The 60,948-nt window shown below is 38.2% G+C and overlaps 2 protein-coding genes across 3 annotated transcripts; both read left to right on the plus strand.

The window, feature by feature from the left end:
- The first annotated feature begins 22,251 nt into the window (after positions 1 to 22,251).
- Positions 22,252 to 29,012, plus strand: colec10 (collectin sub-family member 10 (C-type lectin)). Its single transcript, XM_079626222.1, has 6 exons — positions 22,252 to 22,382; positions 23,946 to 24,017; positions 26,384 to 26,455; positions 27,303 to 27,356; positions 27,525 to 27,620; positions 28,207 to 29,012. Exons 1-6 carry the CDS (start codon positions 22,268 to 22,270, stop codon positions 28,602 to 28,604), a joined length of 807 nt encoding a protein of 268 aa, XP_079482348.1. The 5' UTR covers positions 22,252 to 22,267; the 3' UTR covers positions 28,605 to 29,012.
- A 1,086-nt stretch (positions 29,013 to 30,098) lies between these two features.
- mal2 (mal, T cell differentiation protein 2) lies at positions 30,099 to 59,600 on the plus strand. 2 transcript variants are annotated; one of them, XR_013799194.1, is made up of 5 exons: positions 30,099 to 30,298; positions 30,561 to 30,731; positions 38,194 to 38,367; positions 40,154 to 40,309; positions 59,199 to 59,600. XR_013799194.1 is itself a non-coding variant. In XM_079624645.1 (4 exons), exons 1-4 carry the CDS (start codon positions 30,179 to 30,181, stop codon positions 40,223 to 40,225), a joined length of 537 nt encoding a protein of 178 aa, XP_079480771.1. In that variant the 5' UTR covers positions 30,099 to 30,178; the 3' UTR covers positions 40,226 to 44,606. The 2 variants fall into 2 exon arrangements, 1 of the variants encoding a protein (XP_079480771.1); XM_079624645.1 differs by lacking the exon at positions 59,199 to 59,600 and having other exon boundaries at positions 40,154 to 44,606.
- The last annotated feature ends 1,348 nt before the right edge of the window (positions 59,601 to 60,948 follow it).

The following is a 60,948-nucleotide window of genomic DNA, read 5'->3' on the forward strand; positions in this document are numbered from 1 at the left end:
AACGGGAATGCTCACAACTCTCTCAGTCAAGGTCCCAAGGCAAGTGCCCCGGGAAAGTCAGAATATTCCGGCCGAACGTAACGGTGGGCCTAATGGAAGCATGTGAGGGGGGAGTCAAAACCCTTATTGTACCTCATATAATGAATGAATGCTTAGCACATTGTAGTACAGTTAATGCAGACCTAAGTCAGGCAAGGTTACTGCAAGTGATATTGTTAAACCGATAACAGTCTAGCCTGTAAGACAGGAACTTCTAGGTTATAAAACCTGATAAATGTAGACGGGGAGCCCCAGCCTGCTGCCATACATATATCCTGAAGTGAAATCCCACTGGACCAAGCCCAGGACAAGGCCATGCCTCTAGTAGAGTGAGCTCTGATGCCCAGGGGGCAACAGAGTCCCTTGGATCCATCTGTTGGATGCATGCCAATGAAAAAGCATCGACTATCCAACGTGAACACTCCACATAAATCCTCAGAGAGTTAACAGGGCAGAGAAAATGTGCGTCTCTCTCGTCATCAGATATAGGGAGAGCAGACAGGGAAATAACTTGCGCTCTAAACGGAGTGGCAAGCACCTTAGGAACATAACCATGTTTTGGTATGGTTTAAAGTCTGTCTAGAGAGAATGATGTCATCTTAGCAGCCTCTAATTTAATAACTAATGATCCTTGTGACGGAAGTGAATCAATCAAAACTAACTTTAGCTAGGAAAATATCTTAATTCAAGAACCACTATAAAGACAAAACAATCTCTGTTACCTTAAGTTATCCGTTTATTACTGTAAAGCCGCTTTGAAACAATCTACATTGTTAAATCTGTAAAACCGCTTTCTTCCATCTTAAAAATATATCGAAATTACGTCATATGCTCTCAATGAATAATGCAGAACAATTAGTTCATGCTTTTATGACCTCAAGGCTAGATTATTGTAATGCTCTACTGGGTGGTTGCCCTGCACGCTTAATAAACAAACTACTGCAAGTTCAAAACGCAGCAGCTCGAGTTCTTACCAGAACCAGGAAGTATGACCATATTAGCCCAGTTCTGTCAACACTGCACTGGCTGCCTATTAAACATCGTATAAATTTTAAAATATTGCTGATCACTTACAAAGCACTAAATGGTTTAGCTACGCAGTACTTGAGCGAGCTCTTAACGCATTATAGTCCTTCACGTCTACTGCAATCTCAAAATGCCGGCCAGTTAATAATACCTAGAATATCAAAATCGACTGCTGGTGGTAGATCCTTTTCCTATTTAGCACCAAAACTTTGGAACAGTCTTCCTAACATTGTCCGGGAAGCAGACACACTCTGTCAGTTCAAATCTAGACTAAAAACACATCTCTTCGGCCTAGCATACACATAACACATTATAGACTTCTATAATTCAATGTTAGGCTACATAGATTAGAACAGCCGGGACTGGGAACACTTCCCGTAAATCCTGATGTACTTGGTACATCATAAGAAGGATGGCGTCTAATATTAGTCTCTCTGTCTATCCCGAGGTTTAACGCTGTCCACTGGAACCAGGCCGTATCCAGATCTGATGAAGGACCAGCGCCAGGACACGACGACGACGCTGACCTGAAGTGTCAACCAGTCTCTCCTCCTCTCCACTTCGACTTCAACCAACCGGAACTGGACAAATACTCTGATTCATTCTGACTTCTGACCTGTAATGCTCCTGAATCATAATCATCCACTGTTCGCTCGTTGGCCAGAGGAGAACTGGCCCCCAACTGAGCCTGGGTTCTCCCAAGGTTTTTTTCTCCATTCTGTCACCTGATGGAGTTTTGGTTCCTTGCCGCTGTTGCCTTGCCTTCTGGCTTGCTTAGTTGGGGACATTTAATATTCAACAATATTATAGATCTGCCTTAAGCTGGACGATGATGAAATATTTTTTATTTTTTTATTTTCATGTAATCAATGAAAGCTTTAGCGTAAGTTCTGCCAGGAAGACTCAATCAGCGTGCCACGTAATACTTCACTTCTAACCAATCATGTGCTAACACTCACAGTATAAAAGATCGGTACTTACATTCGTCTGAGTTTGCAGATGCTGACGCTGCCAATTACCTTCATCCTCCCCAACCACCACCAAGATGGTACCTTCCCCTTCATCCTCCCCACCACCACCAGGATGGTCCCTTCCTTAACCCTCAGGGGTCTGAGGTGTTTTCTGGGTCCTGGAGGTGTTCTGACATGCTCTAACATTTGTGCTTATTTCTGTTACTTGTGACATTTTCATGACTAAAGTATTATTACACTGCATTCAGCACAAACTCTGCTACAATAATATGTCAGCAGCATGTATGTAAAAGTTTGTAGTTTTGAGATAATAACATTTATGCGTGGTTTGTGAAAATGACCAAAAAAAAAGTCACTGAAATAATGTCATGAAAGACAAACTAATTATTTCGTCGCAAGGCTTTTGAAAATTGTATCACGTAGCCTAGAATATTTGCTCCAAAACTATGTGAAAATCATCCTGAATACTCATTCAGATAAGACAATATATTGATTTAAAATTTGTATGACATGTTTTGTGTAAGAAAGCTTTATGCGAGGAGGCGTTAACCACCATGAATATTGAGTGTTTCACACCTGAGAGAGACAAAGAGCCTCCCATAATGGCCCTATTAGGAGCTCTCAGGCACTATCATTACATTACCTTGCACAAAGAATGAGGAGATTTAAAAAAAATGGCTTTTTGATTGTTTGAATTTATTTACAACACAACATCATCCAAAGATACACAACAAATGGCAAAAAGCACATTATTTAACACACTGAACTAAAGACAGAGACTTAACCAGTCACACACCTTTCCTTTCCTGAAACATAGTGCATACCTGTCATTTCCAAGGTGTTTGATTTTTCACTTTACCTCCTCATGCTCATGTTGAAGTCAGCAGGACGGGTAGCTACCTAAAAAAAAATATATATATATAAAAAAGCTGTGAGCATGCTGATATCAAGAAGAAACCAGGGCTGCATGATTGTGGGAATACATTTTAGATTTCTGGTGAAAATTCCTTTTTAAAATTTACAAAATACACACACACACACACACACACACATATATATATATATATATATATATATATATATATTTGTTGTGCCTTGTAGGCATATACCTGCGCTGCAAAAAAAGATTTTCTTACTTAGTATTTTTGTTTTGTTTCCAGTCCAAATATCTAAAAATTATTAAATCAAGAAGCATTTACTAGAGAAGTAAAATGACATAAGAAATTCTATTTTGTTTTAAGATAAAAATAAAGTAATTTAAGTAATTTTTGCTTAAAACGAGCAAAATTATCTGCCAATGGGGTAAGCAAAAAAATCTGAATTCGAATAGAAAACAAGAAAAAAAATCTTAATTCAAATGGAAACCAAGAATTTTTTGCTTACCCCATTGGCAGATAATTTTGCTCGTTTTAAGTAAAAATTACTTAAATTACTTTCTTTTTATCTTAAAACAAAATAGAATTTCTTATGTCATTTTACTTCTCTAGTAAACACTTCTTGGTTTAAGAATTTTTAGATATTTGGACTGGAAACAAAAAAATACTAACTAAGAAAGTATTTTTTGCAGCAGGGCTGAATCAAATAATAAGAACAGTATAGCAGGCATAGTTAAAAAGGAACACTTCAGTAACACTACACTAGAGAAAAACATATTGATTATCATATGTTACTTCAAATGTTTACATGATATGACATTATGAAATGAGATTGGAGTAAAATCATGGTTTGCTTTTCAAACGCACGTCTCGCGACTGCGTTTTCAAACTCTCACAGCGCGTGCAGGGGACATTCACTGAAGCATCGAGCAACAGTTCAATGGCAATATGAAGTTTATGCAACAATAACACTAACTAATATAATTCAGGATTATTTCTTACCTTAAAATCGTTCTTGTCTTCAAATCGCGATCTTCTTCTTCAGATGTAAACCCAATAATCTCACAGCATGTCTTCCAAACTCGACGACTGAAGAGGACTGATAAAGTTTGCCGCTTTGTTGTTGTTGAGGTAATGGGGGCGTTCGCGCGACACATGGACGATTTGCATCTCTATAGAGCTGGTAAGTCCCGCCCCCTCCGCTAACCCCGCTGGACCTCAAAGTTGAAAAAGCGTCAATGCAAGTGAATGGGAAAAAATAATTATTTTCTGGTCCCGTTTGAATTGTGCCATGAATGTGAACATATGTTGTCTGTGAATTTTTTATATAATCTTTCGTGTGAAGAATGCTACAATTTAGCGGGTAGAAGTTTGATACGGGTAGACTTTGTGTGAGAGCACTTTGTGGACTACAACTCTTCGCTGCTTTCGGCGCGTTTGAAACGTCAACACCACTAGCTCACGGCTCTAGCTCACGGACCCCGCTAGACATGGCTGTGTCTTTGGTGCACTTCACCGCCTTCTTTCAGGGAGAGGACAAAATCGTTGAGGTTGGCGAAAACCACGGGTAAGTCAACTTTATGGGGTGACGTCACATAGGCGACATGTAGTCTTTCTCGTTATGTCTTTTCCACAACTGCTAGCCGACGAATCATACCATATACTGTCAAACTTGTAACATGAAAGATTATATAAAAAATTCACAGACAACATATGTTCACATTCATGGCACAATTCGAACGGGACCAGAAAATAATAATTTTCTCCCATTCACTTGCATTGACGGTTTTTCAACTTTGAGGTCCAGCGGGCTTTTACGGAGGGGGCGGGACTTACCAGCTCTATATGTTTTGCGCGTGTGGGTGTGGTCACATTAAAACTAATGAGGAAGGGTTAGAGAAACTGAATATCTTGTTGGTTTTATACAAATTACTTAAACAGAGAATATTTGTTTTCGTTTTGAATCAGATAATTTAAAACTACACACTTAAATGATTATAAATATATAGAGCTCACAAATGTGTGACAAGTATTCGCTGAGTTTTTTAAATGTTTAGAGACGTGCTCAAGAAAAAAAAGTTCACGAGACGGAGAGGCAGAAAGCACACCCTGTTTAATTTCTTTATTTTACAAAAGCACAACGTTTTGTTTTGATTGTAAGTGGACACATACAAAAGTAGACATCTCACAGATTCTTTTTTCATTTTTATTAAGTCTGTATGACCACAAATGACGGAGTATTTTAAGTTTATTCAGCTGCTATGTGAAAAAAACGCGCAAATCACGCCGGCGTGATTGCCGACCCCAGGGGGTTAACCTCCAGGGGGGTCGGCTGCGCCCCTGCCTTCGTCTTCAGGCAGGATATGCAGATTCCGCTACCCTCGCATTGCTCTCTAAGGACGGGGCCTACGCCAAAAAACTATAAATTCATGCTTGCTGGGCTGTTAATAAATATATGCTGTTATATCAATTTATCTCCCGAGTCTTTCTGGTAGAACTGTAAAGCTAATAGAACTAGATGTTTCAATCCCTTTAGTAGGAAACTCTTGACAGTAGCAGTCGGTGTGGAGTGGTGAAAAGGAGGGTAAGGTATGTCATTGGGGTCATCAGGTGGGCACCCTGCTTCATCGACGTTTCGTTGATTGAAGCCCACAACGTCTCCAGAAGGCTCAACGGTGTACCCAGCATCCCAGGTACACCCCCCTCTATGCCATATCCTCCTTATTCCTGATGGGCTCTGCATGGCAGGGGCGTCCTTCTCCCTGAGTCGGGCCTAAGCCTGACCGCATACCCTCTGTCTCTACCTTGCTGCCCAGCTGGGGTCCTTACGTTTGATCCAGAGCCAATTACTGCTTTTTTCGGCAGCACTTGACAATGACTTGATGGCCTGTTGGAGAGAGCGACCCTTCACTCCCATTTTCCTCAACAAACTGGTGGTAGATGTGGCAACAAATCCCCTGCATTCGACCTCTACTGGGAAGATGCTAGTCTTCCAGCCGTTCTGGGATGCTTCAGCTGCCAGGTCGGAATATTTGTTCTTTTTCCTCTCATAAGCCTCTTCAACCCCATCTTCCCATGGTACTGTTAACTCCACAACATATGAAGCTGTTGAAGCTGTGAAGCTGCTTTGATACAATCTGTATTGTAAAAAGCGCTATATAAATAAAGCAGACTTGACTTGACTTAAAATCGCTATATAAATGAAGATGACTTGACTCATCTTCAAATCGCGTTCTTCTAATTCTTCTGAGGTAATCCAAGGTAAACAGCTCAGCACAAACACAGTTTTCCAAACTCTATGAAAAGTTACTGAAGTTTCTTATTTGTTTTGAGGTAATGAGGGCGTTACCAGCAGCTGCATTCCTTCACGTGGACTATTTGCATGTTAACAGCTCATGCGCGCGTGGATGTGGTCACAGAGTTAATTAGGATGTGTTTGAGAAACTGTACATGTCGTTGCTTTCATACAGATCACTTAAACAGAGAATATTTGTTTATGATATAATTTACATCATTAAAAAAATAGAGACTCCACAAGCGTTGTAAAGACATACGTTTCAAGTATGTGTGACAAACATTCGCTAAGTTACAAGTCATTTTCTGTCGCGTTTCAGAATGAACTTCACATTGAGAGAGACGGTAGAACACTCATTTTCAAGTTTATTTTCTTTATTTTACGAAAAACACAACATTTTGGCTAGCATAGCATCCTGGCTATGTGCCCAAGGTTCCTACCATTCCCTTCAGGGACTAGGTGGTGAACCTGCAAGCGCTGCCCCTGGAGGAAGCAGACCCAGCCCTGGCTTTGCTCTGTCCGTCCGCGCTCTGCGTCTGTACGTGGTACAGAAATCAAAGTCTCAGGACCTCAGACCAGCTCTTTGTCTGTTACGGAGGCCAGCAGAAGGGAAAGGCTGTCTCCAAGCAGAGGATGGCCCAACTGGATAGTGAATGCCATCGCCTTGGCTTACCAAACACCTCTCAGGTTGCATGCTCACTCCACAAGAGGCATTGCATCCTCCTGGGCGCTGGCACATGGCTCCTCGCAAACAGATATCTGTAGAGCTGTGCATCTGACTGTGCACCCGGAGCTGATTCTGGCACGGCGACCATCTTGTTCGAGGACTCTGGAAGGGCGCCCTTGACCGGAAAAAGCTCAGGCTCTGCAGGCATGACATGAAGAAGGTCGGGCTCGTCAGGCATGACGTGAAGAAGCTCGGGCTTGGCAGGTGTGACGTGAAGAAGCTCAGGCTCGGCAGGCATGATGTGTAGAAGTTCAGGCTCGGCAGGCATGACGTGAAGAAGGTCGGGCTCGTCAGGCATGACGTGAAGAAGCTCGGGCTTGGCAGGTATGACGTGAAGAAGCTCAGGCTCGGTAGGCATGACGTGAAGTTCAGGCTCGGCAGGCATGATGTGAAGAAGCTTAGGCTCGGCAGGCATGATGTGAAGAAGTTCAGGCTCGGCAGGCATGACGTGAAGAAGCTTAGGCTTGGCAGGCATGACGTGAAGAAGCTCAGGCTCTGGTGTGGGAACCAAAGGTAAGGGAGGTACATAAAACACAGGACTAGCAATCACCAGACCTGGGCATGCTGGTGACTGTGATGGGCCAAGCTCCGTGGCCACCGGATCTTTGTGTGTGGTGCCCCTCCCCAAAAACCGCTCAGGGGAAATGTCCACCTCAACTTCCCCAACAGTGAAGGAGGAACCACTTAACAGCAAAGCATAGTCTATGTATTGTTCTAGAATAAGTTCGTTCTGTCCTCTAGGCATAAATTATCTTATGGGCTCAGCTAAGCCATGACAATACAAGTCCTTAAAAACAGTATCTTTCCAGTTTAACAGGTTGGTGAGAGCACTGTTCAATGTACACCTCTATAGTACAGGTACCTTGACGTATAAACAAAATTTCCTCAGCTGGATCCATGTAAGGCGAAGTCTTCTGTCACATACTGCTCTGAGACAAGAAGGTTGAGGATCCAAATGCAATATTTATTTGAAGGGTAATCCAAAAACGTAATCCAAATCCAGGCAAGGTTCATACATAAACAAGCAATCAAAACAATAACAGAAAAGGGCTGAGGCAAGGAGAGAAATCCAAGGGAACAGGCAGAGAATCAAGGTAACCAGGACACAGGAGAAACAGGATACAAACAAGCTCAGAATTGCAGTATAAACACTAAACAAGACTTTGCAGGAAATTAATGTGAAAACCAGGCGTATATGGGGTGAGCTGAACAAGGTAATGTCATACAGGTGAATGTGATCATGGCTGATTAGTCTGGGCAAAGGATTATGGGAAATGTAGTTTGTAGATATCTGGTGATTGTCTGGGTTGGAGTGCCCTTTGATGGTTATCCTGGGCACTCTCACTTGTGATCATTATAATTACATTTCCCTAAAAACGTACTAAAATGTAAACATTTTTAAAACCCATTTATTTATTTATGTATTTAAGTTTTTTTCTATATTTGGGTATTTGAGGATTAAAACACCATTGCACACCACTGATTGAATTCTATTTGGATCATTAAACACTATTCACCATGGTTTAACCCTCAGACGGTCCTCAGTCGGTTCTGACCAAAATATTTTCTGTTTTGAATTTTTAAAAATCACAGCTTCATCTGAATGTTATGAAACTTGGTGACTTTTATGACATTAGGTATGTGAATACAAAAAAAAATTGAGGTCATGATCCGAGCATGCTAAGTGGTCGTGAAAAAAATAGTCACACTTGTGGTCTTCGGTCAAAAATGACCGACCCATAGGAAATGAATGGGAAATTTACAAAAATTCAAAAATTCTCCGCATTTTTGTGTGTACAATCTACAAATCGGACACAATCCTAAAAAAAAGTACACCGCCGGAAAGGGGGGAAACTCTACAACATCAAGAGTGCAAAACAGACACACCCACCCACACACACACACATACAAACACACTTTTATACACATACACGTCAAAAATATATATTTATATTTATATTAAACATCATTATATCACTAAGCCATGATGACATATTAGGTGGATTGTGTGATTTCCACTCTAGGATAATTCTTTTAGGCTTTCTAACACAATGTTTAGGTTTGACTAATCATAATGCAAAAACTAACACTTTAAATCACTATTTCTAAAAAAAAATATATCTAAAACTTGATAAGAAATAGTTTTTGAGATTGTTTAAATATATATTCAAATCCACAAAAAAAAAAAAAGTAAATGTGTCCATTAAACAGCTGGGGAAGTCACATGCCTCTCCATAGAGTGCTGTTTATGCCATCTAGTGGTTACAACATGGTTCTACGCTTTCTCTCCATACTCTCACCAGATGGCGCTAATCTGCTTCAACCATTTTTTTTTTGGAGGCCTAGACTCTATATTAAAGGGATAGTTCACTTTAAAATTAAAATTCTGTCATCATTTACTCACCCTCAAGTTGTTTCAAACCTGTATTAATTTATTTCTTCTGCTGAACACAAAGAAATATATTTTGAAGAATGTCAGTAACCAAACAGTAGTCTGTACCCATTGACTTCCATAGTAGGAAAAAAAAATACTATGGAAGTCAATGCATGGAGTGCAGTACATTTTGGAGGCATCTGGTCCCAGCAGTTCGGGGCACACTTGCCCTGAGGCAGAGTGGAGACTCAGATCGTAGGGATCCCAGATTGGAGCTCGCAGCCGATTTTGAGAGAGGTGTTTATCCCTCACGCCCTTCGGAAGCTCACAAGAGTGATCCGCTGGAAGGGGATGTGTTGTCACTTACATCCTCTAATCCAGCAGAGAGTGCTCTGCTGGCAGCCAGCCCAAGAGAGCAGGAGGGTGAAGAGGATGTACCACCTGAACCCTCACAGCCTCCCTGTGTCGCATATGTAGAGCTGTTGGGTGTTATGGAGCGTGCTTCGGCGAGGGTTTAGCTGCCTTGGGAGTGCGAGAGGGAAGGGACCGCTCGTGGTAGGCTTGACAAACAGTTCCTTTCTGACCATAATTGCCCGATCAACACACTGAGATCGAAAAGTCATGGAAGAACCCGTATTCAGCAAGCATCCATCGCCATCAGCGAGCAAACTATGTTGATGTTGAGGGGATGCGTGAACACGGGTATGGTTCAATGCCCCAAATCCTCCCTTTACGAGAGTTTGTAAGGTGGAACAGTAGACCTTGGTTCCCTGTTTAGAAAGTAATAAGAGATGTGTTGCTTAGGGTTTCTTATAGGAGTATTTTATTAGGGCCCTGAAGTTCCCTTATAGGTAGGCTATGCATACACTTTCCATAGGCCTCCTCTTGTGTTAGAGTCATGAGTGTTTATGTAGTGGGTAGTGTCTATCTGTGGTCACCCAGTAGTGAATCCAAGAATCAAACAGATAAACTCTGTGTAGTGTGAGACGGATTACTCCCAATCGGGAGTTATTCTACTAAGGCCACCACTATGTACAAGTTCCAAATAGACTATAACACCAAGGGTTGGCCCTCGTCAGGGCACCTTGATAGCCACCTTGTATTAGAATAGCAGGTCTCCTCTCACTTTAGAGAGTCGTTTTAAATGAGATTATTGCTCTGAACTTCAGACAGATGATATTCGTGTGTTGGCCCTCACGGTGGCCACCCCGATATCTGGCTTAGGCATAAGTATGAATAATTTTGGAGGCGGTCTGTTAGCATCCTTGCCCCGAGCCCCTTAGTATCTGAGTGTAGGTTCTTTAGAGATAGAGCCTATCAGTTTAATCTTCTGAAAGGACTAGTTTCCCTGGTACTAGCCTTTGCATTAGGCGTTAAATGCTAGTGGATGTTAAAGGACAAGAGTAGGTAACAGCATTGGTTGCAGGCTATCTCCTAAAGCCTTTCATTCAGGTATCTCCTGGGTGGTGGCAGGCCTTTCTCTCTCTTGTTCTCTCCTCTCTTCACTGGTTGACTGTCCATTTTAGGATTCATTTTAAGATTTTGATGTTTGTTTTTAAAGAGGACCTATTATGCAAAATACACTTTTGTATGGTGTTTGGACATAAATGTGTGTTGGGAGTGTGTGTACACAACCACCCTACAGTGATAAAAATCCACTCACTCCTTTTTTTTAAATCCCCATAAATCATAAGCAGTGTCTCCCAATGACCTGTTTTCAGAATGCGGCTTTAGTGACGTCACTACAGCATAGGCCCCGTCCACGAGTGTTGACAGACACTGACGTTTTAACTTAGACCCGCCCTGATCGAGGTCACAGCGAGTTGTACACATCCGCCATTGCTGCACTGATGAGAATGTCTCCCAAGCGTTGAAGGTGTTGCGGCTAGATGTATTCATTCACTTAACGTTAGCTCTCTCTATTTACTCCTGAAATCTGAGCCAGCCGCTGAAGACGAGGTGGGTTCATTTTGTTTTTGAAGAAAATGCTCCCTCAAATCTACCGAAAAAATGTTTATGTACTTACACACTTCTTATACTGTGTTTACTCAGCTCTTACAGTGATTTCCTGGAGTAAAACTGACGCTTCATCTTTTGTGACATACAATAAACTTTATTAAACTCATCAGTATATTTTGTGTCATCATTCAGACGTGGTCCTACAGCAGGCTTGTATTAATAGTGGCTACAATCAATGACACATAGGTTATAACCGTAATTAAACTAAACTATACCTTTTCCAACTCCATACAGCATATATTCTCTGACTCCGTTGAACACCGTTACTGTGAGTTTCTGTTTTGATATTATCATCTTTCCGTGAGTTGAGATTGTTCACTGAGTGCGAGCTGGTTAGGCTCAGCCCCCTGTGCCGTGAACCAGCAGCTAATTAGCATTTCAAGGAGACACACTAAAACGGTGCGTTTTTCTGAGCCCCAAAATGTGATGATTTAAACATGCTGTAAAAAATTATCTGTGGGGTATTTTGAGCTAAAACTTCACATACAGTACACAATCTGGGGACATCAGAGACTTATTACATCTTGTGAAAAGGGGCATAATAGGTCCCCTTCAAATCTCTAAATGGTCTTGCACCTAAGTATCTTTCTGCTTTGGAATAGTTTACCCCTGTACATCAGACAGGCTCAAACACTTGCTGTTTTTAAATCTAGTCTTAAAAACTATTACTATAGTCTGGCATTTGACGCTATGTGAGAGTTGTTTTATTGTTTTATTTCTGTGCTGCTGACTGTTTGTATCATTGATATAGGATATACGTGTACAGCACTTTGTTAAACACTTGCTGTTTTTAAAAAGTGCTTTATAAATAAACTTTGACTTAAACTTTGACTTTGAGAGTAAGAAGCAGTGTGCTGAGGCCTGTCCTGTAATACAATAGGCCTCGACCCTGGAGCATTTCTCAGGTTCATGCTGATAGTATTCCCCTTGTTAGGGTCATTATTAGAGTGCTTTGCTACTCATAGCTCTAGTTTAAAGAACCACTTTATTAGATTGTAGTCTGACTAGTCCTCTCAGTCTCTGCACCATTGCTGTTAGAGACCTCCACAGAATATAAAATTTCTCAAGAGCAATTTTTTAAGGGGACACAAATAATACAGCCAAAATGGTACTTGTACAGTACACAGAAGAAAGCCTTACTACTATTATGTTGTGTTTATTTCATATTTCTTATTACATTTTTCCTTTCTCTGACATTTTCTCTGGCCAACAACACAAAGCGATAGTTGTTTAAATATGAGTTAGGTTAATAGATTCACTACGCGGCCATATTATAATTATTAAATTAGCTTGTGTCCTCCACATATTATTTTAGGTTTCGTCTGGGACAGAAGACGTCTCTTACTTCAATATTCAACTGCAGCAAGCCCACTGATCTGCCAATGGGGGGTGACCCTCAGATGGGGTAGGTACTGGCCCATCCAACCTCCCGCAATTTTTGCCTATGGCATCAGCATTTAAAAATGTTAATGTTTATATTGTCTCCAATATTCTTGTCTATTATGGCTATTTCACTAAAAGAAAGAAAAACATAGGAATAAACCTTTAACCTAATGCCTTCTCAACACCCTAAGCACTTGAAGCTGATGAAGGGTGCAAACACTTCAGATGGCAGCTACTCCATCTTAACTGCTCTCGCCATGTAGTATAAATGATCTTTCATGCTGATCCTTATTACCACCTGAGAAGCCAGCAAAACATTTTGATCATACCACATAAATGAGAGCAGTCCCCTTTATCTAGCCAATCAATCTAAATGTTGTCATTGTTTAAATACCCTAAGTACATGCTGCAATGGTATCAATCTCTTTTAATGAACCTCAACATCCAGGGTCTGCACAATCTCGTCAGGAACCAGCCTTAATATTAAAGCTGTCACAGTTAGTCAGGCTTATCAGGCCTGCCTGTGCCAGTCAAGCAGAATGATTACCTTTGATTTAAATTGTTCCTCTTTAGGACAGGGAACAAATCAACATAGACATATTTATGCAGTGAGATTTTATACTAGTGAGAGTAAACGACACTTCAAAAAAAAGGAGAAAAAAAAGGGAAGAAGGTCTGCTTTGTTTTTGTCAACAAGTGGATACAACTGAGTTTGGCAGTTTGTTTGTTTTGACCCAATTATAAAGGTAACACTTTATAATAACTGCACACTATTAATCATTAGTTAAGCATTAGTAAACAGTTAATTCCTCATTTATAAAGCATTTATAGACAATAATAAGCAGTTTATAAATACAGTTAAAAATGCTTTATTCTTGATTTAAAAGCATATCTATAATGTGTTTAATAATTATATTTTCATATGTTATTAATGATCAATTTATCATTTCTAAATTAAGTACTGCATTATTTACAAACCAGTTATTTAAGAGTTGTCAGTGGTTCCAAATATTACTTAGAAAGTGTATGTAAATGATTAATAAACTATTTAAATGTACATTCATACATCTTATTATTCAGACATATAGTAATAGTTACTTAGTGTGTTAGTAAATGCTTTATTAACATGTATTTCTACTGTAATTCATGGTTAATTCAGGTAGTTATGAAGCATTTAGTAGTGGTCAGTTAACTATTTTTGTGAGCTCATCTAAAGTGAGGACTATTTATGCACTGTAAAGCATTTACAAAGGAGATTTAAAGGCTGTTAATATTTCTATGTTCTGTATCACTGTGTTGTGTTTGTGTCTTTTTTTTCAGTTTAGAAGACAAATGAGCCTTTAAATCTCCTTTGTAAATGCTTTACAAGGCATGAATAATCCTCACTTTAGATGAGCTCACAAAAAATAGTTAACTCACCACTACTAAATGCTTTATAACTACCTGCATTTACTACATTTACTTACACTTTCTAACTGATCTTATGAATCACTGACAACTCTTAAATAACTGGTTTGTAAATAATGCTATACTTCATTTAGAAATTACAAATAGATATGCTTATAAATCAAGAATAAAGCATTTGTAGCTGTATTTATAAACTGCTTTTTAATGGATATTAATGCTTTATAAATGATGAATTAACTGTTTAGTAATGCTTAACTAATGATTAATAGCGTGCAGTTATTATAAAGTGTTACCCACATTTCTTTGAATGTGCTGAGGGCCACTAAAGTGCTGAGGGCCACTAGGGCTGGATGTGACCTGGGATTTTCCAGACCTCTACAACAGTGCATGAATAGATTCTTTGTTCATTGCAACCCTGTTTCAATGTTTGTCTACCTTTTATCTCTATAATGCAAAATTCTCTCCACTCCAGCAGATGTTATCATACACGTCATGCCCCTGCCCTGCGTGCCTGATCCAAAATACAACCTGCATTCCCATAGGCTATGCTTTTACTTTTCTGTTGAGCATATGGTCACTGTTTCCTTAGGATATTCTGCATTGAAGTAACATGGAAAACAATTGTAAGCACATTATAAAGCATTTTAAAGTATCTGAGGCAACGTTACACAGCTGTTTCAGTGCACACAAGAACAAATGTGTCTTTCTATGTCTGTCATTCTAAAAAACAACTGATTATTACACATGACAGACCATATTGTTGTCTTCCGTTAGAGACATTTTTGAGCAATATGTCATTTCCCCACGAGTATGACTCAACTCAACCAAGCATGTTAGCAGAGGACTAATTTCAAAAAGAATATGACATATCAAAGATGAGACAAAAATGGCTCAGGGCTGGGGAAGAAACTACTCTTTCAAATTAGGCATGACCTTTTTACCCAGCATTCAAGGGAGAATTTTAGGCTTAAAAAACCCCCACTGCATCTGGAAGTTAGAAACACAGTGGTGGAAAAGGGAGGTCTTTTCCTGTTAAGGACAGAGGAAATAGTCGTAGAACTGTGTGACATGACACTGCCTGGCAGCCAGTATTTTCCAGCAGTATGATCTAGACGGTAGAGCTGCGCCACTTCTGTTTTTTTATTTTATTAAACAAGTTAAACAAAGACAGACTTCAGAAGTATATTTGTCTCTTCACTCATCAAGCTAAATCTGAAAAATGTGGACCTTTTATTATTTTTATGTCTGGATGTAAATTGCTCTCAGTTCTCAATTGTGTCACTTCCATTGCCCAAAACTTAAACAAACGAACAATATGACTGCGAGTATTGTATTGCTGTAAAGTTAAACTAAAAAAACATGGTGAGCGGAAAATGTGTCTGTAGGCATAATTTATTATTATTTTCAGGAAATTATTAATATTGTAGCAAGTCTAAAGACTGTTTCTGTTTAATATTTAGATGCATGTATTTTCTTTCATGTGTTATGTGTTCTGGTTGTGTGGGGCTTTAAGGCGTGGGCTTTTCTCCTGAAGAACGAAACTATGCAGTGATGGAGGGCGGGGTTGGTAAAAAGAGGAGTTCCGAGAAGTTTGAGGTTCGATGGTTTGTGTACGGCAAGAGCATCGGCCACACAGGTGCTCACGTTAATAAAAGAGCATTAAAACTGATAGTGAGTCTATCATTTCCTCTGATCGCTACACTGGTGTCAGAAGTGAACTGTTTGAATCCAGTTAGTATACGAGATTGCTCTTGTTATCGTCACTGAAACACAATGCGGAAGCAGACTAAAGAAAAGATTAAGTTCGAACCAGAAGCAAGCCGGATGTTTTGTGAGGCTCTTGGAGCTTTGGCATGGGCTTCCGATCAATTCGCAACAGAGGAAGACTTTCTGGTTTTTGGAATCGCACAAGGCTCGTGTGAGGGAGGCTACTAGGAGGATGGCTGCAGACGCCGGGCTTTTGTTGCCGGAGCCGAGTGACGCCGGGCTTTTTTTGCCGGAGCCGAGTGCCGCAGAGCACCGGCGAACTTTCACGAGTACAACAAACAGACATGGCGACAGACCTATCACTTCTGCCACTAAAGATTGCTTTAATAATAATCTTCCTGATCAGTTTCATCATCTCAACATCCCAGATAGCTTAGAAGAACTTGATATTGCGACAGAAACTTTTAACTCTCTCTTTTCCAGTACTCTTTTCCAGAGGTATTTCGCATTTCATGGAAAGAGAGCTCGGTTGCATATAGAGAGGCCTTAAAAGATGCAAGATCTGCGTATTTTTCAACCCTATTAGAAGAAAATAAACAAAACCCTAGGTATTTATTTGAAACAGTGGCTAAACTAAAGAAAAATAAAGCTTCAAGCCCAGAAGCATTCAAGCTGCATAGCAGTAATGACTTTATGAACTTCTTCACTTATAAGATTGATAATATCAGAGAGAAAATTATAATGTAGTGTCACCGGTCGGGATGGGCCAAGCTAGACTGCAGCCACCCCTGAACCAGGACCACCTTGAGGAGCGTGTCAGGGACGAGTCAGAGGCAGAGATAAAAGAAATAACAAGTTTATTTGAAGTTAAAAGTAATTTGAAAATCCTAACTAAAATCTTCTCTCCCTTCTTCTTCCCAGGAGTCCAGGCGACACCGTGACCAGTAATGGACGGGTGTGTATCACACAGGTGAGTAGGTGGGTCGGGGCTCACCTCCTTCTGGCGCTGGTGCCAGACTCACAGTGGTAAGTATTGGACAGGTGAGTATCACAGGTGAGTAGGTGGTCGGGGCTCACTTCCTTCTGGCGCTAGTGACAAGCTCACAGTGGTAAGTGATGGACAGGTAGATATCACAGGCGAGTAGGTGGGTCGGGGCTCCCCTCTTTCTGGCGCTGGTGCCAGACTCACAGTGGTAAGTAGTGGACAGGTAGGGATCACAGGCAAGTAGGTGGGTCGGGGCTCCCCTCTTTCTGGCGCTGGTGCTAGACTCACAGTGGTAAGTAGTGGACAGGTAGGTATCACAGGCGAGTAGGTGGGTCGGGGCTCACCTCTTTCTGGCGCTGGTGCCCAACTCACGGTAGTAAGTAAAGGACAGGTGGGTCTCACAGACTCCGGTCGCAGGCTGAGCGGAGCTTTCCCTGGAACAGACAGAATCAAAACTTCCCACAAAGGTGACCGGTTCTCACATGGATTGCAGAAGACAGATACTTCGTGCCATACAGGTAGCCTTCGGGGCTGCGGCAGACTCAAGGTCACAAGCTGAACGGGGCTTTCGCTGGGGCAGACAGAATCAAAGCTTCACGCAGAAGTAAACAGTTCTCATATGTGTTGCAGGGGGCAGACACTTCGCGCTATGCAGGTGGGCTTCAGAGCTACCGCAGACTCAAGGTTACAAACTGAACGGGGCTTTCGCTGGGGCAGACAGAATCAAAGCTTCAAGCAGAAGTAAACAGTTCTCATATGTGTTGCAGGGGACAGGCACTTCACGCTATGCAGGTGGGCTTCAAGCCGCAGCAGACCCAAAGTTATAAGCTAAGCGTGGCCTCCGCTGGGACAGACAGAATCAAACTTCAGGCAGCAGTAAACAGTTCTCACAGGTGGGGCAGGGACAGACACTTCACGCAATGCAGGTGGGCTTCGGGGCTGCAGCAAACTCGAGGTCACCAGGTTGAACAGAGTTACTTTTAAGCCAGACGAATCAACACTTCAAGCAGAGGTAAACAGTTTAACTCACGGAGGTCGTCCCTTCTGATATTCCTCAGATAGAGCCGATCAACATTGTTAAGCTCTAGTTACAGACAGTAGACCAGCATGACATATGGGGAGTGCACGGCGAATAAAAGATAAATCTTCCACACAACACACGGCAATCCAACTCCAAACATGCAACGTGAGGGGAAACGTCAATAGGCACGGCAAATCCACTTCCCAAGGTGCAAATAAGGCCAGCACTCACCCTGGGATCTCTATCTGAAGAGCGATGGTCGTCAAGGTTGAAAAGGGTGTTCCAGATATTTCCTCACAGACACGGGCAGAATTCACATCACCGCTTCCAATGCGGAAGGAGGAGGTCAGCGCTCGGTACTGAATCAGTGCACTCCACTCAGTGATACTCGTAGAACGTAATCCAAACACTCCAAACCACATCCAGTCCAGTGTCAAAAACATGCCGTTAAGAGACTCAGTTTGTCGATTACTATCTCACTCTCTTCCAGCCCAGACGGTGTGTTTTACTTTCCCTCCACTGTCATCGAATTCCCTTAAGCAACACTTCTTCCTGCATACAACGATCCTTCAACGGCAACACTCAATAGAACGACTTCTCAACAGGGGAGAACCACACCAACAATCTCTTTCTCCTCGCTTTTATATCCTTCTCAATACCCATGTGACCTCATCACGGATCTGGATTAATCCTCCCCACCTGATGTCGATTCCTCATCACGGTCGGCAAGGCAACCGGTACACGTTGGCACGAGGGGGCGGTGTCTCCTTGTTATTGTCCCGGAGAGAACACAAATCCCAGCAAAACTTAGTTCCGCTCCCTTGTTCGACAACATGTATGTTAGACCCTATACCGACTAAGCTACCGAAAGAGATGCTTCCAGAGGTCATAGATCCTCTTCTTAAAAATTCATCTTAGTCATTAGGATACGTACCAAAAAGTTTTAAGCTGGTTATGATTAAACCGCTTCTTAAAAAAACACAAATCGAGCACAGTGTCAGTTCAGACAGGCCACGTAGGCATAGGCTGCGGTCAGCTGTCAAATCACTCCAACCACTACCGTTCTCCTATTAGACCGGAAGGATATATAGACGCGGCACTTCTGCCAGGGAAAACTGATCGCAACCCTCCCACCCTCACCACTATAAGTATCAAGCATATTTCCATGCGTCTTCTGGCTGTTGTCTTCTTCTTCGTTCCAGATTATCAAGGTTCCAAGTCCTAGAGTAACGGACATCATCGTGAGAGACATGACTTTCCTCATAGCAAGCTACAGCATAGACGTCCCGGACTTCACTGCTACGTCTATTGTACACGTTAAACCATGGCTTAAAGACATTACTAAACTGTCTAAAATCTGTATATTACTCAAGCAGATGGTTCCATGGGGGGTTAATGCTAAAGCTACGTATGCCATTAATTATAGAGCAAGAACCCCCACAAGGAACCATACCGCCAAAGATAAATTGTGTTCAATAAACTCAAGTAAACTTGCCAAAGTGGTCTCGTCTGAACCTACAGAATTAGTCAATTACAGGCCGATCTCGAATCTACCTTTTCTGTCAAAGATACTAGAAAAGGCAGTATCTTCACAACTCTGTTTCTTTTTAGAAGGAAATATATCTGCAAGGATTTTCAATCAGGATTTTGACCGTACCATAGTGCTGAGACAGCTCTCATCAGAGTCACAAATGATTTGCTCTTATCATCCGATCTTGGTTGTATCTCTCTATTAGTGTTACTCGATCTTAGTGCTGCATTTGACACTATCGACCACAACATACTTTTAAATAGACTCGAAAATGATCTTGGCATTACTGGAAATGCATTAGCATGGTTTAAATCATACTTATCTGACCGTTATCTGTTTGTAGCAGTGAATTAAGAGATGTCTTATCGATCACAAATTCAGTATGGCGTACCACAAGGCTCAGTACTAGGACCGTTGCTTTTCACTCTGTACATGCTACTCTTGGGAGATATCATTTGGAAGCATGGCATTAGTTTTCACGGTTATGCTGATGATACGCAGCTCTAAATTTCTTCATACCCTGACAAAACTTACCAATTCACAAACTCTTCTCTTTGATACCAACCTTTCATTTGACAGTCACGTGTCTATCATCTGTAAAACCGCATTTTTTCATCTTTAGGCGAGACACGGCAGGCAAAAACATATATTTTTTTCACTGGTCAATTTTGAGATTTTGGGCTATTTGTCTTCAATAACATGTGTTCTTTCAGACTTGTGGTGAAAAAAAGTTCAAAATACACATTAAGGTCTTTATTTTACTACACTTTGTCTATTTGCGTCTGTAGATTTCTCCTAATTACACAAAAGTTGGCGTTCTAAATCAACAGGCTGCTCCGCGATCGCTGTCTGCTCCCTGTCATCACACATATCGTTGGACAGCTCTCTCTCCTGTACAATGTTGTGTTGTCGGATCCAAATATAGTAATTTCCTTTTTATCAGCAACCAATCGTGAAAGTACAATGGGCATTTAACTCTAAAAGCGAAATCTCATTGGCTGATGTCAATTTCTGACAACGTGATTCGTTCAGATGTGACGTGCTCTGACATTTAGATATGTTCTTCTGTTCAGTTGAAGGCCATAAATGCTGTGTTTATAAGTTTTGATGTGATTTAGGTGGTTTATATTGTTGTTGCTAATGATTTGATAAGATATTGTGTCTGTAAATAGTTGTTTCCACTAAAAAAGTATGAATTTTTACATTACAAATATTTAAATGCCTTTTTCATCATTATGTGACATTTTAACAAAAAAAAAAAAATGTTTTTTTGTTTTTTTGCTGAGAAGCCGAGATCATTCTCTTGACATCGGGCCTTGCATTACGTCACCATTTTCACAAATGTGTATTTTTGATGATAACAGTATCGTTTTCAAAAACTTGCATTCTGAATCCCGTTTTCAAAAGTTTCCATTTTCAGGTCCTCAAAATTAATTTTCATGTAAATGAACGGCCAACATGCATAAAACGTTTTCCGTTTACAGTTGGAAACAGTATAGTGTAAAAACGGCCCCTAAATAGGAAAGGGGAATAACAATATATGAGGAAAATCTGCCCTGTCAGTACAAAAACAGACCAGGTCAAAAGATTGGATATAATAACAACCATCCCAAAATGTGCTATTAGACTATAATTTGACATTAAGTGGTATGTGTTTTTTTTTTATATTTTTATAAAGATATGCAAAAACAGTATGTCTAATTTAAATATCCAGAAAGTGTTTGGGTGAAAGATGGAAGGCAATTCTTCAAAATAAACAAAAAGACAAACTCCAGTACTCACTACGAGGATTTTACACATTTTACACTGATGCTCTAATGACAGTTAGTTGACATGTAGCTGCAAAGTTACTTATAGTTAGTAGAATGTCTAAATTGGACTATCGAAATAGTGTTACCAAAATCCCTTTACAAACAAAAAAATATTTGAAAGATATCTAGTTGTATGTTACAGTGAAAAAAAAGTCACATTTAGGATGTTCAGGGTCTCCGGTCGGACAATCAAATGTGATAAAAAAAAAGAAAGAAAGTAAAATCCCTCACTTTATTGATGTTTTTACTCTACATTTGTGCAGTGTTGGGGGGACTTAAGATTTTTATTTAATTAATATAAAAAAATATATACGTATATATATATATATACGTATTTATGTATTTTTTCCATTACACTATTATTTAGCTAAATCACATTTTCTTGTCCGGAGACCCTGAACATCCAACACTTTCTAATAATTGTTTTTGTTTGTAGCTAGCAAGTGTCAACCATAACATCAAGTCTAAAAGGGATTTAATTTTTTTTTAAAATATATATATATATATATATATATATATATATATATATATATATATATATATATATATTTAAAATGTTTTATATTTGTATATATTTATATATATATATTTGTATATATATATATATTTGTATATATATATATACATTTAAAATGTTATATATATATATATATATATATAATTACATTGTAATGTATTTTTTATTGTCTGGGGTCTCTGGAATGTACATCCCAAATTAATAGCTTATAAGGGTTAAAGCATATATTTAAACAATGCGTACATGGGTTTTAAATCACAGTTTGTACACACTAGATTCATTAAGCTTAATAAACTATTTTGAAAATTAATTAAGCATTTCAACATATGATAAACAAGCAATCTTTTAAAAATTCATATAGTATGTACATTTGCCACAATACTATCACAATATTATCTTCATGGTGGCAACACTTTTTTACACAACAGAAATTCCTCACTTGCCGTCTAAGGAGATAGTCTGCGTTCTGGACAGTGTTGTTTGAAAGCTAAACACAGATATGATAAGGTCTGGTAAACATATGTTAAACTCCCCTTTCACTGTCCTCTTGAGAACAGAACGAAGTTTCCAATTCAAGTCATGGATGTACACACTTTTAGCAGGAAACTTTTTTTATTTCTATTTCTTTGTAATTTATACCTTTATTGTACCACAACCGAAATTTGCTCCAACAGCATTCTCCCTGGATCAAAAGGTATTTGTGTTTGTTTTTTTAAATGAAAAAAGGATTTTATAACCTTTTTAATCACTGTTTAATTTTTTTTTTACAGGCTTTTAAATGGTACAGATTTCAGAACAGCCAGTTTGTAATTTATTAGTATCATGATTATTATTTGCTCTGGTCAAACATTATCATTAAATATTAGTTTGGATAAATGACCTTCACTTTGCGAAAATAAATGCTATGATAATTCATGTGGTAACATCTAAATTAATTTAAGTGTCACCCCCCCCCCCCCTTTTTTTTTGTTTTGTTTTTGTTTTTGTTTTTTAATAGACATGAAAATGCACATTCCAAACTTAAATTGTTGTAATTCAAAAATGCTTTGGAATGCTTTCTAAAATAATTGAATGAATGCTATCTTTTGAAGTCTTGGCATGAAAACAAACTGAGGTTTCTACCATTCTTTCATGGTTTTTCATGTTCATTGCTATTTCAAAATAAAGGTCTGAACATGCCTTAGGAGTATGAAAATATTATTGTTGCAAATTGATCAATTACGGCTCCTCTGTAAATTATTTTGAAAATCAGTCACCAAATATGGAAACTAGAGATTGTAAGTTTTCAAATTATATATAGTTTGTCAAGATTAGTTTAGGTTTAGTATAGGATATTACTGTTTTACAATATGTAATGGCTTTGGGCCCACTGGTGGGCCGCTTACACTTAAGGGTAACATTGATGTTAAATAACATTTATTCTCCAAACTGCTTGTCCTAAGCAGGGTTCCAATGATGCTGGAGCCTATTTCAGTGTCTTGGGCCAAATGCAGGGAAACATCCTGGATGGATGGCCTGTCCATAGCAGGGCATTACTCTATCAACCTGAATAACTTAGGTTACACTAACACATCTAAATTTAAGGGCAAGATCAGTTAAAAGCTCTTTGAGGTAACAATTGCAGATGCCCACTGTTTACATTGTTGGCTGGTTTGTTGTTGTCATACTGGGTAGATGAAATCATCTATTTAATGTGCTACAGTAGCTTCTCATATGACAGGAAACCTGCTGGTAAACCCAAAGGTTTAAGCCTTTGTTAAAAAGTGGTTCTGTCATTGAAAGGATCACAGTGCAGCAAAGGAAATTGTCTGGAACATTAACGTGTCAGTGATTATTCCATTACGGTAAACAGCAAGCATTTAAGAGCTGATGCTATTTCTGGATGTAAGGTGTGTGTGCGTGTGTGTGTGTGTGTGTGTGTGTGTGTGCGTGCGTGTGTGTGTGTGTGTGTGTGTGTGTGCGCATGTGTGTGTGTGTGTGTGTGTGCGCATGTGTGTGTGTGTGTGTGTGTGTGTGTAATGATAAACAAATGATTATGACGTTGTTTCATAAACAAAAAAACAAAAACTGTTGAGAGGAAATGTCTCTCCCCGCAGCTCATACTTTTGGCAATGCCAATAAACTCACTCTTCTTGATATTGAATAACTGTCTGTATTTAAACAGCTGCGATGTAACTGAGAAGCGTGTTTGGGTAAGACATGTCTGTACATTTTCTGTTGAGAGGCCCCAATCTCTAACTTTGTCTTCATCTAACAGGTGATCCAGGTGACGTGGGAACAAACGGTGAAGAGGGCAGAGTGGGGAAAACCGGTCCACCTGGCCAGCGAGGTCTCTGAGACGTTGTTGGTTTGTTATTTAATGAATCAGTGATAGATTAAAGGGAAGTTGGTTAAAGCATGTCTGTTTACTGTTCACAGCCAAAAAATATCCAGTAAAATCAAATCAGCTGCTTTAATAAAACTTTCTAATGCAGTTGCTCTTTCTGTGCTGTTAATGGATTTTTTTATTTTTTTATTTTATTTATTTAATTAATATTTATTTTGTATAGCACTTTTCAAACAGATTGTTTCAGGTAAATGCATGTTGACCATAATGAACAGGGAATCTGGCATTAAATAAATAATTTTCTGTTGATCTCTTTTAGCCCCAAATGAGCAGCCAAAGGGAAAAAACACATATGTGGTGAGGTGTTGGTGGAAAATCTTGAAAAGAATCAGTCTCATCTGGGTCCCATACTTCTCTGACAACAAAATAATGTCATATAACAATACATATTTTAAGATTCAAGTCACGTGTTCAGTTAAACAGATGTAAAATTATGCTGCCACATTATTAAGGCAGTAAATACAGCTTTCGAAAATAATGATTGCAATATAAGGAAAATATTATGTCTTACAAATCCATCCGTTTTTGACTACTCTAGTATCCTTAGTATGGGAATCCCAAAATAGGAAAGCAAAGGATAAGGATTAGCGTAGCTGCTAATCATATTATTTCAGACACTTCACACTTTCATGAGACATGACTGTAATAGGTTATGAGATGTATTATGTTAATGCTTGGCTAAAGAGTTGTGTCTTTAATCTAGATTTAAACTGAGAGAATATTATCTGAACCCCACATATTGTATGTGGTTTAGAACCCAGAAGCCTTTTTAAAAAGGAGTCCAGAGTTTTGTGAACTTGTAAGAGTTTTGTGGAATATGTATGTTTATAAAATTGAGCTGCATTACACTGATCAAGCTGTTGGAATTTCCTAAATGCTAGACAGTAGCTTCCTATGTACAACTCTAAAGAAGTGGTAGCATATGTACTACTGTACTAAGTTTGACCTGAAGTTAGCTGTTTGATGTGTCCTTGCCCTCACTGGGCATCAGAGTGTAGCTGGAAGACTGTCTGTTTCTGCCAGACCACATCTTCCCTTGAGGGAAGTCACGTCAGGGGCAGGCAGACATGTTAATTGAGGCCAGGGGCAGCTGTGTCGCCATGTGTTCAAAGATGGAAGTGTAGAGCTCTGCAGCAGACAAGCCTCTTCCAGGCAAGCTGCTAATCGAACCAGTACAAAAACGCCTGCAATTGCAATCACAGAAAGACATGACCTCTTTTCCACACATAAACGTACTTTACTAAAAATAAAATGAAAAAAAAAGCCAAAATGCCAGGAAGGCTCTTAGCCTGTTTTTTCACTCTACAGAATGACCACAGAGGCATTACGTTTTTGAATGGCTGTTTACTGAAAAATTGTGTTGTATTTTTAGCTATGTATCTAAATGTAACATATCTGCAAAATGATTTACATGACAGCTAAATGTTCATCAGAAAAAAGGGAAACTGAGAACTGATGGGGTTGACTGCCAAAACCATGCTAGACTCTGCTTTAATTCATTTTAAACAAGTACAGGAAATTATCATTCCAGTTTTTAATCAACCGCACACCCTCAAAGCAAAAATGAAATCATTCACAAGAATAGAAAGAGAAAAAGTTTCAAGGTTATAAACTAAGTATTGCAGGATGTCATTTTGAGACATTCAGATGGTTCAGTTCCTCTTCTCCACATAATTTTGTTTAGACACAAGGTCAAGGATGGTTCCTGTACTCCACAAATCATTTCATGAATGCCTGTCTGAGGTTTTCCAGCATAGTTTGCCGTATAACTGAAATATTTTAATAAATGGAGCAATCACTGCTGATGGCAAACAGCAACTGAAACACTTCTAAAAAAGATATGAGTATGAGAACATATGTATGGGAATGCCACTCGGCCAAAATGATTAATCACAGAGATGATATTAAATGACAGTACAGAAATGAAAGCAATTGTATCCTATTAATGCTTTGGCAGTTGTATCCTATTATTGCTTTGCAAAACTCAGGAATTCCTATTAACCATTTCCAGATGGATATTTAATTAGGAAGTTTGGTCCAAGGCTGTCACAAGCAGTCCCAAAAACAGCTGTCTCAAACCTTTTAAGGAGCTGGAAAATGTAATTTAATCAGTTTTATATCAAAGATACTGACACAATATAATTTCGCCACACACAAAATGCAATGTTTGAGGCTAAAAGAGTATGCACATATCAAGACTTATTGTGCTTTGATAGTGTGCTTGATTCCATTGGAAAAGCATTGTGAGACAATTTTCATGAATTTTGGCAGAGTCAGATAACCAGTAACCTTGTTTTCTTCTTCCATAGGTCTGACCGGTGAATACGGAGAAAAAGGAGAGAAGGGCCAAATGGGAAAGATGGGCCCTAGGGGAACGATAGGTTAGACTCTAAACAGAGATTGAATGCTGTTTGTTTATGTATGCTATGTTTACATATTATGTATGCTATATTGATAACACTGTGTAAGGGAATCATCTATAGAAAGCCACTTTCCTTTCCACCCCTTTCCACCCATGTTGTGCAGTATTTTCTAATTTGTCTATGCCCTTTTCATTCACTGGTTCATGTTCAAACATTCCTTCCAGACAGGGAACAACACACTTAAATACAACTAAACAGAATCTTGTTTAATGGTAATGATTACTTGTGGTTGATCTGTAAAGTATGTTGAAAATGTGCAGAGCACTTGTTGACTGAAGGCTAAAATGCAGTTCTCATTGATCGAATTATGTAATGTGGATGCCCTTCTAGAAAGTGAAGGTATTTATTGCCCTACATCAATATTTTACACAATACTGTACCAGTGAAATTCCAGAAAATGTGGCACTCCAGGAAAAGAAACAACACATACATAATTTGAAATTATTCTCTACTTACTCTGAACATAATTGCATAATTGAAAAGAAAAAAAGGAAAGAAAAAAATAGATTTACTTCCCAGGTGTTTATTTTTATAACAGGACACAAAACACTAATGTTTCAAAAGGAAAATCATGGTTAGTTGGAGACAGACATAATTTGCTTTGCAGATAAGGGGGAAACCAGTGTGAGGTACTGTATGTGCACTGCTGCCATCTACTGGTTATTCACTCTTATTACTGGATTCTATAAATCATTGATATGTGCTTGCAATATTAATAATTAGAGGTTACTTTTAGTTATTAGACTGTATGTTTAAATTAAATGTCAGAGGTTAAATTGTAACTGTTAATCTGTTACTGTGACAGGTGACAAGGGACAACAAGGAATTGATGGTCTCCCAGGGTTAAAAGGAAAGCCTGGTAAATGTCAAAGAATCTATGTGTTTTCCGCTCTGTCTGAATGCATTTCATATAAGAAAAAAATATTGTACTGTATCTGTCTCTGAATAAACAGTAGGCATTAGATTTTATTCATATTTATTATTGTTTATGAAAACACCGCCTAAAGCTGCACAATTTGTGCGACAGGTACGACCTGTGACTGTGGGAGGTACAGAAAGGTTGTCAGACAGATGGACATCAATATAAGCAAACTGAGAAATGCTGTCAAGTTTCTGAAAAATGGTGAGACTTGTGTGTTTACAGTAATTAATCGAATTTACTTGTGTGATCTCGGTATTGTTTTAATGTTCTCTATTGTGATAATCCATTTCCATGATATTAGGCAACATAAGAAACAATACACAAACCTTGAAGTATAAAGCTTCAAATGGTGCAATAAAAAAAAACATTGATTTAATTATATACTAATTACTCTAACAGATGCATTATAATTTGTTGATTGGCCTAACTTCATGAATATTTCTTTAATTCACAACACCTGTTAAAAATGCTTCATAAATATATTTATTGACTTAAAACCACATTCATGATTTATATAATGATGCAGCAAAAATAGACTTTTTATAACTGTCAACATCATTTTTAGTAGTTGCATGAAGTCAACTTCTTTTTGTGAAATGGATGTAACAATTTTAGTGTGATTAAAAAATGTGGTATTTTTTGTTGTTGCTCCCTTGCAAAATGAATACTAGATGAGCTGAGACAACAGCTCCATTCCATATTGCATGTCACAATTATTTTCACTGAAAACACGGACAAATGTTTACAAGACACTAACCAGTACTATGTTTTGTAATTTTCTTAAAAGTGGTTCTAGGTATCAGGGAGACTGAAAACATGTTTTACCTGCTGGTGACAGAGGCACGGAGGTATGAAGACTCACTTCTAAACTGCAAGTTGCGTGGGGGTTCTCTTGCTATGCCAAGAACCACAGAGACAAACACCTTGCTGGCCAACTATATCAGAGAAGCTGATCTTACTCATGTGTTCATAGGACTACAGGTAGGGATGACAGAGGTGGGGTATGTGTATGTTGATGGTAACCCCCTCTTGAATACCACAGTCTGGGCTCTGCAAGGGCCACACAGCAGTCAAGGTGCCTGTATGCAGCTTGGTAGTACCGGAGGCTGGAGCCAGGTAGATTGTGGAGCCACACAGTACTACATATGTGAGTTTGTCAAAACCAAAAACACTTCAGCAACTTAAGTCTTGTGATGGTTTAATGGCCACAGAGGAAACGAGTTTTTATTTTTATATCATCATTTTAAATATGCTATGCTCATGTATGAGTAAATGTCATATATCTTGTCTCATGTTGGCTAATCTATGTAGATTTTTTTTGTTAAAATGTTTAGATTTTTCTGATTTTATGAAAATTATACACCACTCGTTAAATCACTTAAATTAAATTAAAAGTAAATAGGATAACAAGGGTCTGTTTGTATATGTGTATTTCTTTAAATAACGGTGAGGGAACTTTTCACTGTAAATCCTTCACTGTTAGATCTCACTGTTTTTTTACAGCAAAACATTGGCAATAGTGCCAGCAAATGATTGTAAAAACTAATTACAATAAGCTACTGCAATTGAATATGGTTATTTTCTGATTACTGTACAATGTAAAATATAAAATTATGAATCAACAACTGTTTTATTATTATTAATTTGCAGACTCAAGACTCACTTCTTATAATTCACTTATACTGTTGCTTCATCATTAACTAAATATAATAAAAAAAACAAGTGATTTATTATTGACATGAGGTAATCAGTATCTGTACAGCTAACACTTATTTTCCCAGCAGACAACTAGAAATGTTGCTATCTGTTCACCATGGCATTGTCACATGTGAAGCTAAGGTACTTTTTATAAGTACTGTAGCTCTGATAAATGCTAACTACCTAAACAAACTTCAAATTTCAGTATTCAATGGATATCCCTCATCATTGTACTAACAGAGTCACTAAAGCAGTGGTCTTATCCAAGAAACTAGGCTATAGTTTATGAAAATAGGCCTATGCATCACCTCTATTCATGGATGGTGAATGTTTTCTATCAACAATCACCTTTTCAGAAAGTCTTTTACCACTTTCAATATGATTCCACTTCAACTGTTAGTATATTGATTTCATTCAGTACCTGAATTCAAATCAAACAAATAATTTCAAACTCCATTAACGAATTGTATATCTCCACAAAGCACTGGAAGAAATTTACATTATTTATAGTTTATTGAGTAGGGACAGATACAGTGAACAGATACAGATTATCTTCTCGAAGCAATCCCACGTCAGTATCATATAGTGTTTATTGTCAAGGCTAATTCGCAACACCGCACATTCACGGTTATCTGAGCTTTTTTTTCTGGGCTTTTCTTTATAATCATTTTAGGGTGTAACATAATATTTACTCAGGTATGTTGAACCTAAGCATATGCATTAATCATTAACCAAAGTTGTGAAACCATTCAGTTATTTTTGTACATGGCCAAACAGAAGAAGAAAAAATCATATGGTGCAGGGAAAATAAAAGTTGAGAAGCATAGTAGCATACCTATTTTTTTTCCAGCAAATACCTATTTTTTTTAAACGAGGTATTCATTCACAGTGAATTAAACTGCATGCCCTCAGTCCCAGTGATTTGGCTGAACTGTGGGAGTGAGAAAGGGCCGAACAAAATGGGAGTGGCCACACACCTGTCAGACCTGTTCCTGATACATGACTCCAGCAGAATTCTCCTATGCATTAGTCTTTTGTTCAACCTGTGCTTGTCGAGCTGAATGAGGATGGCGGAAACACCGAACCCGGCCACTACCTCCTTCCCAGCACCGACTATTTCTCTACCCCTCGGAGTGGAAATACTGAGGACGTATTCCGGGGCCCTGATTTGTTTGGAAATTGTAAGTGTTGTTTTTGTTTGTAGCTATTTCAAGACTTACTGGGTTAAACTTCTGTAACTCACAAAGGTGTGTCCCTTGTAGTATTATGGCAGTACACCTTGATAACTAAGTCATAATAATATGGCTGTTATGATTATTTAATCTTTATAGTCTATATTAGAATACAGTAATACTATATTAATTATGGCTGTACACACCAATTATGCTACACAATCTTTGAGGTCTTTGAATTCAGAATTTTTTTTTTTTTTTCAAACACCAGGTGTTTGGAGGATTGGTGTGGATATTAGTAGCATCGACGAATGTGTCCGTGCCATTGTTGCAAGGATGGGTGATGTTTGTGTCAGTAACCATGTTCATCTGTTCATCTGTATACCTCGCCCTGTTTCTGCTGGGCCTGGCTGACAAGATTAACACTGACTGGAATTTCATGGTGAGTGTGTATTTCTTTGCAAATGCAAACACATACATGGAGTTGACACTTTAGTGTAGATTATTGTACACACATTTCCAGGACAATCCTCCAAGTAGAGTTTAACCCACCTGCCTCAAGGTCACAGGGTTGGTAGAACAGGAAATAGGGCTTACAAGCTTTAAGGTAAATTTTCAGGTTATTTTATATGCTAGGAATTCACTTTTAATAAAACTACATCTTTATTTGTGTAATAAAAAGGCCACTTTAAAAACATCAGAAATTGTAGTTATTGAATAGCTATTACACTACATTAAGATAATGATTTGATCTCTGATTTCTGGTGTCACCACAACTAACAAATTTGTCCCAATTAACTTTTTTTAAGTTGCTGTAACAAGAAATACCTGTGAATAAAACAAAATTAGACTCCCTTTGCCAGTGTCCACACATTGTTATGTTTTTTCTTTGTTGTGCTCAAAAATGAACACACGTTATGTTTAATTTAATTAAATGTGAGAAAGATAAATGGCAAGAAAATAAAAATCACAATTCAAACAAGTTCCGTTATACAATGTCAATGTACAAGTACAATGTAAGTTAGATTTCGAAAGGGAAAAAGTGTAAAAAAATGTAAAAAAAATCTTACATTTAAAAGAAATTTCGGTAACATTTTAGAATACTGTATCTTACTTACTGCATAACTAATAAGGAATTATTGAAGAACTAGTAGGTAATTATTCATTAACTACTTCTTCACTACTGTTAACTACTAAGGAATGTGTTAACTAATCAGTATGTAATAGAATTTTATGATTGTGTTAAGTAACAGTTAGTTAATCAATAACTAATTAATTCTGTCATACCTCCTGAAGAATTACTACCAATTAATTAAGGTTCAATAAAAAATAACTAAGAAGAAACTAATGATCAGTCATACAAAACTAACCTCAGATTAGTTTTTATATTTTATTTACAGTACTGTGTGTGTCTGTTTTCCTCAGCATTGAATGCCATTGAGTAAATTCATGTATTTGAGGCAACGACTGAGGGAAACTGAAAATATAGGGAACTTAATAGTAATTAATGAAGAATTATAAAAAAATTCTTCAGGAATTATTTATAACCTGAAACAGTATTCTAAAGTGAAAATATAGGGAACCCATTAGTAATTAATAAAGAATTATCAAATAAATATCCAGGGATTAGGCTACTTATAACCTAAAAAACGTATTCTAAAGTGAAAATATAGGGAACTTATTAGTAATTAATAAAGAATTATTAGATAATTCTTCAGGAAATACTTAGAACTTGAAACAGTATTCTAAAGTGCAAATATAGGGAACCCATTAGTAATTAATAAATAATTACCACATACTTCTGACTCAAATAAAACTTACTGTAAAAAAACCCCCACTATTAACGTAATCATCTAAAACTTTGTAAAATACACTATACAATGACTCGTTTAGGCTACATGATATCTTCCTTTATTTCAGATGATATTTCGTTTTTAACATGTACAATACTGCCTACACTCTTAGAAGAAAAGGTTCTATATAGAACCTTAAAAGGTTCTATAGGCGCTTCGTATTTGGAACCCCTAAAAGGTTCTATATACAGAACCCTTTTTAAGGGTTTTTAAGAACCAAAAGTGTTCTTTCTTGTCATTATAGAACCTTTTTAGCATAAAAGGTTCTTTGGAGTTGAGTAAAGAACTCTATGGTTCTATATAGAACCCCAATGAACCCTTTTTTTCTAAGAGTGTATATTTAAACTTGTTTAACAAATATTTTAAAATCAAAAGTTAAACCTTTAAAAGGCATTCAAATAATCAACTGGTCTCATTTCCACGGTAGTGGTGCTGGATCTCATGCGGGAGCTGGGCTCATGTTCACGGTAGTGGTGCTGGATCTCTTGCGGGAGCTGGGCTTGTGCTCACTGTAGTGGTGCTGGATCTCATGCGGGAGCTGGGCTCGTGTTCACGGTAGTGGTGCTGGATCTCTTGCGGGAGCTGGGCTCGTGTTCATGGTAGTGGTGCTGGATGTCTTGCTGGAGCAGGGTTCGTGTTCACGGTAGTGGTGCTGGATATTTTGCGGGAGCTGGGCTCGTGTTCACGGTAGTGGTGCTGGATCTCCTGTTGGAGCTGGGCTCGTGTTCATGGTAGTGGTGCTGGATCTCTTGCGGGAGCTGGGCTCGTGTTCACGGTAGTGGTGCTGGATCTCCTGTTGGAGCTGGGCTCGTGTTCACGGTAGTGGTGCTGGATCTCTTGCGGGAGCTGGGCTCATGTTCACGGTAGTGGTGCTGGATATCTTGCGGGAGCTGGGCTCGTGTTCACGGTAGTTCACTTGAGCAGTTCGGGACCAGAGGTGAAGGGAGTTCCAAGCCAGACGGGATAAACGAAAAAAGAAGCTCAGCAGGCATGACGCTCTTAGTCACAGGCGCGGCGGTTATGACGCATACTGCCTTGGGCTCGGCAGATCTGGCATGAAGTGCTGGCTCGGCTGGACTGGCGTGAAGTGCAGGCTCGGCTGGACAGCGGTGAATCGTCTTAGGCGGGTCAGGACTGGACGAGACCAGCGGTGAGGGCAGGTCAGGACCGGACAGGACCAGCAGCGAAGAGGACTTTGAGCTGGGCAGGACCAGCGGCGAAGAGGACTTTGAGCTGGGCAGGACCAGCGGTGAAGAGGACTTTGAGCTGGGCAGGATCAGCGGTGAAGAGGACTTTGAGATGGGCAGGACCAGCGGTGAAGAGGGCTTTGAGCTGGGCAGGACCAGCGGTGGAGAGAGCTTTGAGCAGTAGGGACCAGAGGTGAAGGGAGTTCCAAGCCAGACGGGATAAACGAAAAAAGAAGCTCAGCAGGCATGACGCTCTTAGTCACAGGCGCGGCGGTTATGACGCATACTGGCTTGGGCTCGGCAGATCTGGCGTGAAGTGCTGGCTCGACTGGACTGGCATGAAGTGCAGGCTCGGCTGGACAGGCGTGAATCGTCTTAGGCTGGGCAGGCATGACGCGAATCGTCTCAGGCTGGGCAGGCTGGACGTGAATCATCTCTGGCTGGGCAGGCACGACGCGAAGATCGGGCAGGTTGTGAAGATCTGGCAGGGTTGGTGATTGAGTGGATGTGGTGTCTTCACCTACCTCACAGACAGTGAGGGAAGAACCACTCAACCATAGTACATAGTCTATATAATGAGCCAGCGAACAAATAGTCGCAGCTGCAGGAACTTCCTGATAAAGCCAATCATCCAGCCCACACCAAAAAACTTTTTTTTTAAGGTTTTCTCATTCCAAGAGGTTTCTTGCACCAGATCAAGGAAGTCTTCAACATAGTCCTCGATCGGCCGACCATCCTGGAAGAAGTTGAGGAGAGTACGAACTGGGTTCACCGGGGTGAGGAGGATACCCATCCTAAGATCCCTGGGTCTCCGTGGGGCTCTTTTTGGCCGGTTATTCTGCAACGTCAAGAGGTCCGATGAAGAAGAAGATGGTCAGGCGATGTACAAAAAGATACTCTAGTTTATTTTCACAAGCAAAATCCAAACAACACTCGAAACAGTGTGCGTGTGCACAAACAATAACCGGCAACTGAACAGTGGCTGTAGAGGAACTAAAATACACACAGATAATGAAAGAACACCAGGTGACACAGATGAAGGTGATTGACAAGACACAGGTGATGAAGATGAACTAATGATAAACAGAACACAGGTGATGACCGTGAAGATAATGAGCAGGTGAAGGTGAGGGAGGATGATGGGAGATGTAGTGCAGACACAGACGGAGATGAAGGTAGAGAATGTGACACTATGTATTTGAATAACGTTTAAATGGTGTAATATTTGTGAATTTGATAATGTAGCCTACTTATCCATTTTCTTGCGATTGCCGTCAATAGCCCGCCCACAGTTGTTCTGATTGGCTGTTGGTTTTGATTGATTTGTATGCATCTCGCAGTTGCGTCACGTCTAGTGTGGACAGACAAATTATTTGTCGCTGGATCTTTTCGCGTCGAGTGTAGTTAGGACACGGTGTTAGGCTCAGATAAATCTAATAGCAAGATTTAGGTGTCAAAGAATAAGCATTGTGCCAGTTTTCAATAGTGGCCATGGCCTCAACTCCAGTGCTGAGTAATGTCTACTCTATAACCATGATTAATGTTCATGGTCTACCACACTTATGTAACAATTATTTCACTGAAGGCGATTTGAATGTGGAACCACTGTGCAGTTTATTAAATGAAACACACCAAACTAACAAAAATAAACCAAAATGTACTGTTATAAAAACATGAGTTTGAGACTATTAGCGGAATTGGTGTCATAATAAACATGAAACACACGTCATTATTGTCATTGGTGAATCCGACCAATCATGAAACAGCTGTGTCAATCGTCATCAGAGCTTGTGCAGCCACTCTGGAGAATCAGGGGTGGCATAGTCAGCCGTCTGCTCTTGAATCGCTCTTGCGGTACTTTGATGTTATGCATCACAGTGACGTGGCGTCTCAAGTCGGGCAAAATTTCTAACCGGCATGCAAACTTGTCTAAACTTGGCATAATTTCGAGTCAGATGCTGATCGGTCTGCACAGCAGAGTCCTGCACGGGTTCGGGTACCCGACGGGTGACCCGCAAATTTTGCTCAAACGGGTGAAAAATATCCAACTGTGTCGGATACGGGTGCGGGTCGGGTCGGACACGGGGGAAACGCGGGTCTAAACACGGGTTCAAAACAGTCACGTGCAAATGTAAAAATAAATGCATATTTTTAGGAACACATCTACAAAACTATCCTCCAGGACAAGTTCGAAATGCATCGTTTACACAGACTTGCAATGTTCCTGCATCCTAAACTGAAAAGTATGGAGCTATTTGCTGCTGACAGTAGTGAAGTGGCAAGCGTGCACAGTGAGATGCGGCGCCTTGTGAAAGGTCAGTATTAATGCAAACACAGCCACAGGGAAAAAAAGTTATATTTTTATTAAATAACATTTGAAAACCTGTACACCAAACTGAATTGTAACTGAACACCAAATAACAATATTAACTATTGAGAGGTCATGAAAAACGTCACAAAGAAACGGCAAAAGTAGCCTAATGATTAGGCTATTGAATAGGCTATGTCAAATATAGCCAGGAGACAGAGCAGTCTGTTTTCTTTCGTTTTGAATTGTTTTGTTTAAAAGTACACATTTCAAGCTTTCTATATATTTCTCAGGTCTGTGAGGCTTATACGCTGAGTTTCGTTAATTTCCAGTTCATGCGCCGTTGCCTCTGCTCCGTGTCCTGATGCCTGCTATTACTTCTTATTTATTAAATTCAGACAATTGGTTATAAAACATTGATTAAAATTAAGATAAAATTAATACAAAACGAAATTCACTTTAAAGAAAGGCTCTATACAATAAGAAACTTAATGAAGTGGTCAATAATGTCTGCCGACTCTGTCTCCCGACATATTGCACAACTTATGATCTTAGGCTACTATGCATTTCACTTCTCATATAATCAACATTGATGAAATAATATAGAAATATATATAAAATTGTGAACCTGATGTGCTAGACGAAATTGAATTGTTTTGTGGTAACGTTAGCCATGTTCTTTAGGCTGTTGGCTTTTTGACAGCTTCGGCTGTTGTCCTTGTGTTAAGGCAAGCCGCCAAAGGCAATACAAATTTGAAAAAAGTGTGTCTATAATGTGATTGGCTAAACTGATTTTATTTCGGGTGCGGGTCGGGTCTCGGTTCTATTTTAAGCGGTTCGGGTCGGGTTGCGGATTTTAATTAGTGCTGCTGTCGGAAAACGGGTCGGATGCGGTTTTAAGCAGGATTTACAAAATCGGACCCGTGCAGCTCTCTGCTGCACAGCACCACATGAAGTCGAACACAACTAATAACAAAAAACACTAAAGCAAAGGAAGCACAAGACATGATCATATGAAGAACAGGGAAATCACATGACATGACCAGAAACATGACAAAACTGGGACCATACTGTAGATATGTCAATTACAAAATAAAAGTCATGGAAACCTAAAAGTGATTTAAAACCCAAAACCAAATCTGACATATTCCCCGCTCAAAAATATGTCTCCAGATGCCCTGGCGAAACATCCACACAAAAAAACACAAAACAGTTAATAAGGGTGGTGGATTAGAGGAGGTCCTGGGGGAGAGGGGGAGGGGGGAGGGCCAGTCCCGTGAAGAGGAAGAGGGCGTGGACCAGAGCTTATATCATGGAGTATGGGCAGACCAGGGATGTTGAGCAAAGGCTGGCCTGGATCATGGAGCAATAGCATGCATGAAACATCCAGCAGATGACTACACTATGCAGGATCTGGTGGCCACGGTGGATTCAGCAGGGATAGGTACCACCAGAGTGTAGCTGGTGGTTGTGATTTTTTAACCAAAGCAGCACAGATTACCTTGTGGACTCAGGTGGCCATGGTGGAACCAAGGCCAGGGCAGTCCTCCTGAAAGTCTGTGAAAGGACTGTGTGGTCGTGACATGGGTCATAGACAGTCCTTATACGGCCCAGGTAGATGACTCAAAAAAGAGCTGTAGCCGTCGCCTCGGAAGGAGCTGTGGCGATCGCTGCCGCCTCGGGAGGAGTGAGCCTCACACACACACAGCATAGCGGTGGTCATTACAGGAAGTACCATGGACAGAGGTATGATCTCAGGAACTACCGGAGCTATACTTCGAACCACATGGACTTGATTGCTGTTCGCACTGACCTCAAGAGTGGATCCATTACACTAGTGGTCAGTCTTGTCCATCCCGAACCTGGTCCATTAGCTAAGGAGGTTCGTGGTGAACCAAGCTCCATGGCTGTTGGAGCTTGGGACGTATAGCACCCCCTGGGGAGCCCTACCAAGGGCGCCCTTGGCAGCAAGCAGGCTGAGGCATCTGTGCCGATGGGCTGGGTGGAGGCAGCAGCGGGCCGTCGGGGCAATGTTGGGCGAAGTCCGATGACGCCAGCTTGGGAGATGGGAGCGTCGAGCAAGACTACTGTGTATTGAAGAATACACTTAGCTCTGAAAGCGAAAACATATTTGCATGTTGCCGGCACTCTTCCTTTATACCCACGAGGTGGGGCGGAATTACGCTAAGCAAATTCAGCGGACCCATGGCATTTGCTTTCCATTGGCTCGTTTTATTACTGTTCGAAGAGGATAGGCTTCTAAGCGAACCCCATTTCATCGTCATTCGACGTAACTCGAAGTGACAACAAAAGGGAACTGAGGTTAATAAGAGTGCAACGATATATATATATATATATATATATATATATATATATATATATATATAATTATGTTGCTCATTTTAGTCAGTGAATACATTTAAAACTAATTTAAAAAAGCTAATATAAGTTATTACCCCAAGTAATTATTAACTTGACAGGATTCTCTGAAATACAGTCTTTTGATCTGGTGATCTGTACACAACATAAGATTTATAAATTGTCTTCCATTTACAGGATATGTTCTACCATTTCATCGCTTTGCTGTTTTATTTTGGTGCATTCTTGCTGGAGGCTACAGTTTCATCTGCGGGCACATATCAAGTAAACAACACCTGTATTGTTAGACCCAGAGGCAATATAATGACATTTCTGGACTATCGGGAATACAGCATTAATGTTGCTGCTGCGGTGAGTTGTTAACACTACCTTTATTTTCCCTTGCTTTTTCATTGTACCCCTTTAGCGTAATTTTTTTATGAGCAGGTTACATCATTGCTTTCAGTATACCTTAGCGTCAGATCAAGACGCATTACATTTTTTGTTTGTATTAGTAAAAATATAAATATATTTTTTTTAATATTTATACTTATACTGTATTTTTGTATATATATTTCAAAATTAACCCACCCCTACCTTAAACCTTAACCATTTCTCAACAATATAAAACACATAACAGGCAAATAAAAGTGCATTCATTTGTATTGTCAAGTATTTTGTTACAACGTGGATGCAGCAGAGATGAAACAGGATTTAAGTGCAGCAGCTTTATTCAAAAACAAACTCAAAACTTCACAAAACAGAATCTCGGGAACAGGAACATGAACAGAACAACCATGAACATGCAACGTGGAATGACAAAGAACTGATATAAACACAGGGCTTAAATAGACAGCAAATGAGGAGTAAATTTACAAGACACATATGAAATTAAACTAAAATCAAATCAGTTACCATGGAAACAAACAGGCAGGGGGTCGGAGAAAGACAGAACTGAACTAATTAACAGATTAACCCAACACAGACAAGAACAAAAATCAAAACAAACTGACAATGTGACATATTTATAGCAAAAACTGATCCAAAACAGGATAAAAGTATTAAAAACAACTGATGTTGCATTCCAAGTTTTCTGAAGTACGATATACACCCTATATACACCCGAACCTTAGCATGACGCAATCAATCACGAGACACACGAAAGCTGATAACATTTTACAATCAAAGCTGATGTAACATTTTTCTAGCAGCAATTTTTTAATGTGTGCACAGGATGAGGATCTTTATGGCGGATGTGTACAGTGATCGATTTGGTACTGTTCCTAACACAAACCAATTGTTTGGTACTTGTACTTTTTGAAATATATTGTGACAGCACTTGAATTTGAATCATTTCTACAGTTTGGTGGATTATATGTTCCTATGAAACAATACTGCATAATTTACACAAAATTTCTCCCTTTGACAAGACATTTTTTTATAAGACACATTTTATAAATGACCTGTTCATTCCAAAATCCACCAAGCCTGTTATATACCATGTTTTATTTTATATAATATATAAATGGGTAGGTTTGGGTAAGGGGTTTTGATTTAAAAAGTGCTTTAAAAAGTGATAAGCCATATTATGGCGAAAAATAAATGACAGTAATAACCGAGTGCACAACTGATGCTGATGCATTGGTTACTTCCAGGTCAGTTGTGGTCAGTTGTGATTGGACTCCTTTCCAATGACCTGTAATTCACTTGATTTGAGACATGAGACATCACTTTAATTTGCTTTATTTATTGTGGTTTATTAATGTGTAATGTGAGATAGATACTTTATTGACAGGAAGTCTTACTAGTGATTGCATTGTGTTGTTAAGAGATATTTACAGACTGTGATGACGCATTTCCATGGATATTAGCATTGCAAATTTACCCACATTTCTATACATTTTTACGTAATATAAGTGGTTCATTATGTTTTCTATTAAATACAAAAGGGGTTCTGGCTTCTCAAGTTAAGATACAGTACACAGCATGAATTATACCTTACAAATGCCTTTTCAGAATTTGCTACAGAATACAGAGGAACCAAATCAAACCCAGTAAATTATTAAACCCAGCTTAAACCCAGCAAATTAGATATTAAAATAGTATATAGTGATCTTAATCACCTATGTAAATAATTCTGTTATTTCTCTCTTCACAGATATTTGCCTTTATAGTGACTTTGTGTTATGGCTGCAGTATGTTCATGGGCTTCAGGAGATGGAGAAAATAGCACACAAAAAGTGGAGCATATGTGACCCATTCATATCACGAATGTCTTCAAATGTCACCTGCACTATTATGGACATTACACAAGGTGATAATGGTACCACTGGTTTACCACAATGTTTCCAAGTTCTTTATTCACATTAAAGTAAAGAGTCATTTTAACAGCTGTAAAATATTTAACATTTTTGGTGATTTGGCCAAAAATGATATACAATCATATTTAAATTGTACTTGTTTTAAGATGTTATCCTTAAACTTCAATGGTGCTCAGAGAGGTACAATATTTCACCAGTCAGTGCTAGATTTTGATTTGACCTTATTGGTAATATTTCTAGATATATTATCAGTCCCAAAAACAAATAGTAAATCCCTTTTCACCTGTATTACCCTAGTGAAAAATAAATATACTAAAATGTATTTTAAATACATTTATTTTATGTTAAGTATACTACAAATACATTTACATATTTATTGTACTTTTGGTATACTAAATGGGTATACTTAAAGTCTTCTAAATCAGAACAAATAATTTTGGTAACATTCGATAGTCCACTTTAGACATTCTACAAACTATAAGTAACTTTGCAACTACATGTCAACTAACTGTCATTAGAGTATCAGTACTGTCTGCTTAATATCTGCTAACACTTTATTTTGTTGGTCCCAAATATTCTATTGACTATAAGATACTTGGCAACTAGAAGTCAACTTATTCTCCTAACCGGAACCCTAACACCTAACCATAACCTAACAGTCTACTGAAAGTCTACTACAGCCTACTAATACTCTAATGACAGTTAGTTGACATGTAGTTGAAAAGTGACTTATAATTGAATGTCTAAAGTGGACTATCGAAATAAAGTGTAACCATAATGTTGTACGTAATGCACTTAGTTATCCAGAAAAAGTGCTGAGGACCAACTAAATATATACTTAAGTATATTTGATTGTGCTAAAGTGGAACTATTGCAAGTATACTTTAGGTACACTTTATATAGTCAAGTCAACTCACCTTCATTTGTACAACGCGTTTTACAATACCGATTGTTACCGACAGCTTTACAGTGATAATAGGAAATTAATGCAACAACAATTGTTGTGGCTGTACAGCAGTTCCTAGAAGAAAATCATTGTCCAACTTAAGTAAGTTTTGATTGATTCATTTCCGTTGTAAAAATCCTTAGCTTTATACTGTTTTTAATTGAAAACAGAAAACTTTGAATGCGTTCTGACCTTTCATTTACACTACAACAGTGTTTTGGTGGCCTGAGAACGCAAATTTTGAAGTAGTTTTTTTTTAAACAAAACCATTATCATCTCTGTGTAAACTTCTAAAATGTGAATCTGTGAAAACGGTGACGGCATGCCAATGTGTATTACGTGTGTTTAGCCTCTATAGGCATGTGGGTAACATTTTAGAATACTGTTCCTAATGAGTAAAGTAATATTAACATTCTAGTAACTACTATTAATTAACAAGACACTCTAATTAACAAATTAGTAAGTAGCGCTCAGTTGAATGTGGTAGTTCACTATTAGCTAATCAGTAGCTACTATTTTTTTCATACCTCTCAGAGAACTATACAGGTTCATATAATTAAAGCTCCAGTCCGTACATTTTTGGGGTTAAAAATTATCCAAAACTTTTTGAGCAAGTACATAACCAGCCAGTGTTCAAAACTATCTGCTTGCCTCAGCTCGATTCAAAACGATCAGCTTGTAATAATGTTTTTAATTCCAGTGGATTTCCGCAGAAAATTTGAGCATGTCTTTGCGTCATTACGTCACATCTGTACACATAAAGAAGGTGTCTCGGCTAGGAGGCTATATTACATGTGAGGATATTGGAGGTGGAGATTTATAGCCTTTTCTCACAGCACTTGATATAATTAAACGTATTAATTTGATGGCCGATCCAGAAAGGTTTAAACTACAATCACCAGTGACAACTGGAGACTCCCCTGTTGTAAAATGCAAAAGACTTCGGAGTGGCTACAGAAAAAAAGAGACTGCAACCGGGCCTATGCGAAAACAAGGATCAATATCTGAAGGGCATTAAATGTAGTCACGCAATGCTGATGTTGTTAACATTAACAATTTGAGAACAAATGATAATTTACACTGTTTGACGTGATATGATAAGCGAGTTAGATTTAATCAGCGCGATTAACTGCAATGCTTTTTTTCCTCTTAGTTGGTAAGAACAAAAGTGGATGTTACTTACTTGTTCAGATGGCATTTTCCAGTGAAAATTCTTAAGTTGGTCATACTGTAGCCTACTTCCAAAAAGTAGAATCTGTGATTCCGAATGCCAGTATCCCCACCGGCGCGGTGATTGACAGCCACACATTCTCCTCAAAACACTGGATTCATCTGCACTGTGCCGTGTCGAGGCTCGACTCACGTGAGGTTGATAATTCCGTGAATAACAGCAATTGCAGATTTCGAACAGAGATGGCGACAAAGAGGAAAAACTGCGGACTGCAGCTTTAACAATTTATAATAAAAGGTAACTGTAACCCACTAGTTATGACTCAAGTGTTACTACATCCTTCTAAAGAAACTACTAATTATTTGGATCAGTATTCTAAAGTGAAAAACATGATAACTAGCCTACCTATTATTTCCTGAAGTCATTCCAAGCTTTTCAGATTGTTATAAGACTTAAATATAGTAATAGTAATTGAGTCATTACTAGTGGGTTACCATTACCTTATATTATACATTATGCATTATTACCGGTAATATTAATTATGAACCTGTATATTAGTTCTTAGTAGTCTTCAGTGAGGTATGAAAAATAATAGTTACTGTTAGCTAATAGTGAACTACCACATTCGACTGAGCGTTGTACTTACTAACTCGTTAATTAGAGTTTCTTGTTAGTTAATAGTATTACTACTAGAATGTTAATAGTGTGTTACTCATTTGTTCCTGTATAGTTATTCATTAATGAAGGAACAGTATATTCTAAAGTGTTACCGGCATGTGTAGATTGGCAAAGATTGGCATCAAAGATCACACCCAGGTTCCTAACTGACAACGAAGACATGACAGAGCAGCCATCAAGTGTTAGACAGTATTCTAGGTTAGCTATTACGTGCAGAGGTTTTTTGTCCAATAATTAGAAACTGTTTTATTCATAATTAAGTAATAGTAAATTACTAGTCATCCAATTTTTTACACAGTATCAGCTATGCGTTCCGTTCAACTATGTGATCGGATGATAAGAGCAAATCATTTGTAACTCTAATGAGAGCTGTCTCAGTACTATCATACGGTCGATACCATTTCTTTCTAAAAATCTTTTCTAGTATCTTTGACAGAAAAGGTAGATTCGAGATCGGCCTGTAATTGACTAATTCTCCAGAATCAAGTTGCATTTTCTTTAATAAGAGGTTTAATAGGCAGCTTCAAAGTTTTCTGTACATATACAAAGATGAATTCATGATATTAAGAAGAGGATCTATGACCTGTAGAAGCATCTCTTTCAGTAGCTTAGTCGGTATAGGGTCTAACATGCATGTTGATGATTTAGATGATTTAAAGAGTTTAGACAATTCTTCCTCTCCACAATTTATGAATTGTTCCTTGGGACACTACAATGCACTGTCTGAAGCAATACTGTAGTAGACGGTTGCATGGTTATAATTTTCTCCCTAATATTATATATTTATAATATAATATATTTAATATAATTTTTTTTACCTAACTCATGTTACATTTTATAATAGCTTTATAAACCATACATTTTTTTGTAATACCCTGTGGAATTTTCTGTTTTGGTGAAATGTGGCCACTAGAGAGCATACTTTTCATGAATTATAAAAACTAAAATGCAACTGCCTGGTTCCTTCATTGAAAGTTTTTTTAGAGCAAGCTCAGTGTAGATACTATCAGTACCCACAATATACTGTTAAAGTCATTGCAAAATGCCAGTTACAGAGGCGTCAATTACATGTATTAGAGTTAATAATAGACCCTGTTGATAAAGATTTGTTTGTTGTACAATTACTCATTTCAAGGGGAAATGTTAAACAATTTGTTTCACTTTTTAATTAATGTTGGGTAACATAAGAATTGTTTTTTGGCAGGACAGTAAGATTGAACAAACACCGGAAACTCCAGAAGAAAAAAAAAGTGTACAGTAGTTTATACATTTGTATGCTTTAAAAAAAGATAAATATAACCAGGTAATACTCATCACAGTGTTTAAACAGAGGTTGTTATGAAATGTTATGCAAGTTTCTAAACAATTTAATCAAATTGTTGGTGGTAGTTGGGTCTGTATCTGTTGAATCTTAAGAAAATATGGTCATGTTTCACTCTTTAAAAAATATATATTGCTTTTAATTTACACTGATTTAAATAACAATAAAAACATTTTATACAACATTTCGTACTGCTATTTTATTTTATAGTCGTTAACATTTAATTCGATTGACAATTGCATTTAAGTGAATAAACTCCAAAGTGAACCATTGTATTGTATTGTAATAACAGCAGTTTGGGGAGAAGTTAAATTGTGAAACTCTGATCATGTTAATATAATCTCTACCTTTCCCAAAGTATTCCAGGTATTGTTACTTCAGCCTGTCAATGCCCTTTTCAACATCAAAAGACAATGTAGCACATGGTGAACCAATTCCAGCAGCGTGAATAAACAGCATACATTATTAGCTGCCAGTAACGTAACCAGTATGATCACTGTGCACCAGTTTAGTCATTAAAACGGCAAAATGGGAGGCTAAAACTTTCAATTAACTCCTCTATTTAAAAGAGACAGCGGCCACAATGAGTTAAAGGGATAGTTCACTTTTAAATTAAATTTTGGTATGTTTTAGCTTACCTGAAGGGCATCCAAGATGTAGGTGTCTTTGTCTCCGCAGTAGTTTCAATTTTGATATTTTTAGGTCAAACCGTTCTTGTCTGTCAGTCATATAATGCAGGTATATAGGTACTGTCTCCAAAAGCATGCAGAGATGTCTCTAATACCATGCAGAGAAAAGTCCAAATTAAAAAATTCCCCATCGTAAGTGCACATTGATGGCCTAAGAAACGAAACAAGCGATTTGTGTGATAAAACGAATAGTATTTATATAGTTTTTATCTCTTTTACACAACGATGTCCAAGTGATCTGTTTACATCGGATTTCTTCCCCGAAAACTATCTAACCGCCTTCGAGTGTACGTTGCATTTTTAAACTCAGCAGAAACGCGTGTGATTGGCTGCACGGCTCAACGTATGCCTTTGACTGATCTGTACAATGAAGCGAGTAGTGTGTCAAGCAGCCTGTTCTCACCCAAATGCGTCTCTATAGCACGCAGTGTGTTTATCGTGCAATTTATACGCGAAAATTAGTTTTTACGTGGATATGATACGCAGTTTTGCGCGTGCATATGATACGCACTTAATTTCGTGATATACACACGCACCCCACACCACTAATCCTACCCAAGCGTATAATACACACGCACCCTACCCCACCCTAAACCCAACCATGTGCTATCCATGCGTATACTATGCACGTAAAAACTCATTTTCGCGTATATATTACACGATAAACACACTGCGTGCTATATAGACGCATTTGGTGAGATCGGGTTGTGTCAAGATAGAAGGCTTACAAATTGGGAATAATTGAAAACTCAACACTCCCGGATGAGTTCGCGCGAGCTTAGGCCATCAATGTGCACTTACGATGGGGAATTTTTTTATTTGGACTTCTCTCTGCATGCTATTAGAGACATCTATATGAGACACTTTATACACTGTTCACTCATTGGCCAGAGGAGAACTGGCCCCCGACTGAGCCTGGGTTCTCCCAAGGTTTTTTTTCTCCCTTCTGTCACCTGATGGAGTTTTGGTTCCTTGCCGCTGTTGCCTTACCTTCTGGCTTGCTTAGTTGGGGACATTTAATATTCAATTATTTTCAATAATTTTTTTTGTATTTTCATGTTATAACTGTGAAGCTGCTTTGATACAATCTGTATTGTAAAAAGCGCTATATAAATAAAGATGACTTGACTTGACATCTCTGCATGCTTTTGGAGACAGTACCTATATACCTGCATTATATGACTGACAGACAAGAACGGTTTGACCTAAAAATATCAAAATTGAAACTACTGAGGAGACAAAGACACCTACATCTTGGATGCACTTCAGGTAAGCTAAAACATACCAACATTTAATTTCAAAGTGAACTATCCCTTTAAGTCTTATCATGTCACAGGCCTCCCTATTGTCAAGGAAGGAAGATTTATAAAGAAATTTATGAACAAAAACAAACAAACAAACAAACAAACAAACAAACAAACAAACAAACAAACAAACAAAAAACAGGCAACCAAGAGCTCTCCTGTCCCAGCACAAAAAAAAACCCATCTAGAGTGACATTTATTGGGAAGTTCACAATACACAAAAAGAAGCTTTAAAGGGCACCTATTATGGAATTTTGACATTTACCTTTCATGTAGTGTGTAACATAGATCTAAGTGAACAGAAACATCCTGCAAAGTTTGAAATATGAAAGTGCACCGTATATAAAGTTATTGTCTTTCAAAAGTCATTTTTATGAATCGTTAGAAGACCGAAGCTTTTTCTCTGACTAGATGACGTCAACTTGTCAAGTTATTTGAATACGATACGCCCACTTATTGCGCTCCAATGCCAGACTCGAAAACTTGAAAACATCATGGCGACGAGACGCTGTGTTCTGAAGTGCGGCTCAAAAGCCAACTTTTTTCATCTGCCCAAGGAGGAGCATTTGAAGACTAAGTGGCTACAATTCATATATACAACGATACCACAGAAGTATAGTCCGAGCCTTATGCTTTGTTCGCGCCATTTTGAAGACGATTGCTGCAATTGACGTTTTGATGCAATCAAACTTGGATTCGCGAGCCGGCTGATATTGAAGGAAGGTTCAGTTCCAAGTGTATTTGCATCAGCTTCCTCCTCCGAATCACAACCTGTAAGTGTTATTAATAATTGTCCCAGCAGGCACAAGACGTCTATATGACGTCAGTCTGACGTTGGACCCCAACGTCGGACAGACGTTGCATTTTGGTTGAATATGAAAATCGGGTTGACGTCAGAACCTAACGTCAAATTAACGTCAACTTCCAACGTCTCTCCAACGTTGGAGGTAGACGTCAGACTGACGTTGGGTTATGACGTCAACCCGATTTTCATATTCAACCAAAATGCAACGTCTCTCCAACGTTGGAGGTAGACGTCAGACTGACGTTGGGTTATGACGTCAACCCGATTTTCATATTCAACCAAAATGCAACGTCTCTCCAACGTTGGAGGTAGACGTCAGACTGACGTTGGGTTATGACGTCAACACGATTTTCATATTCAACCAAAATGCAACGTCTCTCCAACGTTGGAGGTAGACGTCAGACTGACGTTGGGTTATGACGTCAACCCGATTTTCATATTCAACCAAAATGCAATGTCTTTCCAACGTTTGAGATAGACGTCAGACTGACGTTGGGTTATGACGTCAACACGATTTTCATATTCAACCAAAATGCAACGTCTCTCCAACGTTGGAGGTAGACGTCAGACTGACGTTGGGTTATGACGTCAACCCGATTTTCATATTCAACCAAAATACAACGTCTCTCCAACGTTGTAGGTAGACGTCAGACTGACGTTGGGTTATGACGTCAACCCGATTTTCATTTTCAACCAAAATACAACGTCTCTCCAACGTTGTAGGTAGACGTCAGACTGACGTTGGGTTATGACGTCAACCCGATTTTCATTTCCAACCAAAATACAACGTCTCTCCAACGTTTGAGATAGACGTCAGACTGACGTTGGGTTATGACGTCAACTCGATTTTCATTTTCAACCAAAATACAACGTCTGTCCAACGTCTGAGATAGACGTCAGACTGACGTTGGGTTATGACGTCAACCCGATTTTCATTTTCAACAAAAATACAACGTCTTTCCAACGTTGGAGATAGATGTCAGACTGACGTCGGGTTATGACGTCAACCCGATTTTCATTTTCAACCAAAATACAACGTCTGTCCAACATTGGAGATAGATGTCAGTCTGACGTTGGGTTATGACGTCAACCCGGTTTTCATTTTCAACCAAAATACAACCTCTGTCCAACGTTTGAGATAGACTTTAAACTCAAGTTGGTCCAATCTCCAACAGTGTCAACACAACATTAGCTGTCAAATTCCAACTTAAATATATATACTAAGAGATATATGGTTATTTTGTTGGCATGACATCGAACTTTTAACAGAGCCAGGTTTTCATTGTAAAATAAAAATCAACATACAAAGAAACTTCATAGCAACAAGGTCGAACAGAGGTCAAGATCCAATGCGAGACAACCCAAAAGTATCTTAAGACAAGAGCAAACAGAAAAGTAACTTGGAGTACACATGTTGTTTATTAGAAAAATGACAAAACAATTAAATGGATTCTAAAAAAAAAACTTTTATTAGTATATATATATTTTTTTTTACATTATTTTAACAGAAATAGATTATAAAATTAGTTTTTTTTTTTTACATTATTTTAAAAGAAATGGAACTATAAATCTTCAACTATAAAGCAAATTTACCATTATCCTTTATTCTTTATATCTAACAATCTTTCTTTCTGCCACCTCCGCCCACCCTGTCTGGGGCATATTTTAAACAAAAGGTGACACAGCCGCTGAAATATTTGCCTCCGTCTCCTTGGAAGTCCTCTGGACACTCTCTGTAAGAAATATTTTAAAAAAGGAAATTTATGGGGAATATAGGTTATGATGCACTGCAGTAAGCATTAAAACTACAGACATTAAAGTGCAAATCTATTCAAAGTAGGCTAACCGAAAAGCACATAAGAAAACCCACTGTTAGTGATAAGGTTATAGCAGAATAAGATCAACTACAGGACGGGCCTTCAATCTAAAATTTGTAATCAAATTTATTACGTGATAAATTGATTAATGAATCTAATTAACCCCAATCACATTTATCATCATTTGAATGGAAACGCTTCATAATAAAAATATTTATTCAATGCCATTAAAAAATTGTGACACTTGACTAAAGCATTGAATATCTCAAGGTGGCATTAATCAAATGGGTTTCTTTCCAAATAGCCTACATGTTGTTGTTTTTTCATTTAATATAATTAAGCTTATCAATTATGTTGCCATAACAGTTTTTATTATTATTGTGGAGCTCGACATTAGGCATTGTAATATGGTCAAGTTACTTGTCCGGAGAGAAAAGAAAAAGTGTTCTAGACTCGCCTCTTTAAAATCAGCACCAAAAACATACCTGGCAACAGCAATGGCTTTATCAGACCATGGAAAGGAAACAAAACGCATAAAAAAAACCCCAAATAAAAACAAGGTGATTTCAAAGTTGGGTATACATTCATGGGTTTTACGAAATAGCCTATACTTTGTAAGACTCGTCCATTAAGCAAATTCCATTTACATATCCAATATAAGTTATTGTAAAATATTTATATTTCTCAACTCTTTACTAAAAATGTCAATGACGTGACGCCTAAATTCTCTGTCCGGTTGCATTTTTTTTGTAAATTAATGGGTTTAATTGGGTTTAATTTAAAAATGGGTTTAAACGCATAACAAGATACCAAATATGTACTTTAACTTTTAAAAAAGCATTAATTATTTGTCATTTTCTGTTTTTTAAAGTGCCAAAATATCTTATTTTGACTATCCGGCCATACTTTCTTTTTTGGAAACATTTTTGAAATTACTCTAAATTTATGCATATTTATTTTCTGCAATATTTGGCATGATTTCCAAAGTGTTTTGTAAATTAATCCTGTACAATATTGCAAATCATTTGTATATTTGCATCATAATATACAAAACAAACGTTGTCCGATGATGTGCATTTTATGAATGGGCGACCATCAAGAAACAACCAATTAGGCCTATCTGTGCATTAGTTACTTATGAACTATGCATATTAGTGCACCCGGATTGTAAAGTGTTACCCAAGTTCTCAGTAATTAAATTGTTTGCATTTCTTTTGAGTTTTTGTAAGTAATGATCTCATATTTTTGTTCTATAATTTCAGTTGCCTTCTTAAATGTAGTTAACAGACTTGTTTTCCTGTAAATCACATTAAACTGATAAAAATACCATTGACTTAAGCATACTGTATCAATGATTCATATTTCAGCCACAGAAATGAGAGATTTTATCTTTTTATTTGATAGTTATAGAGAGCCTAAGTCCCTCCCCTTCCGGTCGACCACCATGGGACCTTATTTCGGAAAAATATTGTATGGTAGTCAATGGCGAGAGACAACAAATATTTTGATCTCGTTTGAATTGTGCCCTGATTTACACATATGATGTTTGTCAATTTAAAAGATACATTTTAAAGTCAAGAAAGTCGCAGTTTGATGTAAAACTGTTGAGGTATAAGACTGTGAAAATACGTAATTACAAAGACTACAAACCCAGAAGGCGCACATGCGACGTCATACCTTTTCTCTCAATGAATGAAGCTAACTTTACTGAAGCTAACGTCTGTCATTTTTTCTATAGTCTTACATTATAATCCTAACGTTACGCCGTCATGCCTGACTCGTGTTTTGAGCCAGAATACACACATACGAGCAACGGATCTTGTGACGTAGGCTACATAGTGCGAGACGAGAGATGTAGTTCATCGAGCGATTTTCACATACAACTAAACGTTACTCTTCTGTTTTATGACAAACTGCGACTTTCTTGACTTTCATATTTACCTTTTAAATTGACAAACATCATATGTGTAGTTCAGGGGACAGTTCAGACGGAATAAAAAGATAAGTTATCTCTCGCCATTGACTTCCATACATATTTTTTCCGAAATAAGGTCCCATGAGCCGGAAGCGGAGGGGCGGGACTTAGGCTCTCTATTGCTATTATTGGTCATGCCTAGGGGTGTGACGGTTAGTATATAACCGTGAGACCGACTGTTATAGTTAAACACCGTCATTAGAACTATATAAACGCCAAAACCGTGTTATTATTTTATATTAATATATTATTATCTGCTGTTTTATTATATATTATATTTTTTACAAATTTTTTTTAGCAACAATTATTTTTATTTTTTAGATAGGATCATAAGATGCGCAATATGTCGGGAGACATGGTTTTTACATGGAAGTTTTGTTTTGTAAATCATCAGAAATGCGTTTTACAACTTCAGTTTTGCTCTGTAGAAAGCCTTTCTTTAAATTTCGTTTTGTAAAAATTTGTATCTTAATTTTAATAAATGTTTCATCAACCAATTGCATGTATTTAATAAATAAAAAGCAAATATAGCAGAAAATATAATAACCGGTCCGTGACATGGAGGCGCCGTCGAAAATGGGCCTAGCCCAAGTAGGCCTACGTCATTGACCCACGAGCACATTTTACACAATAAAGTGATCGAGAATCCACGACAAAGGACAAATATGGCCACAATGTAAACATTTTTTATTGTATGTGTCATGTGGAGGGCTCCGTAAAATTAATGTAAATTAAAGCATTCATTTCACGTGCTATAACGTTTCCCCGATACTTGCGAACAGACAAGCCGGCTCACGTGCAGTTCAGTCAGAAAAATGTGCGCTGAGGCGACTTTCATTTCACTACTTGTACTATTGTACTATAGTTATGTATAGTTATAATATTTAAGTCACTTTTAACTGTACATTATTAAAGATACTCTGGCAATGCAGTTAGTAGCTAGCCTAGGCTAGGTGGAAATTCGCGCCAGTTCACAAAAATCCATTGCTGTCCCACAGAAAATTAAAACTAATAAACACCCATATTTATTTATATTTTCCTTACCTCTGTTCACTCATCGTCCACAGCAGGTATGTCAGCAGGATGTTGAAAGGTGTGCAGTGCCCGCGCTATGCAGTGAGTACAACAGCTAGAGTGGTATTTTCCACAAAGATGGAGCAGAGGAAATTAATGCTTGCCTAACTGTGATTGGTTAGTGAGGTGTTTTCCACAAGAGGATAGGGCAGAGGAAATTGATGCCTAACTGTGATTGGTTAGGAATTAATTTCAAATTTCTTTCAACAAAACAAAAACCAAACTACACTTCAATAGGCTAATTTGATTTTATTATCGTTATTCATATTCTAATCATTATTTGTATATTAATACTTAGGCTACTGCGTTTGTCTGACAGCTGCACTGTTATGAAGCTTTAAAATAAATTATGGGTGAAATGAGTGGGTACAGTTGAGACACTTTTTGATTTTGATTTTTCACACAAAATAGATACTGAAAACAAGTGAATTTCCACATGACATGCTACATGACATTTCATTAGCTTGTAGACTAAGATATTATCAATCAATAATACCCATAAGTAGTTTATATTTTCCACAATTAGCTCATAAAAATAAGGTGCTTTTTGTCTCAACGTTGTCTCAACTGTACCTATATGTGGAACATATTAAATTCATTTTAGAAAATATAGGCTATTCATTAATAATACACAGTTTAAATATTACAAATATCAAATTTTATTTTAATTTGTGTCCTGTGCTGGCTAATTACGACGTTTAACCTGTTATCATAACACTGACCATCTAAACAGCGTGTGATGTCTATGGATCTTTATCGCTGGGACACCTCGCACATTTCTCTAATTTTTTCAATGACCTTGCATGACACAATATCATGAAATATGCCAGTTTTTAGGGCACAGAATAACTTTTGTATACCAGTTACGTTTAACAGTCACATAAGGATAAGCTATTCATTGTGGAGAGTGCATGGTGAAGTGAACGTCTTAATTTAGAAAAAAAACTTTTGCTGATATCTTCAGATCGGAGATGTGTCTGTTGTTCAAATTTTCCACGATCAAAGAGGACACTAATACGCATGTGCACAACAAAAATCACAACGTGTGCTTGCTGCGCACGCAAGTTATTTAAGGTGTCTCAACTGTACACATGTCTCAACTGTACCCAGTCTACCCTATGTCTGTGTCTCGTCATGGAATCCAAATTATAAGGCCATGTGTTATAGCCTTCAGGGCCATGAGGTCCAACTCACCAGTAGTCCTGATAAAACAACTAAAACCTTCGTCAGGTGGTTGGGCGTATGCTATACAGATGTTGAGTACTGTTACCACTAGGCCTACCTGTAGCCTATTCATTGCTCTCTGATAAACTGCGTATTTTGATTTTTTTTTTAAATGGATTACCCAAAGGCACAACTTGAAGAGGTAGTTCACATTTCACCCACACAGTGGTATTTGCTGTTCCATAATGTAGATAATCCAAATTTGAACCGTCTTTCCCTCTTGTAAGAATGAGCAACTTACCTGGAGTGTGCTGCTCTAAAATGAATAAAGTGTATACACCTGCAAACAACATTTTGAGCAGCAAACCAGCTGATTTAAAATATATATATATATGTGCAAAACAACACAAGGTGGTTTAGGATTCATTATATAATTGTAGAAATAAGTATAAAATATGTTAAAAACGAATCCCAAACAGTGTTGTTGTGTGCACCTTTACAGCACTCTTTCAGAATTTGATTGCTTGGTGTAGGCCTATTTTAGACATTGAATTTATCTTACCCAACACTACAACTGAAATCATACCAAATATGTCTAATGTTGCCTGTATCCTTTTTTAGATGTATAAATTAGCATGCTGACGTTTGTGTTTTGTTAGTAATGATATACAGTCAACAAAACAACAACATCTGATAAAGGAATGTCTTGTTGTCTAGATGTTAACATTGTGACAGTGCTGGGTTTAGACCACCATACCTCACGATAATTTAGAAGATTGTGACCCAACAACACATTTTAGTATTTGACATCAATATGATGTTAGAATTTATTGTTGTGTGGACGTTACCATTACAACGTTAAGGAGACATTGGGTTTTGAAATGTCATTTTTTGACGTCACTATGATGTTGGCTTGACATTGTAGTAAATACCACAACCTAAAACCAACAAAATATCAACGTCTAATGATGTTAGAGTTTGACGTTGTGTGGACGTTAACATTATGACGTCAGATGATGTTGGGTTTTGGTCACCATACCTCATGACTTAATGTCAGTGTTTGACGTAAATATGATGTTGTATGGAGACGTTGGCTTGACGTTGTATTTTGGTTAGTAAATACTACAACCTAAAACCAACAAAATATCAACGTCTAATGAAGTTATAATTTGACGAGGTGTGGACGTTATCATTATGACGTCAGATGATGTTGGGTTTTGGTCACCATACCTCATGACTGAATATAATAATAATAATAATAATTTGTTACATTTATATAGCGCTTTATCTGAGACCTCAAAGCGCTTCACCTAGAAGGGGGGAATCTCCTCAACCACCACCAATGTGCAGCATCCACTTGGATGATGCGACAGCAGCCATATTGCGCCAGAACGCCCACCACACACCAGCTAATTGGTGGAGAGGAGACAGTGATGAAGCCAATCAGTATATGGGGATGATAAGGAAAGGAGGCCATGATGGACAGAGACCAAGGGGCAAATTTGGCCAGGATGCCGGGGTTACACCCCTACTCTTTTTTGAAGGACATCCTGGGATTTTTAATGACCACAGAGAGTCAGGACCTCGGTTTAACGTCTCATCCGAAGGACGGGTATATAAGTGTTTGACATCAAAATGACGTTGTCTGGAGACGTTGGCTTGACGTTGTATTTTGGTTAGTGAAAACCACAACCTAAAAACAACAAAATATCAACGTCTAATGATGTTAGTGTTTAACGTTGTGTGGGCGTTACCATTATGACGTCAGATGACATTGGGTTTTGGTCACCATACCTCATGACTTAATGTCAGTGTTTGACGTAAATATGACGTTGTCTGGAGACGTTGGCTTGACGTTGTATTTTGGTTAGTGAAAACCACAACCTAAAACCAACAAATAATCAACGTTTATTGATGTTATAATTTGATGTTGCGTGGACATTACCATTATAACGTCAGATGACGTTGTATTTTGGATGGTAAATACCACAACCTAAAACCAACAAAATATCAACGTCTACTGATGTTATGATTTTACGTTGCGTGGACATTACCATTATTATGTCAGATGACGTTGTATTATGGTTGGTAAATACCACGACCTAAAACCATCAAAATATCAACGTCTACTGATGTTATAATTTGACGTTGCGTGGACGTTACCATTATTACGTCAGATGACGTTTTATTATGGTTGGTAAATACCACGACCTAAAACCAACAAAATATCAACGTCTACTGATGTTATAATTTGACGTTGCGTGGACGTTACCATTATTACGTCAGATGACGTTGTATTATGGTTGGTAAATACCACAACCTAAAACCAACAAAATATCAACGTCTACTGATGTTATGATTTTACGTTGCGTGGACGTTACCATTATTACGTCAGATGACGTTGTATTATGGTTGGTAAATACCACGACCTAAAACCATCAAAATATCAACGTCTACTGATGTTATAATTTGACGTTGCGTGGACGTTACCATTATTACGTCAGATGACGTTGTATTATGGTTGGTAAGTACCACGACCTAAAACCAACAAAATATCAACGTCTACTGATGTTATAATTTGACGTTGCGTGGACGTTACCATAATGACGTCATATGACGTTGTATTATGGTTGGTAAATACCACGACCTAAAACCATCAAAATATCAACGTCTACTGATGTTATAATTTGACATTGCGTGGACGTTACCATTATTACGTCAGATGACGTTGTATTATGGTTGGTAAATACCACGACCTAAAACCAACAAAATATCAACGTCTACTGATGTTATAATTTGACGTTGCGTGGACGTTACCATTATTACGTCATATGACGTTGTATTATGGTTGGTAAATACCACGACCTAAAACCAACAAAATATCAACGTCTACTGATGTTGTACTTTGACGTTGCGTGGACGTTACCATTTTAACGTCAGATGACGTTGTATTATGGTTGGTAAATACCACAACCTAAAATCAACAAAATATCAACGTCTACTGATGTTGTACTTTGACGTTGCGTGGACGTTACCATTATTACGTCAGATGACGTTGTATTATGGTTGGTAAATACCACAACCTAAAATCAACAAAATATCAACGTCTACTGATGTTGTACTTTGACATTGCGTGGACGTTACCATTATTACGTCAGATGACGTTGTATTATGGTTGGTAAATACCACGACCTAAAATCAACAAAATATCAACGTCTACTGATGTTGTACTTTGACATTGCGTGGACGTTACCATTATTACGTCAGATGACGTTGTATTATGGTTGGTAAAATACACGACCTAAAACTAACAAAATATCAACGTCTACTGATGTTATAATTTGACGTTGCGTGGACGTTACCATTATTACGTCAGATGACGTTGTATTTTGGTTGGTAAATACCACGACCTAAAACCAACAAAATATTAACGTCTACTGATGTTATAATTTGACGTTGCTTGGACGTTACCATTATTACGTCAGATGACGTTGTATTTTGGTTGGTAAATACCACGACCTAAAACCAACAAAATATCAACGTCTACTGATGTTATAATTTGACGTTGCGTGGACGTTACCATTATTACGTCAGATGACGTTGTATTTTGGTTGGTAAATACTACGACCTAAAACCAACAAAATATCAACGTCTACTGATGTTATAATTTGACGTTGCCTGGTTGTCACCATAATGACGTCAATAGACATTGGATTTTGGTAACTTTACAACACAACCTAAAAACAACCAAATATCAACGTCAGCTGACGTCGGTATTAGACGTCAATTGTACGTTGGCATTAGACGTTGTATTGATGTTGGATTTTGGTCACCCGACGTCGCAACCAAAACTTAACCAAATATCAACGTCATATGACGTAGTGTGCCTGCTGGGGTTGCTTTTATGTTTTATGTAGCATGCTTAATAATTATTTTGTTTGTTGTGTAAGCACCGTTTAGCTTCTAGGTCTTCAATGACAATTGTATTGAGATATGTGAAGTGTTTGTCATTGTTTTCGGAGTTGTCTTAAAGAATAGAGTGATACCTCGTAGTAACGTAACTGCATTTTTTATTTTGGAAAAACGTTGTTTATGCATCAGGCTAACGCAAACAAAGACTGATTGTGCTTTTACAATATGAACTCTGGGCTATGCTCGCTAACATAACATTAAATTCTTTATTTTATTTTTACTTTTTTACTACAAACTACAAAGCAGTGGACTATAATCATTATTATAACACAATTTAATTGATAAAAGCATCATTGTACTCCGTGTTAAACAATAAGCATTATCTCTGTAAACACTGCTGGGTCATCAGCGAAGGAGGGGTTTGGAAAAATGAGTCATTGAACGAATCATTTGGGAGTCGGTGAGCAAATCAGGTAAAAATAAATGCATATTATACGACAAAAAAAGTGTTTTTTGTCATTGCATGCATGTAAAACTCTTGTTGGGGACTCCCAAAACAACATTAGGAACATTTTAAATGTCATAATAGGTGCTCTTTAAAAAGACATCAGGAGAGGACCACCTCTCTAGGACCACAAACTGACAGGTCAGACCTAGAGTAAGAAGCAATAAGTAAGAATAGATGGTTCACTGCAGCAGTGCCTGACCACTTAAACCTCTGTTTTTGAGAGGTTTTGACATGCCCTGACATTTGTGCTTATTTCAGTTACTTACTGTATGACATTTTTATGGATAAAGTCTGATTTCACTATATTCAGCACAAACGGTGCTACAATTATATGGGAGTACATAACATATTGTTCTTTTTGAGAAAATCAAGCTTACGCCCGGTTGCACATCACAAATTATGTGAAATTTATGTCTAATAGGCTAATTATGTCTAATATGTCTATTTATGTAAAAATGTCAAGGTGGCATGTTGCGAGCCATTTTTATTTGTGTGTTTGTAGTTTATTAGCGATAGTAATAATTCTCCATATTAGAATATACTGTTATCAATACTGTTACAAATCCAGTTGTGTCCATCTACCCGAATGAGTCAGTAGCTATGTGTGAACGGTTCTGTAAGTTTTTCACAGACAAGATAGCTGGAATTAGAAATAACACACAATTGACCACTGGTAACCCTGCAGGTCAGTTAAATTACACCGGCAGACTCAGTAAATTTACACCAATCACTATGACTTTTTAAAATGACACGGTGAAGCAGCTAAAACCTACAGGATCACCACTAGACACTATCCCAGCACGACTATTGAAAAAAGTGTTCAATGTAGTGAGTACGACACTCCTACACTTTGTAAATAAATGCCTTGAGCTGGGAGTTGTCCCTGAGCGTTTAAAACATGCGTCAGTGCAACCCATACTAAAGAGGCCAAATTTAGACTCAAATCCTACCTCTTACGCAAGACAATGTCATCAAACTTGCAATGGCCTGGTAGCATGCTTGTGTGTGTGTGTGTGTGTGTGTGTGTGTGTGTGGGGGGGGGGGGGTTATATATGTATAAAGTATGTATATATGTATAAAGTATCTCTCTCCCACCTCACTTCCTGTCTAGCTACTGTCCTATCCTAATAAAAGGTGAAAACCCCAACATAATATATATATATATATATATATATATATATACATATATATATATATATATATATGTATATATATATATATATATATATATATATATATATATATATATATATATATATATATATATACTGTATATATAAATACACTTATGGTATATTGCTTATATGTTTCAAAGACACTCAAAATTAATTTGTAATGTACTGACATTAATAAAGTACACTTTAATATCACTAATCAAGCATGTAATTAGTCCCTACACAGGCATATACTTAAAGTATACTAAGTACTTGAAGTTGTTCCAATTTAGTACACTAAATACACTTAAAGTTGTGCTTTACTACAATTTAATTACAACTAAAATATACTTGTGGCGAGCAGGACGAGGTCGAGGGACATGAGAGAACGGCACGAGACCGGTGGCGTGATTAATGATGAACGGCACCTGTGAGGCGCACCGGTCTTGTATCTCTCACGGAGGAGCAGAGGCATAAAGGAGGAGCGACGACAGTGAAGATCGAGAGAGGAACAGGCCTGATTTTATGTTGTGTTATACTTTTATTTTTGTATTTGTTTATTTACTTATTAAAACCTGTTGAATGTTCGCCGGTTCCCACCTCCTTCTTGCCATAACAACGAACTTTGTTACACTGGTGCCGAAACCCGGGAAGGAGGAGGAACGTGCTGTCAAAGAGTCCTCGCAGCTGTGTGGAATCCGCGGTGCCATTGAGCATGGTAGTTTCCATCACCATGGACGCTCGAGGTGGTGCGCTGGAGTGAGTTGCCCGGGGGGGGCGGTCGAGCTTGCTGCCGGCCGCCTGAGTCGGCCGGCAGCGAGCACAGCGAGCACTCTCTTTCAAGCACTTTAGACACAGCTGCTCTATTGCTCTTAAAGTAAAAAAGGAAATAGTCCAACGCCGTGGTACAACGAGAACACTCGGGCCCTCAAGAGAGCAGCAAGAAAAATGGAGCATAGCTGGAAGAAAACAAAACTACTTGTTTTTCGCATTTCGTGGAGAGAGAGAGCACAATTGCGTACAAGAAAGGCCTTAAAAACTGCTGGATCTGCTTATGTTTCGACTCTCTTAGAAGAAAACAAATACAACCCTAGGTATTTATTTGATACAGTGGCTAAATTAACAAGAAATAAAGCTTCTACTTCTGAAGAGCATATCAGTAATGACTTTATGAACTTCTTTACTTACAAGATTGATAATATTAGAGAGAAAATTACAACTATGCAACCGTCTACTGCAGTATCGCATCAGACAGTGCATTGTAGTGTCACTGTGGAAAAAATACATTATTTTGTTGCAATAGAAGAGGAAGAATTGTCTAAATTCTAATCCTATACCAACTAAGCTACTGAAAGAGGTGCTTCCAGAGGTCATAGATCCTGAACACTTTTAAGCTGGCTATTATTAAACCTCTTATAAAAAAAAAAACGCAATTTGATCGAATTAGTCAATTACAGGCCGATCTCAAATCTACCCTTTTTGTCAAAAATACTTTAAAAGGCAGTATCCTCACAACTATGTTCCTTTTTAGAAGAAATGTAATCTGCAAGGATTTCCAGTGAGGATTTAAACCATATCATAGTACTGAGACTGCTCTCATTAGAGTAAAAAAATTGCTCTTATCACCCGAATGTGGTTGAATCTCTCTATTAGTGGTACTTGATCTTAGTGCTGCATTTGACACTATCGACCACAACATTCTTCTAAATAAACTCAACAACTATGTTGGCATTAGTGGAATTGCATTAGCATGGTTTAAATCATACTTATCTGACCATTATCAGTTTGTAGCAATAAATAAAGAGATGTCATATCAACCACAAGTTAAGTATGGAGTACCACAAGGCTCAGTACTAGGACAGTTGCTGTTCACCCTGTACATGCTACCCTATATCATTAGGAAGCATGGGATTAGTTTTCACTGTTATGCCGATGATACTCAGCTCTATATTTCTTCGCGATCCAACGAAACTTACCAATTCAGAAAAAAATAACGGAATGCATAGCTGATACAAAAATTAGATGACTAGTAATTTCCTACTACTTAATTCTGAAGTTTCTAATGATTGGACCTAACATGATTGTTAGTCTCGCGTAGCCAGACCTTCAGACTG

The sequence above is a fragment of the Phoxinus phoxinus genome, assembly GCF_949152265.1.
Source record: "Phoxinus phoxinus genome assembly, chromosome: 10".
Taxonomy (NCBI): Eukaryota; Metazoa; Chordata; class Actinopteri; order Cypriniformes; family Leuciscidae; genus Phoxinus; species Phoxinus phoxinus.

Coding starts and splice junctions, on each gene's coding strand:
- mal2 (XM_079624645.1), top strand. CDS start 30,179: ATGAGGATGGCGGAAACACCGAACCCGGCCACTACCTCCTTCCCAGCA. Junction 30,299..30,560: donor CCCTGATTTGTTTGGAAATT/GTAAGTGTTGTT, acceptor TTCAAACACCAG/GTGTTTGGAGGATTGGTGTG. Junction 38,368..40,153: donor GCATTAATGTTGCTGCTGCG/GTGAGTTGTTAA, acceptor CTCTCTTCACAG/ATATTTGCCTTTATAGTGAC.
- colec10 (XM_079626222.1), top strand. CDS start 22,268: ATGGATGTACACACTTTTAGCAGGAAACTTTTTTTATTTCTATTTCTT. Junction 22,383..23,945: donor CATTCTCCCTGGATCAAAAG/GTATTTGTGTTT, acceptor TTCATCTAACAG/GTGATCCAGGTGACGTGGGA. Junction 24,018..26,383: donor CGGTCCACCTGGCCAGCGAG/GTCTCTGAGACG, acceptor CTTCTTCCATAG/GTCTGACCGGTGAATACGGA.